The sequence below is a fragment of the Schistocerca americana genome, chromosome 5 (genome assembly GCF_021461395.2).
Source record: "Schistocerca americana isolate TAMUIC-IGC-003095 chromosome 5, iqSchAmer2.1, whole genome shotgun sequence".
Taxonomy (NCBI): domain Eukaryota; kingdom Metazoa; phylum Arthropoda; class Insecta; order Orthoptera; family Acrididae; genus Schistocerca; species Schistocerca americana.
In genome coordinates, this window is record NC_060123.1 from 709,356,802 (window position 1) to 709,428,890 (window position 72,089).

Genomic DNA, 72,089 nt, shown 5'->3' on the forward strand with positions numbered 1-72,089 from the left:
GCGCCTCTCTTGCAGAGTCTGTCACTTGAGTTTGCTAAACATCCCGTAGCGCTATCACGCTTACCAAATAACCCTGTGACGAAACTCGCCACTCCTCTTTGGATCTTCTCTATCTCCTCTGTCAACCCGACCTGGTACGGATCTCACACTGATGGGCAATACTCAAGTATAGGTCGAACGAGTGTTTTGTAAGCTACCTCCTTTGTTGATGGACTACATTTTCTAAGGACTCTCCCAACGAATCTCAACCAGGCACCCGCCTTACCAACAATTAATTTTATATCATCATTCCACTTCAAATCGTTCCGTACGCATACTCCCAGATATTTTACAGAAGTAACTGCTACCATTCTTTGTTCCGCTACCATATAATCATACAACAAAGCATCCTTCCTTCTATGTATTCGCAATACATTACATTTGTCTGTGTTAAGGGTCAGTAGCCACTCCCTGCACCAGGTGCCTATCCGCTGCAGATCTTCCTGCATTTCGCTGCAATTTTCTAATGCTGCAACTTCTCTGTATACTACAGCATCATCCGCGAAAAGCCGCATGGAACATCCGACACTATTTAAGTACGTTAGATTTGGGAGATCATCATAAAACATTTACCGATGAGCTGGGGACTCCGATAAGAGCGTTACAGTTTAAGCTTACGTGTTTGGAGTTGGATGATAGGAAGTTTGGAGGTAGCGATGTCCGCTATCAGCAAGAGCATGAGAGCCGGCCCGGCTGTGGCACCGTTCCATTTTCTGTTAAGTCAGATGCTGTGTTTGCTAAGTTGCCCAATCCTCTGACTTATTTCTTTCAGGATATTACTGAATTGGTTGTAGAGCTGCTTGATCACGTGGAGAAATTGTTATGGTTGCTGGTTCGTCTAGAGCAACACGCGGCCTCCTTTCGCGTTCCGCACCAAGTAATTTTGTCGTTGTTGTACCTGCTAGCTAGACGTGAGTTGCAGAACCTCTTCTCACGTGCCATGACGGAAGAGCCTTCCTTGCAGCAATTAAGGGAGCTCATAATTAGTCAAAGGTTAACTACCGGCGTTCGGAGACAACACAAGTGTCGCTACATTTGGGAAGTGCAGTGGGGTGAGGAGCAGTTACATCAGTATGTCGATAGAGTTCAGACAGCCTCTTTGGCCTTATTGATTGTTTTTATCCGAACAAGAATTAGTCTCTGTCTTTCTTAAACGTATGAGATCTGCGGATAAGTGGCATTTTGTTTTCTGTAAGCAGCCTGAAACCTGGGGAGAGCTCCGTTATGTGGTTATAGCAGCATCCGCATTATCCCTTGAGAGCCACGTAGGGGACGATTCCGATTATCCGCATCAGTTCAAGTTATCAAAAGGGAACCCCGGCGTTGTTTAACATGCGGCAGTACAGCTCATTTGGTACGCTCTTGTGTTCAGCCTCGTGCTCCTAGAGCCAATAGATGACGCCGGGTTCGCCCGCAAACTCGGGTTCGAACCTTTAGGCCTTGGCGTACCTGGGGGCGGGGGGGGGGGGGGGGGGGTCGTTCTCTCATCACCTGTTTTGCCTTCTGTATGTTCTCGGTTAGGTGGCTAGCCCGTTTGTGCACTCTTGGATTCTGGTAGTTCCTTTTCGTTATTGAGTTTTGAGTAGTTTTTAGAATTTGGGCATGTAACCAAACTTCGTTCGGACCCTTCGCCGGTGCAGAGATGTTGGGTGGCCAATCGCCAGGGGTTATCTCTGCAGGGTTGGGTACGGCGGAGTATATCGGGTGCAGATTTTTCCTGGTCTATATCTTTAGCCTTGGTTAAAGAACTGCCTGTTAATTTGATACTGGGGTGTGATTTCATCCATAAAACTGGGTTGATCTTGGATTATTCCGGACACACCTTTTCCTTTAAATTTCCTCCTAGCAGGAAGTTTGGCAAATTAAAACTGTGTGCCGGACCGAGACTCGAACTCGGAACCCTTGCCTTTCGCGGGCAAGTGCTCTACCATCTGAGCTGCCCAAGCACGACTCACGCCCCGTCCTTACAGCTCCACAGCTACTGGCAGAAGTGAAGCTGTGAGGACGGGGCGTGAGTCGTGCTTGGGTAGCTCACACGGTAGAGCACTTGCCCGCGAAAGGCAAGGGTCCCGAGTTCGAGTCTCTATCCGGCGCACAGTTTTAATCTGCCAGGAAGTTTCATATCAGCTTACACTCCGCTGCAGAGTGAAAATCTCATTCAGGAAGTTTGGCCTTTGCGACTGCGCTAAACCTAGTGTACGGCAGACTGCCGGGGCTTTCGAGGTGGAGGTTGCAGCTAATGAATTTGATTTGCCCCATCTCTTGCCCAATCTGGCCTCTTAGTTGCGCGAGCTGTTGCACGGTTTTTCGCAACTCCTTAGTGATAACCTCGGTGTCACTAGCGTTCTCGAATATCATATCTGTCTCTTCGATGGTATTCCGGTTAGGCAATCTCCACATCCCCTCTCACGCCCAAAGGTGAACATACTCAGGGCTAAGATCTCTCCCATGCTCCAACAATGAGTGATTAGGCCCTCTACTTCGGCTTATGCTTCTCCCATATTTTTGGTACCTAAAGATCAGAGGCGCGATTACAGATCTGTGGTTGACTACCGCCGTTTGAACGCTAATGTTCTACTTGACTCAGTACCCCTGCCGGATCTGCATAATTCTTTTACTTGGTTTGCCGGCGCTAACTGGTTTACGGTCATTGACTTGAATCAGGCCTATTATCAAACTCCTTTGGCTGAGGAATGTAAACATGTTACTGCCTTTTGTACTGATTGGAACTTGTTCGAGTCTAGCCGAGTTCCTTTTGGACTAGCTACTGGAGCAGCGGAGCTATCTCGTTTGTTGGGTAATATCCTTGGTGACTTGAAATTAGTCTGTGTCTATAATTATTTGGACAACTTTGTTATTAACAGTCCTTCGTTTAAGGAGCATTTGGAGCATATCCGGCAAGTTCTCTTGAGGTTATAGGGAACCGGTCTAACTGTTCAGCCTAGTAAAATCACACTAGCTAAGCAGGAGGTGTGTTTCTTAGGCCTAATTGTGTCGGGTCAGAGTATTCGTATTGACCAAGAGCAAACGAAACCCCTGCGGGTATTGCCTCCTCCTACTGATAAGTGGGGAATTGCTAAATTTATAGGCATGGCAAATTACTTTAGGTGCTTTGTTCCTGATTTTGCTCAGTTGTCGGCACCCTTAAATCTGTGACGCCGAAAGGGTGTGCGTTTTGAATCTGGATCCGCCCAGGAGGCTGCCTTTCAGCACATTAAGACAGCGATAGCTAACCCGCTGGTTCTTGGGGTACCCGATTTTATTAAAAATTTTATTGTGCAGACTGACGTCTCTAATGCGGGGATTTCAGCTGTTCTCCTCCAGGAGTCTGAGGAGCAGAGGCAGCCATTAGCTTCCACGCCTCGTCGGTTAACTGATGCCGAGCTTAAGTACTCTGTCTACCAGTGCGAGGCCTGGCCGCTTTATTTGCCTTAGAGGAGTACCGCTTCTACCTTGAACATCGGGTTTTCCAATTGGAAAGCGACAATCAAGCGTTGATCTGGGCAGTGGCTAGGCCGCGCAAAACTGGCCGTACGGTTAGGGAGAGAAGGGAGCAGGTGGAACGCGGCAATCTTAATTGCATGGTGTTGGGCGAAATTCCCCTTTTGTTCGAAGACGTTGCTCATCTTCAGGATCAGGACCCTGTTTAGGCTGGTATTAAGCAACGTGTGTTGGCAGGAGAGCTGTCAGACGAGTATGAGGTCAAGAGGGGCATTCTTTGCAGGAAGGTCGGCAATGCTAAGCAGTCTAAGATCTGTTTACCTGTAACCCTGGTACGTCCGGACTTTCGTTATTTTCATGATTCGTGAATGGGTGGACATTTAGGGACTTATAAGACTCTCCAAAAAATCAAGGAGCATCTAACTTGTCCCTCCATTGACCAGGATGTGAGACAAATGGTATCCCAATGCAGCTTGTGTAATGTAGCCAAACCCAGCAATGCTCTTCAACAAGGTTGGTTGATTTCTGAACGAGAGTCCTCTTCCAAGCACAAGCTCTGTATTGATTATTATTTACCACATACTAAAAGAGGGTATCGATCTGAACTATTTGTAATCGATGCGTTCTCTAGGTTTACTTGGCTCCTTCCGAGCCGTAACGTTACCGCTACCACCACTATTAATCATTTAACTAGTATCTTCAGTGTTTTTGGGCCACCAAAGCAGTTAGCGATAACGCTCCTGCCTTTCTTTCGGGCCCTTTTAAGGCCTTCTGTTTTCAGAGTGGTGTCAAACATGTCACCACCACCCTGTATTATCTCCAGGGGTCCTTTGCGGAGAGAGTTAATCGGAATCTTAAGTCCTCTCTGATTATTTATAATCAGAAAACACCCAGGAAATGGGACTCCGGTGTTCCCTGGCTTAGTTTTGCCTTTATTACCGCCAGTCATGAAGCCTTACGAGCTACTCCTGCATCCTTGATCTTTTCCTACCCAGTTAATTCCCCTCTTTCGAACTTGTGAGGAATTCAAGATCTTATTCAAGCCGACGTTAATCTGCGTGTTATCAACGAAAACTGGAATCGGACCAGGCCTAATATACTCAGAGCTCATAATAAACAAGTAGAGCGTTATAATCGTAATCAGGAAACCTTTAAGAGCAGCCGGGGGACCATGTTTATGTCCACAATTTCCAAGGCACGCAGGTACGCGGTGGGAATCTTAGTAAATTTACTTCTCGTTTTTTGGGGCCATGCACTATCATGCGTATATTAGACCCGGTAAATCTGTTGTCAAGGAGAACAGTTTAGGTAAGAAATGTCGGGTTCACCTTAGTCAGGTTACGTTCAAGTAGCTCAAGGTCTGGATTACCCCCTCCTTAAACACGAATGTCCGTCGATTCTAAGACAACTTTATCCTCTTTTGGAAGTGTTGTCACATCTTCAACTCCTGCTTGAGTGCGACCTGCCCAGCGAAGAACAGAAGCTCCGGCACTCGATGACCATGTACAAATTACTGTTAAATCTCCTTCCCACATCGTTTCTTTATCATCTTTAAAAAATCCACCAAATAATTCTAACAGATAAAGCAGTTCGTTTTTCTTAGTTTTCATCTTTCCATTATTAAGAGTAAGTCCTACCATGGTTCGGTCATTGGCTAGAGTAGACGTCAATCGAATAAGAGCTGATGAAGAAATAAATGGAAATTCACACCCTAGACATCGAATAATTTTTCTTCATAATTATCGATTAATTTTTTATGGGATTTTCCGTTATAAGTCCGATAATCTGTACCATCAGTTCCAATAATACTGAAGTTCATGTATAATTGGGCATGACTAGGATGAACCCAACCATCTCCAATACTTATATTAATATCTGTGTTCTTTTAGTCTTCTCATTCATTGGGAATGAGTAAAATTGATAACTCTAGACTTCGTTCATGATTTATTTAAGAACAAAAAATACACATTAAATTTCTAAAATAACTCTTACATAAGCACCATTAAAGTCAATCAAATTATTATTTTCATCAGTTACAGTAACCTCTAAATCTTGAGTTAGATCAAAGATTGGAATATTTATGGGATAATGCTGTTCGTGAATTATTGGCCCAGCCAAATTCTGAGTTAGGCTTGAATGAAGCAATAACATTAGTTTCTCTGTAAAAACGATCATTATATTCATCAGTTCGAAAGGAATAATTTTGGGGACGTTCTTAGCCACAGCCTTTTCATTAGCCTCAACAATTTGGTAATTAAAATCAAGCGTACTTCCAACACTATCTTTTATATCCATATACACTTTTACATCGCGCTCAATAGTAATTCTGTTTAAAATTTCATCTTCTTTAATGTGAATATTAGTCTTTTTCAAATGAATAATTTTTCCAAGTTTTTCAAACTATACTGACCAGCTGGAATTTCTATAGTTTCTCCATCTCAGTAAAGTTTATTATCTCTTGATATAATATTCAGAGTTAGAAAAGTTGAATAAAAACCAACTAATGCAACATTACTAAAGCTGTCTCATATAGGTACAGTCAATTTTTTTTAGAACATATGACTTACCACTTAACTGAAATAATCTACTCATTTACTATTAAAAATTATTTAATTAAATGAAAAGTGATTGGGAGCCAAAAGTAAGAATTCATAACAGGGTAAGTTTTACCAAATTCAGTCTGATGTGGTATAATTGGACTGAGCAGATGTGTAAAAACAACATTATTGATTGACAGTTATATATTGTTGACAATATATATTATATATGTCAAAACAATTCTGTTGTAGTTTTCGATGACTTCATTCTAGAATATCAATATATACAGGGCTATTACAAATGACTGAAGCGATTTCATAAATTCACTGTAGCTCCATTCATTGACATATGGTCACGACACACTGCAGATACGTAGAAAAACTCATAAAGTTTTGTTCGGCTGAAGCCGCACTTCAGGTTTCTGCGCTCGAGAGCGCAGTGAGACAAAATGACGACAGGAGCCGAGAAAGCGTATGTCGTGCTTGAAATGCACTCACATCAGCCAGTCATAACAGTGCAACGACACTTCAGGACGAACTTCAACAAAGATCCACCAACGGCTAACTCCATTCGGCCATGGTATGCGCAGTTTAAAGCGTCTGGATGCCTCTGTAAGGGGAAATCAACGGGTCGGCCTGTAGTGAGCGAAGAAACGGTTGAACGCGTGCGGGCAAGTTTCACGCGTAATCCGCGGAAGTCGACGAATAAAGCAAGCAGGAGCTAAACGTACCACAGCCGACGGTTTGGAAAATCTTACGGAAAAGGCTAAAGCAGAAGCCTTACCGTTTACAATTGCTACAAGCCCTGACACCCGATGACAAAGTCAAACGCTTTGAATTTTCGGCGCGGTTGCAACAGCTCATGGAAGAGGATGCGTTCAGTGCGAAACTTGTTTTCAGTGATGAAGCAACATTTTTTCTTAATGGTGAAGTGAACAGACACAATGTGCAAATCTGGACGGTAGAGAATCCTCACACATTCGTGCAGCAAATTCTAAATTCACCAAAAGTTAACGTGTTTTGTGCAGTCTCACGGTTTAAAGTTTACGGCCCCTTTTTCTTCTGCGAAAAAAACGTTACAGGACGCGTGTATCTGGACATGCTGGAAAATTGGCTCATGCCACAACTGGGGATCGACAGCGCCGACTTCATCTTTCAACAGGATGGTGCTCCACTGCACTTCCATCATGATGTTCGGCATTATTTAAACAGGAGATTGGAAAACCGATGGATCGGTCGTGGTGGAGATCATGATCAGCAATTCATGTCATGGCCTCCACGCTCTCCCGACTTAACCCCATGCGATTTCTTTCTGTGGGGTTATGTGAAAGATTCAGTGTTTAAACCTCCTCTACCAAGAAACGTGCCAGAACTGCGAGCTCGCATCAACGATGCTTTCGAACTCATTGATGGGGACATGCTGCGCCGAGTGTGGGAGGAACTTGATTATAGGCTTGATGTCTGCTGAATCACTAAAGGAGCACATATCGAACATTTGTGAATGCCTAAAAAAACTTTTTGAGTGTTTGTATGTGTGTGCAAAGCATTGTGAAAATATCTCAAATAATAAAGTTATTGTAGAGCTGTGAAATCGCTTCAATGATTTGTAATAACCCTGTAGTTAGAGAATATTTCACTAGAGGAAGACATAAAGAAATAGACTGATTTTGTCTGGCTCAAACTTACTTAAAAATACCTAAACAGTTAGTAAGAGATAATCTAAATTTTTTACACGTCTTTAGACAAGATGATACAATTTTAAATCACAATTACCATGAGTTTGTTGGAGACGATTTGAAGTTTGATGAATTTAAAGAAATAGGTGAAAATGATGGAATGAACAGTTCGGTTTTATTGTGATAGATATGACAAGAAAACTGAATGATGGGAAGTTCAGAAATAAAATACAGCATTTATTAAATTTTTGTACTACACAAATGGACAGCTTAAAAAACGATATTACATATCTGTTGGACCACAGTGATAATGTTTTGCCTGAACATATAAATGAATTTAAAGAAGCTCTAGATTATTTAGAAAAATATGAAAATTTAGAAAATATTAATGGACATTACACTAATTGCCCTTGGTCTGATGAAGAAACTACAGACAGTCCAGATACAGGTGGTTAATACTATTTCGAAAAGTGTATAACGAAAATGTGTTATCTTAAAAAAATTTATAAATATGTTTTTCTTCCTTTATTAAACGTATACAAAAAATGACCTGGAGGTTGTTAAAAAAGCCAGACGAAATAGAAGAGTAAAGGAACAATTAAAAGAAGGTTTTAAAATGGAAGAAACAGCCAAGAATGGAGTATGAAAAATATAAAAAAGAACATCAACCAGTTATTGATGCTATTGAACATCTTAAACAAGATATTGAGGGATTAGGTGATAATGTTCTGTAAGCTATTGAAGAAAACAGAGAAGTGGAAAAGCAAATGATTCCATACCATCATCATGAAGATTCTGGAGATTTACAGTTACTGGATGATATTCCTAGTAAATATGACTATACATTAAATGAATCAGAAATTCAAGATGCATTGAATAAATATGAAAAAGAAAAAAAATCTCAAGGTGCTGTCAAAAATATAAGTGAAACAATGCTAGAATATGTAAACCATAGTGAAGATACCACTTTTAGATTAAGGCCTGTTGGTGCCTTTAAATATATAGGAAGATTACCAGTAACATTTTAATGAGATAAATTAACAGTTTGTGAAAAAATATATGAAGAAACCGATGGCCTAATGAATCTTTTGACTAAAAAGAATATCACTATGGAAGATATGGATCAGAATTTCGATTCAGTTAATGACTATTTTCCAAAGTAAAGAAGACCAACTATAGATTCTTCAGAAATAAGTTCAGCTGAATGCAGTTCTAAGACTGCTTCAGGTGGCACTGAGAAAAAAGTGAAGGCTTAATAAAAAAAGTATACAGAAAAACCGATGGAATATGTTTGGATGGATGATGTCTGTCAATTAATTGACAGATTGGCAGTTATTCATGGCGAAGAACTAGCTGGAAATAGCAATTATCCCAATGGAAGAGTTGCAATAATGAAAAAGCTGAGAAATGAATTTACTGATCTGTCATCAACAATTCAAAAGGAATCCCATATTTGATTAGAATTTTGAACAATCTTCCTCATACATTTTGGAAGAGCGAAAAACATGGTAAAGGGTTAGTCAATTGGATTTTAAATAACTTACCAATGCCTGAGTTGCATCTACCTGGCTATGAGTAATGTGGGCCGGTTACTAAACTTGAAGAAAGACTAGCATGCAGCGATCCAGGAATTAATCCACTAGATAGGGCTTATAAAATTCATGATATTGCCTACAGAGATCATAAAGATTTAGAAAAAAGACATGAAGCTGATAAAGAACTTCAGCTAACTGCAAAAGAAAGAATGGATGCAAGTGAAAAAATAGCTGCAGCTGCAGTTAGAGGTATAATGTATGGAAATAGAAAATCAGAAATGGGCACAGCTAGCGCTGGTTTAGGCGTGGATGACAATGGTAGGGGAGTTTAATCTGTATTAAATTTTTAATCTATATAAATGAAGAGCTTTTCGATCGATTATACTTTGCTACCTAGTGGCAAAACTAAGCCAAAATCAATTAAATTTCCACTGAATAATGCTCAATTAAACGCGATTTAACGATTTTTAACTGATGTACGAAAAAGAAAGAAAGAGAAAGAGACAGTTAAAGTTGGGGGTAATTTTGTCATTACACTAGGTATTCCTGTTGTCAAAAAGGTTATTGAATATCCAATAAAAAAAGAAGGAAGGCAAAGGATTAACACAACACAAAGGTGGATTTCTTCTCTTACTTTTGACTGCATTACCATATCTAGCAACTATTGGTTCACTTGCAGGTGGATCTGCAGCAGTCGCAAATGCAGTCATAAACAAGAAGAAAGCCGATAAAGAGCTAGAAGAGCAAAAAAGACATAATTTTGAAATGGAAAAGAAAGCTGGAGCTGCGCCACCTGGAGCCAGCTTAGACCGGTGGCCTGGACTCAAAAAAACAAAAAAGAACTTCGGAAAAATGATTAAAAAATTTAACAATCCTTTATCTAATTTCGATATAGAGAAATTAGTTAAAAAATTAAAAAAGTAAACACCTTTGAGGCATTTATATGATTGATGAATTACCAAATAAAGTGAAAAATTCTGAATGTGGAATAGTTAATTTAGATACTTCTGACCATGCTGGCACCTATTGGATCTGCTATTATAGGAATAAGGATAAAAAATTCGTTTTCTATTCATAGGGGGGAAATATTCCCAAACAGCTCGTTAACTACCTGGGAGAAAACGATCTGTACTACAGTAGCGAGAGAATCGAAATTTCGATGAAGTAATTTCTGGTCATTTGTGTTTGTTTGTTTTGAAGGTGTTATGCAAAACTTATAAGTATAGTGACATTTTAGATTTACTAAATGGACATTTTTGGAAATAAATTCATTAAGGATTTTCAGTAAACAGGAGATTTTCAAACCAAAAATTAATGATTTAATCACGCAATTTCAGAAAGAATTAAAGAAAAAACATTTTTAATGCAAGTGAAGGTTATATCGATTTAAAGGTAGAAGAAAGTGAATATAAAAGATCCAATAAATCGTTATGATGCTGTTACCAAACAATACTTAGAAAAGAATATGTTACAAAACATATTCTAACACAATTTAGTAATTATGTCAATAAAGAAGATTACTGCAAGATTCTCTGAGATTTAAAGCAAAGAAATGGTATTATCGATGGTATCATGGAACATCTTAATAAAGAAATAAACAAAACGAAAACAACTCTCCTTCATGCATTAGGTAAAGTAGATCCATTAGAAAGTAAACTTATATCATTAGATTAGCAAATTAATAAAAGCATAGAGAAGAAAGTAGGTGAAGATCTAGAAGTATTGAGGTAGTTAGAGTGATTTGAACTTTATTAAAATTTTTATCTATATAAACAGATGAACACATCTACTGTTTGAAGGGTTAAAAATTAAGTGATATTCATGAACCTCACAGAGTTACAACAAAAAATGGTGTCAAAGAATTGAAGGTCCTTGTACAATTTGTAAAAGGAAGAAAAGTAAATTCTAAAAAAAAATTGTAGATGGCCAAAGCATCCTCGCCAATCAGACAGCAGTCAGTGAAAGGGTGAGCAAATTGCTCACTAAATGTGTTTTCGGTCCTTCAGTCCTCAATACTCCATACCAATTGCTTCATGAAGAAATCATTAATGAACTACAAAAAGCGATGAGAAAAAATTTTAAATGAAGAAATGTATTTTCTCTTGGTATAGATGATCTATGGCAAGCCGATCTAGTCGAAATGGACTCTGGCAAGTTGAAAGGAAGTTCGAAGATAACTCGAGAATATGAATATTTGTTAACTGTTATTGACGTCTTTTCTAAATTTGCATGTGCTAACCCCGTTTACAGATAAAACAGCCGAGAATGTATTTGATGCATTTGAAAAAATATTCAGCGCCTGACGCCCAACACATTTACAGACTGATAATGGAAAAGAATTCAACAATAAAGAGATCCATCAGCTGATGAAGTACCACAGCATAAATAATTATTCAACTTTTAGGGAATTACAAACATCTGTTGTTGAACGATTTAACAGAACATTGAAAGAAAACATGTGGCAGAAATTTTCTCTTCAAAAAAATTATAAATGGGTCGATCTAGTCTCGAAGTTAGTCGACAAATACAATAACAGTTTTTTGAACTATAAAAATGAAGCCAATAGAGATTAATGAAAAGAACTATAAGATAGGCATCATTGTGCCTAACGATAAGGCTAAATTTCAAAAAGGAGATAAAGTGGGGATCAGTAAACTTAATGGACTTTTTGAAAAAGGATATACTACCAACTGGTCAACAGAAATTTTCGAAACTGAAGATGTTATTCATTCTAATCCAACCAAGTATAAACTGAAAGATATTGAAGCTAATTTTTTTGAGCAAGAGCTAAAGAAAACGAAATATCCAGATGTGTATCTGGTTGAAAAAGTTCTGAGAAAGAAAGGAGATAAGGTTTAGGTGAAATGGTTGGGCTTTGATAATTCATACAACAGCTGGTTAAATAAAGATAAAGTAATAATTGGTGATTGACGGCAGTAGCCAGCCTTTCTAGCTGCATTGGGCTTCAGAATGCGTCTGCTTTAGCTACCTCTGGTTAATTGACAAAAATAGCCGATTTTTCATTACCTCTTAAGGAGGACTGGCGGTCCCCCTTTAAATTTCCGTATATTTTTTGCAAATCTACTAAAAAATTTCTATATAAATGTACAATACAGTGCGAATAAGGAAGGTGACACTTTCAGTCTTTCTATCTCTATGTTATCCTGATGGTGCAGAAGATATAATTTCTACATTCATAAATCAATTAACTGATGAAAGCGTGAATTATTTATACAACCTTAATGTAGATGAAATTTGTATTGTTTATGAATACTTTAAAAAACAATTGTAAGCAGCGGTCAAACCTCTGGATTGATGCCTGTAAATGTTGAGGAATATCTGCAGGGGACAAAGATTTGTCCCCTAGAATTCCATAGAAAAACTTGGTGAATCACCCAGCACATATCTTTGAGAGAGTGGTCCCATTGATAAAAATAGTATGTGGCGGAGGAACGAATCTTCTGACAGCGTCTGTGCTCGATTTCGAGGAATAATTAATGTTTACCACTTGGAAACCCCCCCCCCCCCCCATGAACCATGGACCTTGCCGTTGGTGGGGAGGCTTGCGTGCCTCAGCGATACAGATGGCCGTACCATAGGTGCAACCACAACGGAGGGGTATCTGTTGAGAGGCCAGACAAACGTGTGGTTCCTAAGGGGGGCAGCAGCCTTTTCAGTAGTTGCAAGGGCAACAGTCTGGATGATTGACTGATGTGGCCTTGTAACAATAACCAAAACGGCCTTGCTGTGCTGGTACTGCGAACGGCTGAAAGCAGGGGGAAACTACAGCCATAATTTTTCCCGAGGGCATGGAGCTTTACTGTATGATTAAATGATGATGGCGTCCTCTTGGGTAAAATATTCCAGAGGTAAAATAGTCCCCCATTCGGATCTCCGGGTGGGGACTACTCAAGAGGATGTCGTTATCAGGAGAAAGAAAACTGTCATTCTACGGATCGGAGCGTGGAATGTCAGATCCCTTAATCGGGCAGGTAGGTTAGAAAATTTAAAAAGGGAAATGGATAGGTTGAAGTTAGATATAGTGAAGTTCGGTGGCAGGGGGAACAAGACTTTCAGTCAGGTGACTACAGGGTTATAAACACAAAATCAAATAGGGGTAATGCACGAGTAGGTTTAATAATGAATAGGAAAATGGGAATGCGGGTAAGCTACTACAAACAGCATAGTGAACGCATTATTGTGGCCAAGATAGATACGAAGCCCACACCTACTACAGTAGTACAAGTTTATATGCCACCTATCTCTGCAGATGACGAAGAAATTGAAGAAATGTATGATGAAATAAAAGAAATTATTCAGGTTGTAAAGCGACACGAAAATTTAATAGTCATGGGTGACTGGAATTCGAGTGTAGGAAAATGGAGAGAAGGAAACATAGTAGGTGAATATGGATTGGGGCTAAGAAATGAAAGAGGAAGCCGCCTGGTAGAATTTTGCACAGAGCACAACATAATCACAACTAACACTTGGTTTAAGAATCATGAATGAAGGTTGTATACATGGAAGAACCCTGGAGATACTAAAAGGTATCAGACAGATTATATAATGGTAAGACAGAGATTTAGGAACCAGGTTTTAAATTGTAAGACATTTCCAGGGGCAGATGCGGACTCTGACCACAATCTATTGGTTATGACCTGTAGATTAAAACTGAAGAAACTGCAAAAAGGTGGGAATTTAAAGAGATGGGACCTGGATAAACTGAAAGAACCAGAGGTTTTACAGTGTTTCAGGGAGAGCATAAAGGAACAATTGACAGGAATGGGGGAAAGAAATACAGTAGAAGAAGAATGGGTAGCTTTGAGGGATGGAGTAGCGAAGGCAGCAGAGGATCAAGTAGGTAAAAAGACGAGGGCTAGTAGAAATCCTTGGGTAACAGAAGAAATATTGAATTTAATTGATGAAAGGAGAAAATATAAAAATGCAGTAAATGAAGCAGGCAAAAAGGAATACAAACGGCTCAAAAATGAGATCGTCAGGAAGTGCAAAATGGCTAAGCAGGGATGGCTAGAGGACAAATGTAAGGATGTAGAGGCCTATCTCACTAGGGGTAAGATAGATACTGCCTACAGGAAAATTAAAGAGACCTTTGGAGATAAGAGAACGACTTCTATGAATATCAAGAGCTCAGATGGAAACCCAGTTCTAAGCAAAGGAGGGAAAGTGGAAAGGTGGAAGGAGTATACAGAGGGTCTATACAAGGGCGATGTACTTGAGGACAATATTATGGAAATGGAAGAAGATGTAGATGAAGATGAAATGGGAGATATGATACTGCGTGAAGAGTTTGACAGAGCACTGAAAGACCTGAGTCGAAACAAGGGCCCCGGAGTAGACAACATTCCATTGGAACTACTGACGGCCTTGGGAGAGCCAGTCCTGACAGAAATCTACCATCTGGTGAGCAAGATGTATGAAACAGGCGAAATACCCACAGACTTCAAGAAGAATATAATAATTGCAATCCCAAAGAAAGCAGGTGTTGACAGATGTGAAAATTACCGAACTATCAGTTTAATAAGTCACAGCTGCAAAATACTAACACGAAGTCTTTACAGACGAATGGAAAAAGTAGTAGAAGCCAACCTCGGGGAAGATCAGTTTGGATTCCGTAGAAACACTGGAACACGTGAGGCAATACTGACCTTACGACTTATCTTAGAAGAAAGATTAAGGAAAGGCAAACCTACGTTTCTAGCATTTGTAGACTTAGAGAAAGCTTTTGACAATGTTGACTGGAATACTCTCTTTCAAATTCTAAAGGTGGCAGGGGTAAAATACAGGGAGCGAAAGGCTATTTACAATTTGTACAGAAACCAGATGGCAGTTATAAGAGTCGAGGGACATGAAAGGGAAGCAGTGGTTGGGAATGGAATAAGACAGGGTTGTAGCCTCTCCCCGATGTTGTTCAATCTGTATATTGAGCAAGCAGTAAAGGAAACAAAAGAAAAATTCGGAGTAGGTATTAAAATTCATGGAGAAGAAATAAAAACTTTGAGGTTTGCCGATGACATTGTAATTCTGTCAGAGACAGCAAAGGACTTGGAAGAGCAGTTGAATGGAACGAACAGTGTCTTGAAAGGAGGATATAAGATGAACATCAACAAAAGCAAAACAAGGATAATGGAATGTAGTCTAATTAAGTCGGGTGATGCTGAGGGAATTAGATTAGGAAATGAGGCACTTAAAGTAGTAAAGGAGTTTTGCTATTTGGGGAGCAAAATAACTGATGATGGGCGAAGTAGAGAGGATATAAAGTGTAGGCTGGCAATGGCAAGGAAAGCGTTTCTGAGAAAGAGAAATTTGTTAACATCCAGTATTGATTTAAGTGTCAGGAAGTCATTTCTGAAAGTATTCGTATGGAGTGTAGCCATGTATGGAAGTGATACATGGACAATAAATAGTTTGGACAAGAAGAGAATAGAAGCTTTTGAAATGTAGTGCTACAGAAGAATGCTGAAGATTAGATGGGTAGATCACATAACTAATGAGGCAGTATTGAATAGGATTGGGGAGAAGAGAAGTTTGTGGCAGAACTTGACCAGAAGAAGGGATCGGTTGGTAGGACATGTTCTGAGGCATCAAGGGATCACCAATTTAGTATTGGAGGGCAGCGTGGAGGGTAAAAATCGTAGAGGGAGACCAAGAGATGAATACACTAAGCAGATTCAGAAGGATGTAGGTTGCAGTAGGTACTGGGAGATGAAAAAGCTTGCACAGGATAGAGTAGCATGGAGAGCTATATCAAACCAGTCTCAGGACTGAAGACCACAACAACAACAACAACAACCACTTGGAATTTCGGCAGGAAATCTTTCCTGGCGGGAAAGTACATTTATATTTTCTGACATAAAATATTTTATCGTCTGTAGGTCTTCCGCTATTATAGCTTGATAATTTTCTTGAAAGTAGATTTTCAGATAATATACCACCAACTTTAAAATAATTTTTCCTGGCTTGGATGCGGCAACTTATACAATATGTTCTTTCTTAATGTCCACTACATCAGATATTACAACTTTTAATTGTAGACATTTTCTCCCTTTCTTTTGATTCTTTAGCCTGTTGTTCAATAATTTTTTAGATTTCTACTTTTCAACAGATGTTATAAGACAGTGAACTAATATATCCTCAATTGTTACATAATAATCTTCAGTTTCATTAACTACTTTGATGTGTAAACTCATTACGAGTATCTTGAAGTTTCGCATGGGCAAACAATTCCATGTCTTTTGAACTAAATTGTGAGGAGCTAATGATTTTATTTCATTTTGCATGTATTCGTACTCTAAAGCGAGAGGTTCATTGTGTTTGATTTCAGTGTATGTGAGGCCATAATTGTTCAAAGATCTGATCAGATCTCCTTGATGTTCTTTAAATATGCAGGGGTGACATTCCACAACCGTGCAGTTCCATACTGAATAAAGCACAAAATGTCATTTGTGATCTAAACATCTTTTTTTATTGAACAAGTTCACCCAAATGTATCTGAACCAAGAAACCAAGCTTAATTTATATTTTCTGTCTTCAATGAATTCGAAGATATCAGCATAGATGATTCGACCTCCATTTATGTGGAATGAAAGTACATTAATTTTCTTTTTCAGTTGCCCCGATGCCGGTCACTGAAATTCTGCAGGCACCTGGAATTCCATCTGTAATTTCCTTAAGAGTGTGTTATTATAGATCACAATTTACTTTTCACGAAATGTGTATCATACTGCAGACTCATATGTGAAATAAAAAATGCATAGTAGGAATGCTAGTGACAATGAAAAAAATTAAAAGTATTTTATCTGCACAATTATCTAGGACACAGCAACAAGAAAGTGGATTTATTTGTTTATAAAAAATTTTATGTTTAAATGGAAGATTTGAAGAAGTGTAAAAAATGCAAAGTGGAGAAGTCAATTGCTAACTTTGATTCACACAAATGCTCAAAGCATAAGCTTTCATATATTTGTAAAGAATGTACTAGATTCTATGATAGAAATATATATAATAACAAAGAGGGCTTCAAACAGTATATATCTAATCCAAAGAATTTTTTAAAACAAATTTCAAGTGAATAGTATGCTAAAATGTTGGAAAAAGTAATTGATGCAATGACTGTTGTAAGAAATGAAACTGATGCTAATTCTAAAAAACGTATTGGATGTCAAGAAAATAAAGATTCTGATTGCTTTTACTTTCACCATTCAGCTAGGGACAAACTTTCAAGTAAATGTAAGATTTGTCAACTAGAAGATAAGCGAAAAGGAAAATAGTGTGCTGTGGAAAAGAAATATTTAAAAGTCGTCTCACAAGGCATTTACGGTCAAACAAGCACAAATTAACTGACGCTTAATTTTTTTGAGTGCTTATTGTTTTTTATCTGTATAAGGTCTAAAAACATGGACGCTCTGTTGACAAAGTTTACAGTCGCCAAACTTCGTGATTATTACAGAAGAAATAATTTACGGGTTAATAGTAGAATTAGAAAAACTGTTAGAAACGAACAGGTTGGTAGAAATAGTGAAGTCATAGAGAATTATATAAACCAAAGATACTGTATAAGAAATACCGCGCTAATTACTAGATTGTGTGACGTCATAATAAAATTCTGATGACTCCAATGAAAGATACTGCATTTGTAGCACACCTCCAGAGAGTGTCGTCCAGTATCTGCAATAGTTATAGCGAAAATCAAGTCGCCTGCTGGAGGCCAGATCACCTCCCTCAGACTCTGGCGTTTGGGCGTGTGCCAGCGATCGCCGAGAGAACTCCCGGTCGCGGTGATAACGACAAATGCGTTGAAAGACGTAGGTGTAAAAGTCAAACACTGGTACAAACCTAAATTTCGAGGAACTCCTACGCTTTTTTCGCCGTATAATGCCGGTACGGTATGGAATTTCACATACGAACGTGGCCACTGGAAACTGGAGAGGTCGACACATGCCAGACCGTCTCCCCTGGCGTGGTAGAAAAATTTGAAAACTGTAAATGTACTCATCTCCAACGTAGCACATGTCAGAAATGACACTCAGTCGTCCAGGGAGAGAGCGTCCCCCCACAGCAAAAACCTGACCTAACATGCCGACGCCTTTGCAGATAAACGCTGCTGATAGTTTAACTGCCAAGCGAGCCCCTCCCAGCCCATCCACAATATCTCTGTGGAACACCCAGCCAAACAGCCATGACTTGCACACACCTACATGATCACCAGAGGAAACCTGTGGACTCCTTTGCGGGTACATGTTGCTAACAGTTCAAGCGCCAAGCACATCCCTCCTCTTCGCCCTTTCTCTCTGGACAAATCAGAAACATATTTCCCCTCCTCTTTTCAATCATCATGGTTTTGAAACTAGTGTAGGTGACACCTTTTTTCAGTCAGGTAGCCCCCATTTGGAATGAAGGCTAGTTACAAAATAAACCCTACAGTTATGAATGAGCTTAGTATAAGCCGTGTATATTATCCACAGGAAAATCAGAATATGGTACATAAGTTCGACTGATCGATAGAATTGCAAAGACACGCTCTAGGCAACTTATATATTGCTGTATTTGCTACTGGAAAGTTGCATTAATAATGAGTAACCCTGAAATGTGACCAGGACCGGCGCAACATTCATATCCATCCACTACACGTGAATCAAACAGGGTACAGTGGAAAGGAAATTGGCAATAAAAATACAATTCTGACCAGTTCGATTGTGGCATAGATCTTCCGGTTGCATAACTCTCGCATTATTAACATATGATGTCACTATAAGACTTTTAAACAGGTCTGGAAATAATCATATACGTCTTTGGCACACGCAAATTGATTTGAGAGGTGGTCAGAGTGCAGCAAAAAATTAAACGCTTCCTACATACAAAAAAAATTGTTCAAATGGCTCTGAGCACTATGAGATTTAACATCTGAGGTCACCAGTCCCCTAGACTTAGAACTACTTAAACCTAACCAACCTAAGAACATCATACACATCCATTCCCGAGGCAGGATTCGAACCTGCGACCTAGCAGCAGCGCGGTTCCGGACTTAAGAGCCTAGAACCACTCGGCTACAACGACCTGCGCAGTTTATAGGATCTTGACCTCTGCGAGTCTATGGCTTTGTATGTAAGGTGAGATTTTTTTGTGCAGTGTGGCCATACCTCAGTATGTTTGGGTGTAGCAAAGTCCTATATGATTATTTCCATACCTAATTACGAGTCTCATAGTGATGTCGTATACTTACGTTGCGAGAGTTACATGTCTTTCGGCAGATCTGTCCCATCGTCCAGGTGGTCCTAGAATTGTATTTTTTTGTTAAATTTTTTCCCGCCTACATATCCGGTTTAGTTCATGTGTCGTGGGTTGAAATGTCTGTTGGGCCAGTCTTGCTCACGTTTGAGAGATACTCATTATTAACGCACAGAGAAGGCTTCAGTAGCAAATGCAGTAGTGTATCAGCTGTGCAGCGTGTATCTTTGGAATTCTGTGGATCAGTCGAAATTACGTGTTTGTAGGTTTATTTTGTTTTGAACCTTCATTCCAAATGGAACGAGAGGGTATCTGACTGAAAAAAAAGGAGTCACCCAAGCTGGTTTCAAAAGCACAGTAGTTGGACGGAGGAATGGGAGTATGGTTCTGGTTGGCGCAGAGAGAAACCACGCTGCGGAGGGACGTACTTGGCGCTTAAAGCGTTCCTCTGATATTCATGCAGGTGTCTGAAAGTTATGACTGATTTGTCTAAGTGTTCCGTAGATAAATTGTGGATGGGTGGGGAGGGGTGTGCCTGACGTTTAAACTGTTAGCAGTATTTACCTGCAAAGGCGTCGACAAGTTGTGACAGAGTTTTCTTGTGGCGGGACGCTCTCTCCCTGGACGACTGGGCGTCATTTGTGACAGCTACCTGGTTGGAAGTGTAACATGTACGAGGTCCATTCAAAAAATTCTGGACCATTTGCAATTTCGCGCCAATGGTGTTTTGCAGCGAAATGCTGTTGGCATCCCTGCACACACCTGTGTTTAATGTGTAACTGCTGAAAGTTTCGTTGTTGTATGTCTGTTACTTATTGGTTGGCTCTGAGCACTATGGGACTCAACTGCTGAGGTCATTAGTCCCCTAGAACTTAGAACTAGTTAAACCTAACTAACCTAAGGACATCACACACATCCATGCCCGAGGCAGGATTCGAACCTGCGACCGTAGCGGTCTTGCGGTTCCAGACTGCAGCGCCTTTAACCGCACGGCCACTTCGGCCGGCCACTTATTGTTTAGTGCTATATTGGGTAGAACGTTCGGGCGCACAGTTTGAGAATGCCAAGATGGCAGAGTTTGTTACGGGATAAAGGCAAGCGCCGGCACGCCAGTCGGGAACGACAGGGAAGAGAAGGCTGTGTGAAGAGGCCAGCCAATCGTACGCTGACCGACTTCCCCTCCAGGACGACAACGCGACAGCAGCGGCCCCTGTGTGGAGAGGAAATAAGCGCCGCGCCGTCTGGTGGATCCCACATGGATAGCAGCGTCAATGTTAGGCACTTTGGTAACAGTTCAGGAAAGACTCTTGTCAGTTAGAGAGCAGCAGTATCTGCAAAGAATGATCATTCCGTAAGTCGCCCTTTGCTTGTGTCACATCTGTGTAATCGCCAAATATAAGTGTCTGTAATTTTCTTATTGTAATAAAACTCATTAATATGAGTTGTTTGTCTGTCTAGCGAACCGAGTAGGCAGAATTCCTAGACACAACAGAGTTAGAGGAGCAACGCATCTGCATTAAATTTAACGTGTAACTGAAGACAACCTTTACGGAGGCACACCTAATGGCGCACGAATACGCTGACGAGTGCTTAAGCTGTACTCGGTGTTACGAATAGTTCACACTGTCTAAAAATGGTCGGACGGAGATTAAAGATGGCCCCGTTCATGACTCCCTTTCACGTCTACCGACGACGCTCATGTCAAAAGCCTCAACGAAATTGTGCGTTACAATCGAAGACTGATTGTGCGAAAGATTGCATAAAATACATAAAATTGAGAAAATTACGAAGAAATATGTGAAAATATGTAAAAAGGAGACTACTTGCGTACCTGCTTGGGCGTGATCTCCGCTGGTGTCATGTACTATTGTCACATAGAAGAAAGTGTAATTAGGTGAATGATGAACGCTAACTTCACTTAACGAAGGCTTATTCAGCACTTGCACATACAAGAATGCGTAGCGAACTGCCTCCGGCCTGAACACATACGGTACATATACAGTTACATAACATTCTAGTACAATGATTCTTGACATTTGTGGATACTTCTAGAATGTACTGGAACCGAGTATATTAAAATTTTACTGTTCAGATAAGTTCTGAACTCACGACCCTCCATGCAACAGTCTAGTATCATAACCACTACACCACAGTACTACTCAGCTGCTTCTGCGGCATTGCTCCCTGCTTAAGAGAACAGTGTCTCGGTGTTACGTCCTCTTAGTCCGGGAACGAGTCATCGGTCCTGCATACTTCGACTCCCGACGACCGATGTTCGCCCTAGCGATGATCTTCTTAGAACTTCCTTTGCCGCTACGCCCTTCATCACCTTTCCGCTTGTTGCCTGTCGCTGGAGCTTCGAATTTACTCTGGGTTGCAGGATCCTTATAGGGCTTAATTCGAAGGACGTGGACCGTATCTCTTATCTATCGTCGTCTTGTGTCGGGGTCGAAATCTTCAACTTCATAAGTAACATCAGACAACTGTCTTACAACCTTATAAGGTCCAAAGTAGCGCCTGAGGAGCTTCTCAGAGAGACCAACCTACCGAACAGGAGTGAAGATCCAGACGAGGTCACCAGGCTGGCAGACAACAGAGCGGTGGCTCGCGTTGTACCTTCGGCGATCGTTTTCTTGAGCCTGCAAAGTGCGGAGTCGGGCTAACTGCCGAGTTTCCTCAGCTCCGGTTAACACCTGGCCGATGCATTCGTCGTCCACGTCATCAGGACGTAACGGAAACACACTGTTCATCGTCGTCGTCGCCTCACGCCCATGCACCAGAAAAAATGGCGTAAATCCAGAGGTGTCTTGTTTGGCAGTGTTGTCACGAAAGGTAGCACCTCATCCCAGTTGCTCTGCCCAACACTGACGAACATTGATAGCATGTCGGCCAAGGTCTTATTAAGGCGTTCAGTAAGCCCGTTAGTTTGCGGGTGGTAGGCTGTCGTCATGTGATGAGTAATGTTGCACCGACGGTTTATCTCTGTCACAAGATTCGTCTGAAAAACTTTCCCTCGATCCGTAATTAACGACCTTGGGGCACCGTCTTTTAATACAATGTTTTCCACGATGAATTTGGCAACCTCGAATGCTTCGACTGTTTTCACGGCTTTTGTAATGACATAGCGTTTCACATAATCAGTGCAAACAATAATCCATCTGTTGCCACTAGCAGACGTTGGAAACCGTCCGAGGAGGCCAATCCCAACACTCTGGAAAGGCGGTTCGGCTGGTGGAATTGGTATGAGTCGGCCAGGTGGTTTCTGAGGAACTGCCATTGGCACTCTCTACAGTACGACACATAGTGACGGTCACTCCTAAATAAACCTGGCTAGAAAAATCTTTTGCGGATCCTGTCGTATGTCTTAATAATTTCTGTAGAACATCTAAGCGCATGTATTTGGCAATCACTGGTAGCCACCTCTTTCCAAAAGGATCAAAGTTTTTATTGCGAAGTAATCCATTAACTGCCTTAAATTGTCCTTTCACATCCTCTGACCGTTTTAAGGCAAGCACAAACCGCAATCGCGATAGGGTCCAATCCGACCTTTATCAAAGTCGTAAACGTGATTGTACGCATTTCTCCTCCTTACACGAGGCATCACAACAACGTTTCACCAGGCAATGCCGGTCAACTGCTGTTTGTGTATGAGAAATCGGCCGGCCGGAGTGGCCGAGCGGTTAAAGGCGCTACAGTCTGGAACCGCACGACCGCTACAGTCGCAGGTTCGAATCCTGCCTCGGGCATGGATGTGTGTGATGTCCTTAGGTTAGTTAGGTTTAAGTAGTTCTAAGTTCTAGGGGACTTATGACCGCAGCAGTTGAGTCCCATAGTGCTCAGAGCCATTTCAACCATTTGTATGAGAAATCAGTTGGAAACTTTCCTCATGTCAGCACGTTGTAGGTGTCGCCATCGGCGCCAACCTTCTGTAAATGCTCTGAGAAGCTAATCATTTGCATATCACAGAATCTTCTTCCTGTCGGTTAAATTTCGCGTCTGTAGCACGTCATCTTCGTGGTGTAGCAATTTTGATGGCCAGTAGTGTATATATGTAATATGTAAAGGAGAAGCATATTACCAAAAACATTGTTACCAAACGTATTGAAATGTACCTTTCCGATTCAATTCTAATTTTTATGCGTTACTGTAATAAACATTTACGCATGGAGATTATATACTTTTTCATATATACACAGTTTTTAATACATAAATACATAAGTGAAACCTTGTTAGCAAACAGGAAAGTTACACTCATGGCTTATAGACTTATGATTAGAATACTGGTACAGAATTTGAATTTGAGAGAGGGGAGCAAAGAAGAGATGGAGAGAGGGGTGGGAGGATATTGACACAGAAAACGGGAAAGAGGAGACGAACTGAGAGAGGGGGCAGGAGGAGATGATGGGAGAGAGTGAGAGAGGGGGGAAGGTGAAGATGGACAGACGAAGGGGGAGGAGATGATGGACTGAGAGAGGGGAAGAGAGAGGGGGTATGCGGTGATGGGGAGAGAAAGAGGGAGAGGAGAAGAACGACACAGAGAGAGGGAGGAGGTGATGCACAAAGACAGGGGAGAAAAGGAGGTTAGGACGTGTTTCCAGTGCCCTTACATATCAGAAAAGTGTGCTTTCCCTTTTCTTTCTTTTGCATTTGAACAGACTGTCTCAGCCAAATCTCTGGGTTATAGCCAATATATCATAAATATCGATTGCAGATTCTCACTGACGTACCCTCGTAAGGTCTTTCTCTGACACTCGTAATTTGTATACCTTCGTATACTGGGTCACTTTAATATTCAGGCACTATGATATGTTAACCTTGTAGCATCATAACTTTATTTGTAACAAAATAAACAAAACATATAACCAAGTATTATGTTCCATGATGTGTCTCGTAAATAATAGCATAAACCTTATTAAGATAATACTATTGAAATACAACTCGGTCCTATATTCACGTTACTTTAATATTCGGACACTTTGCAGAACTAATCATTTCAAGAAAAGATTTTGTGCAACATTAAATGTTTCAATATCTTGTCGGGTAGCCATTTTGTTTTATCACTTCTTTCAAACGCTTTGGCATACTGCAAATGATTTTTTTTTTTAAATAGTCCGCATGTAGACTGTCCCATTCTCCTTTTAATCGAGGCTTCAGAGTTTCCTTGGAGGATACTGGTGTGTTTATAATACGTCGCTCCAGTTCTCCCAACACATTCTCAATGGGGGTTAGGTCTGGTGACTGAGGTGGTGGTTGTAAGACTTTGGGGTAATTGTACAACAAATATTCCTGCACAATGCGAGCCTTATGTTTCGGGTCATTGTCCTGGTAAAACGTGAACGTGTTTGATATCCCTATGGCTTCAGCACTTTTCCGTAAATTGTTCTTTAATATGTTCAAATCGACATATTTGTCCCTAGTACTGTAGATGAACACCGATTCGCCCGGTCCAAATATCGATATACAGTCCCAGACAAGAACGCTGCCATCTCCATGCTTTACAGTCGGTTTAATATTTGTGGCTGTAAATTCTTCTTTCTTCTTCCACCACACCATGCTTCGTCTATCCGACTCAAAAACATTATATTTACGTCGGCCAAATTGGCCGAGCGGCTCTAGGCGCTTCAGTCTAGAACTGCGCGACCGCTACGGTCGCAGGTTCGAATCCTGCCTCGGGCATGGATGTGTGTGATGTCCTGAGGTTAGTTAGGTTTAAATATTTCTAAGTTCTAGGGGACCGATGACCCCAACAATTAAGTCCCATAATGCTCAGAGCCATTTGAACCATTTTTTGAGCTTTGCTAAGTGTATTATGATTCACTTGGACCCAAGGGTCGTTTCCACATCCCAGCCTTCAGATAGACAAATACTAGGCAGTTAAAAAACTTAGTTCGGTTTAAGTAGTCCTTAGTTCTAGGGGACTGATGACCTCAGAAGTTATGTCCCATAGTGCTCAGAGCCATTCGAACATTATGTTTACTGTCGTCGGCAAAAGTGACTTCGTTCGACCATATTTCATCCTTCGCAATAAACTCCCTGGCAAAGCAGAATCTCTTCTTTCGTTTTGTTCGTTCGCACACCGTTTCTTCCTGGCCACTCTTCCATTGCAGCCACTTTCATTCAATACTCTGCGAATCATTTGAGGATGTAGCTTCTTGGCAGTCTCGTTTAACAATTAGCGTGCTAATCTGGGTGCACTAAGTGTAGGATCCTTCTTTGTTTCCGCTTTAGTTACCTCTTGTCACGTGCATACGGCTTCGGTGGCTGGCCCTTTTGCAGTATAAAGTCGCTACGGTCCTCATTTTTGAATCGCCTGACGATATCTGCCACAGTAGTCTTTCTTATGTTGAGCGTGGCAGCATTATTTGTCTATATGATTTACCTTTCTCGTTGAGAAAAATCACAAGCTGTCGTATCTCAAAACTAGTATTAGCTTTGTGTGGCATTGTACCGTTTGGACAGTCAACATCACTTATAAACAGACACTTGCCTTCTGACTCGAAGTATTTAACCCGATGTGAATGGTGAAAACATGTGCGGCACTGCCGTCTGTCCGGATATTAAACTAACGTGGACATCAAAGAGTACTTTATTTCAATCGTATTATTTAACAGGTGGTATACGTCAAACATGAGTGATACTGTTATTTTACTAAACATCTACCGTCATATAACACGTGGATATATTTATTTTTCTTTTGTTCGGAATACAGTTACGATGCAGCAAAGTAAAATTCTCTCAGTGTCCGAATATTAAGGTTATTCACTGTATGTCAGAGTTTTATAATGAAACTGTAGGAAACGAGACAAGATTTTCACTTGCAGACACAACCGCACAGAAACGACTGTCATTACACTAGCGTCCATCAAAGTTCTAGAAAGCCGGTTCGGAGAACTACGTGACAGTTAGTACTGAAGGCTGGTGAGCCACGGGCTGCTCTGCTGGGTTGCGTGTGGGCTGGCAGCTCGGTGGCGGTGTGTGGCGCGGGCGTCCGTTACGGCCGGCCCAGCCTCCCTCCGGCAGCCACGCCAGCCGCTCCCTGCTGCCGGCTCGCCGCGGCCTCATTAGCCGCAGTCGGCCCGCCCCGCCTGTACAACTGCCGGCTGCCTGGACGCACGCTAGCTGCTCGCCTCTCCACTCCTCACTCCGGCGGCAGCAGCTGGCGCAGCCCGTTTGCCCTCGCTGCTCTCTCGCCTCAGTTCGGTGCCACGTGTCTCCAGCCAGTACTACAAGCTAATGCCGGGCTAAGACTTCTGTTTCCTGCCACGCTTCTGTGTCACTGCAAATTCGTAGTAGAGTCAGTGCGTAGTAGAGGCATCACGTGCAGCTACACCTCCAGCCTTGACGTTGTTGTGGCCTTCAGTCTGAAGATTGGTGCGATGGAGCTGAGCCAACACCGACTCAAAGGAAGGCGTCGGCGCTTGTTGGTGACGTCACGTCAGCTAGGTACGGCGAACGCCAGGTCTGTTGCAGGCAGAAACGCCTGGGCGTGCTTATCTCTATAAATCTCTTATTTTTGGACAAAATGTTTTGTATTGTTTTGGATTCTGCAGTTTTATTTAGATGAAAGATTTTTCTTACTATCGTAAAGCTACAAATGAAGATCATAGTTCTTTATTACTGAATCCTGTCGAAACAAACGTAGATCAATATGAGAAGATGCTTTGCTCCATTGCAAGCTTCAGAAATTTTACATTCAAGTAACTATATTTACTTGATCCATTTTGTTATCCAAACTTACCCCAACCCGCTTACAATTAACTCTTTTCTTTTATTTATTTTCGTTTGACATCGTCACTGGAAATGTTAACTAATTTACATATGTAAATGTCCAACTGTTGCCAGTCATTAGATGGCAGTCGTTTTCAACTAAAGGAATTCTAAACAGGAAGCAAAATAGCTTGATACATTGAAAATACTGCTGAGCTTTTTTAAAGATGCACATTAGAAAAGATAAATATTCCCCTCTTGCAACTCAAAGGAGAAACTTTATAACATAAAAAAAAAATTATTTGATGAAACAAGTATCTCTCTTTCGCCTCTTCTTCTGTCCCCCACCCCCTCCCCCAACGTGTACAATCGCAAGATATTTCACTAACATTCAGTGCTCCTCACCCCATAGTCAACCAAGATACCTAAAGAAGACCACCAATATGTTCACAGTTTCTTGTAAAAGCAACCCAGTACAAACATAAGTTCCTCAGATTTACAAATAAGGTAAAGAAGCACGAATTCTGTTGCTGCTGGACCATGAAGTTGTTTTTGTATGTCAATCCTTAAAACAGGTGGAAATTTAAGTTCAGGTGTACACTATTTGTGTAAGCTTAGGGACTGATGACCTTAACAGTTAAGTCCCATAAGATTTCACACACATTTGAACATTTCGAACATTTGAGTACACTATTTGTTAAGAAGTGTAATGAATTGCACAATTAATTGATTGCAGAAATCTCTCAGAACAATGTGTGTTGGTCAATTACCGCCAATAGTTTCACATTTTCCTGTGTCAGAGAGGGAGACACCACCGTTATGAGTATGCCTGCAACACGCCTGGCGTTCGCCGTGCCTAGCTGACGTGACGTCACGAATAAGCACCGAGGCCTTCCTTTGAGTCGGTGTTGGCTCTGCGCGCTGGTCTGCCTCGAGCACCCTCTCCGTCTGTGCACAAGTACTGCAACGTACAGCCGTCTGAGACTGCTTACTGCTGCCGCGCTTCGGTCTCCCTCTACAATTTTTATTCAACACGCGGCCCTCTACTTCCAATCTGACGATTCCCTATTGCCTCAATATCGTTCCTGTGAAAAGATTCCTTCTTTTAGTCGAATTGTGTCACGAATTTACTCCACAGTTCGATTCAGCACCTTGTCGTTAGTTATTCGATCATCAACAGACTCCTTTAGCATTTCAGAATCTTCTAGTATCTTCTTGTCTCAACCGTTTATCGTCCAAATTTCACTTCTGTGCAACGCTACACTCCAGACAAATATCTTCAGAAAATACTTACTAACACTTAAGTTCATATTAAACGTTAACAAAGTCCTCCCTTTCATCAGTGCTTATCTTGCCGCTGCCAGTCTGCAACCTGTATTCTCGCTAATTTAGCCTCTGTCACCTATTTTACTGCCGAAATAACAAAACTCATGTATGAATTTCAATGTCCCATATCCTAATCATTAAGTCAACCACATTCCAGACTAATATTCAATACATATTCAATATTCAGGCGTGTAATATCTGACACCCTTGAAATATAAGTAAGATACAAGTATCAACACAACACAAATTAACAGTTACATACGTTTGACTGGATATTAAGTCCATGGTACAAGAAACTGAAAATAATTTCATTATTGTGAAAAGAAGGCTGATAACACACAGCATACTTATTCGTTTACTGTATTATAGTTTTAAAAATTAAAAAAAAATCTTGACAGACGTACAGTGTTATCAGCAAAAATTTTTTTCATCTTCTCCTCGAACATTAGTTCCCCTTTCCAAATTTTTCCTTGCTTTTCTTTACTGTTTTCTAATAGTCCAAATTAAATAATGTCATGGACAGGGTACAATCCTGATATGTCCACTGATGACGGGACGAAAAATACACAGGTAGCAATGAGTGAACAAATTTTTTTATCAAACATTAATGTTACATCTAGTCCAACGCGGACTGAAGCAAAACATAAAATAAATCCCTTCTTGAAATGGAACAATAATACTTCTGCTGGCTGAAGGCTGGTTAGATTGCCACTCAGCCTAGGTTCCTTACAAAATTTGTAAATTTGTGGTCAGATATTATGGGACCAAACCGCTTAGGTCATCGGTCCCTAAGCTTACACACTACTTATTGTACCTTTAACTAACTTACACTATGGACAACACACCCATGCCCAAGGGAGGACTCGAACCTCCGACAGGGAGAGCCGCACGGACCATAAAAAGACGCCCTAGACCACGCGGCTACCCTGTGCGGCTTGTTCCTTACACACACACACACACACACACACAAACACACACACTTTATGAAAGACAACGTTCTGTAGGGATCAGAATTGTCTAAGTCTAGTGTGTAGCTATTTGGAAGCTAAACAAGTCCGCAAGTCTGCCACGATGAGTCCTTTGGCAAGGAGGCTGTGATCCTCTTAATTCACAGTTGGCAACTTGTGGTGTTGCTAAGCCAGATGTGAACGGCAGCGATGTTGTGGAGGTGACTCTCCACTGAGAATCTTGATTGATGGCCTGGTCACAGGATCGGCATCTGGTCCAGGAAACTCACACAGCGTGAGTTGGTCTGGTCTGGCCTGCGTGCTGCCCTAAATACCACACTTGAATACAGCCAGCCTTATTTTTTATGAAGTCTTGCGGAAATGAACAGGTCCACGCAGCTCTTCGGTTGCCTCCTGGTGAACTGTTATGAGTGTTAGGCATCTTCGATACGGCCACAGCCCTGTGTGGTTATTATGAAGTTACTGCCACAAACCACTGTTAGCTTCCCTTAGTAAAATTATGAGTCCATGTTGAGGCTTTAAGTGAAAAAAATGCGCTGCTAGTTTGCTGAGTAGACGGTCTGTGATCTGTGAACTGAAAGATAGAAAGTTGGGACTGGTGAGGCCAGCCATGAATTTTCTGGGCTGTGGGCTGTGGGGTTAACCTGTAGGATGTCAGAGAAAGGGCTAGAGTCTCGTCCAGAGGATGGTGACAGTGAAGTTAAGACATTTGGATTTTGAAAACGTGGACGAAACGTTCCACTAGTCCATTTGAGGCAGACTGGAAAATGGTTCAAATGGCTCTGAGCACTATGGGACTCAACATCTTAGGTCATAAGTCCCCTAGAACTTAGAACTACTTAAACCTAACTAACCTAAGGACATCACACATACCCATGCCCGAGGCAGGATTCGGACCTGCGACCGTAGCAGTCCTGCGGTTCCGGACTGCAGCGCCAGAACCGCTAGACCACCGCGGCCGGCGAGGCAGACTGTAAGTGTGCTTTGTGAACTCGAGTGGTGCCATTCTTGTCACAGAAATCAGAGAATTCTGCAGACGTGAATTAAGGATAATTTTCTGTGACAGTGAAGTCAGAAACAGCTTCAACGAAAAAAGGGTAGAAAATGTCGGAATAGTTTGATAACTTAATGTGACAGACTTGTGGGAAACATATTGGAACCTGTTGCCTGCATCTATTGCAATGAGCCAAGTGTGACCTAAGAAAAGTCTCGTGAGATCCAAATGAAGTCTTGACCCAAGAGTGGAAGAGTCTGGCCAAAGGAAGAAATGGTGTGAAGGTTGGCTTGCCTGCTCTGGCAGGTTGTACATGATGATACCATTTGAGTAATAGACCTGGTGATTGGCCAGACATGTAGTAAGCACCACACCCTAGTGTGCCTGACGTGGGGAAGCAACAAAATGTGCTGGTGAGAAATGTCTGGATGACCATCTGGGTGCAGCTGCTTACTTCTTGCAGCAGCAGCAGCATGTCATTCAGTGTTGAAAGCACTCGTTCTGATTGTGTTAGGTGCTATAAACCTCAGGATACTGAATATGTTTGTGGTCTGGTGGCCTAGTGTGCTGGAAGGGGGAGCATCTCTCTGGGGATTGGTTCCTCCATGCTGTGATGTGTGAGAAGGTTCGCATCCAGTGGAAAGTTAGTCACAGTTTCTTCCGCAGCGATGCCCAGGTATAGACACACATTGGGGTCCGTGTCAGACACTGGGTCATGATCCAGGGGAAAAATAATCATCATTTGTTGTTTGATAGAGCATTATTATCACAGCTATAACTCGACAGGAACAGGGCCTACCACTAAAGCCGCATGAGGTTATGGTGGGAATGTTGGCTGAAACTTTGAAAAGAGGAAGCAAAGTTTGTGATTTGGTGATTAACATGCAGTCCTTACCAAACACATGATCATGGAATTTTAAGGCAAAAAATGATGGTTAATGCTGCTTTCCCAATGTGGCTATAATTTCGCTAAGCAACAGTGAGTCTTTTGGACACAAAAGCACTGGAATTCCACCCTGTCAATCACGTGGGACCGGACTATTCCCGTCCCGTAGTCTGGCACATCTGCTGCCAGGCTGTGAGGCACGAGGGGAGGACAAGGGCCAGTTTTAAGAGGGAATGTAATGGATTTTGGTCCTAAAAATTAATTTTTCTAAACTTTTATTTTCTTGAGCTCCACAGATTAATCTATGTTTGAATTTTATCGTGATAGCTGATTTAGAGATGCTTTTCAATTGTTAAACTGATTAACTCTGCACTGGCGGCCACTGTCACTTTTCCGACATTTGGAAAACTGCTTGCTGCAGCGGAATTTTTGTCAGTGTGAAGGCTATTTTCTTTCTGTATCATTGGCTGGCATCTATATCCCTGACCGACATCTATATCTTTGCGTGAAAACTTTCTTGCATGTGGTTTAATTACGTTATGGCAATACTAACGCATATTAGTAGGTGGAATGTTGAATTCACAAACCTTTACGTGTAAGTCAAGATTCATGCATAATGGGTGGTGGAAAAACTGTGTTTAGTAAATGGAGGTTTCGTGGAAATCGGTTTACCAACAAAAAAGAGGAAGCAGCTTCAAATGAAGAACATAAACTCTCAGCTTCGGCATCGAAACTTGGGATAGGAGAATTGTACAGATGCGTGAATAATGTTGATATGGATTCCACTGAATTCAAACTTATTGATTTACAGTTTCTCTGACAGTCTATAAAGTTTTCGTGTTCATGTGTCAGCTGTAAAAATAGAGAATGCATGATTGTTGTTGAAGGAAGAAGAGTGGGAGTAGCTTGTGATTTTAAATTAATTTGTAATTCATGTTGCTATGAATTTCCATTTACCGCAAAAAAACTGACACTGGTACCTATGAAAGCACTTTTAGGTTAGCATATGCTCTGAGATGCCTTGGAGAGGCCGGGGAAGGAGGTAATTTATTGTTTGATTTTATGAACATGAACATGGCTCTATCTTGTGCAAGGTTTGAAAAAATAAATAAATGTCTGATGCTGCATGCGATCTGCCAAAGTTTCGGTGAAGAAAGCAGAGGAGAAATTGGCGGAAATAAACCAAAAAGAAATAGATCCTTGGATAGATATTCATGACAGTGAATCTCCTACAAATGTTACTGACCTGTGTGTGTCTGTAGATCGGACCTGGATGAAAAGGGGTCTAACATCTCTACATGGAGTTGCATCTGTTGTTGGTTATTGGCTCAGGTGAAGTTCTAGATGTAGAAATTATGTCTAAATACTGCCACCAGAGGGCAACAAGAAAAATGTCCAGCAATGAAGTCAATGAGAAACTGTGGCAAGAAAAGCATGCAATAGCATGCTCTAAAAATTATAGTGGCTCAAGTGGGGGCATGGAGGCTGCTGCAGTTGTGAGGATGTTCTCCAGATATGAGGACCAATATGGTGTTAGATATACCAAATGCCTTAGTCATGAGGACTCCTCTTCGTTCAAAGCTGTAATAGACAAAAATCCGTTCAATAAAACAAAATAAAAGTTGGAATGTGTTGGCCACATACAAAAGAGGGATTTTGGTAGGTTTCATCTATTGTTGAAAGAGAAGAAAGGTTAAGTACTTGAGGATGGAAAACCACTAGGAGGAAAAGGCAAGCTTACTCTGAAAGAAATTGATTCTCTTCAGTTATTTTCTGGGAAAGCTATCAGAAAAAACACACATAATTTAGAGGCAATGAGGCATACTGTGTGGGCAGTTTTTTTTCCACAAGCTATTCACTGACCAAACACCAATGCACAATCTGTGTCCGAAAGACGACTGGTGCAAGTTCCTCAACAGAAGTGTGACGCATTCACATACTCATTACCAGAACCTGTTAGGAATGCAATTAAGCCCACATTCACGTTTCTTGCAAACCCCGGTTTATTGAAAAAGTGCCTTCACGGAAAAACAAAATTCAAATGAAAGCTTCAATAATTTAATTTTGTTTAGATGCTCAAAAAGGACATTATGTGGACTTGAAGTACTCAATATGGGTGTCTATGATGCAGATTTATGCTATAATAACTCAAATAATGACAGAATTGAAGTGCTGAAGGGGTTTGGTATAGATCCTGGTGTCTTTACAACAAAAGTATTTTAAACCATCGACGAGAGCAGGGTCAAGGAAGCTAACAGATCAGTGTCTTACTTGCAAATACAGGCCATGCAGATTCCAAGAGCAGAGAAGAGAAATCTGAAGGATGAGGCGTATCAGTATGGAGGATTTTAGGCCGGCCGAAGTGGCCGAGCGGTTCTAGGCGCTACAGTCTGGAACCGCGCGACCGTTACGGTCGCAGGTTCGAATCCTGCCTAGGGCATGGATGTGTGTGATGTCCTTAGGTTAGTTAGGTTTAAGTAGTTCTAATTTCTAGGGGACTGATGACCTCAGCAGTTAAGTCCCATAGTGCTCAGAGCCATTTTTTTTGGAGGATTTTAAAATTGAGGTAATCTTATTACATGTAGAAGTATGAGAAGAAAATCTTTGAACCTAATTTTCTCTGTTTTACATTGTTTACGTTATTAGAAGTCTTTTCTCAAAAAGTATATGTGCTAATGGTATGAGAGTTTCAGGAACTCTTCGCAACGTGTTTCTGTCTCCTAGATCTAAAATATACGAGATCCTGCAGTCACTTTCTGATTTTTAGATGACTGTATGTAGAAAAAAAGTTAATTTTGGATGTGCAAAGTAAAGACTCTGTTAATCATACAATTCGTAACACAAAATAAAAACTGTAGATCAGTGGTCTTATAACCTTCTCAGGACACTACAATAAAATGTTCAGATTAATTTCATGATTAAAATTTGAGCTATGGCTTTTTATAAAAAAAGACAACTAAAAAATTAAAATTTATGGCAAAATATCAATCCTGCATATTTTATTATATGTTTACATTAAAACACAGCTCTTACTTTACACGTGCAAAATTTTAGACTTGTACCTTAATAAATGTGGCTGCAACGATTTTTTAAATAAATGTTCACATTTTCCGTTACACCCCCCCCCCCCCCCTTAAGCCTCTGAGAGCTTTGGCACATAGTGGCGTCAATTGTCAACTGACGTTTTTCCACAGTAGGTGTAGTAGTGGTTCGGCAATGGTAGCCGCATGGGGAATAAACTTTCGGTAGTAATTCAAGTTCTTCTACACTGATTCACCTGGCTGGTATTGGTAGCAGCCAGAAGTTTTTGTACTGCCTTGATATAACGAGGCATGGGGAAGATGTCAGAATCCCTGAAAACTAGTCTAAGATATTCAGTTTGATGAACAAAGAAGTAACACTTGTCCTTGTTACATTTTAGATTGATCTGTTGAAGGACCGTGTACAGTGTAACTGAAGAGATCAACCAAGTTGTTAGCCAAGTTCTGAGCATCTTAGCTGATTGTTTGTAGAAAGGATAGTTAATTTTCGATGTGCAAAATTAAAAACTCTGTTAATGATACAATTTGTATTTAACGTAATTTAATGTGCCTAATACAAGAATGTTGTCTAAGTGATTTGTTGTCCTCCGTACATTGTGAATAAGGTGTTGTAGATATCGCTGAAACATTGCCAGGGCACTGGCTGTAAGAAAGGGAAGTTTGTCGTTCTGGAAAAACCCAAGGTGCTCGGCTGTACTTTTGGGGCAGCCGCCACAAACTGTATAATGCGTGGGTAGTGACCAGGATGTAGCTATGTCTGTTGGCCGAAAAATAATTAATGACAAGAATTGCGCCAGCTAGAATGAAGAGATAACTTGTCTTCATTTCTGACGACACGTGGACCAGCAATACAAGTCCAAGTAATATCCAAGAGTAATCCGTGTACTGAGCCTAGTGGAATACAATAGCAAATATCACACTGCAATGGCTCCACTATAAACTCCACGAGAGGCTAGCAACAGACAATCGACAACAGACTGTCCGTCTCGGGGCCAGCGCTCCTCCTTATATGCAAAAGGCAGAGGGCGCAGCGGAGCCGAGCTCAGCCGCGGCGCGACCTCTTCCGTCGGCGGTAACGCCCTGAGACGCCGACGGCCGCGACGGGAACTGTGGCCAGCGATGTCACGGTCAGGGCGCGCGTGAGCGAGTTGGTTGGTTGGTTGCTTGGTTTGTGTCCGTGGACACAACATTCCTCCTCCCTTGAAAGGCCACCAAGAGGTCAGGTGCTGCAAGGGCCTGACGACGAAGGGGGGTGTGGCTACTGTGAGGCGATGGGGAGCCAACGTAGCGAGGCTGGGGGTCGTCGACTCCCGCGTCCCAGCATTCGCCCTACGCTGGAGCCGGAACCAGCCGAAACAGCCCCAAGGACGCAACTCACAGCAGCCACGACGGACCCAACTAACGCGCCCCGACTCTCTTAGACGACGGCGATGTAGCCTCGGCCGACGGCGACGATGACCCATGCCAAGTGGAGGCGATGGAGGCCCGGTCCGGAAGAGCCGAAGGGCGGGCTGGAGCAGCCCGGGCAACGGCGTCGACTTCCATCGGGGTCGGCGCCTGCAGCGGCGATGGCTGCGGGGCCGGGGGCGGGGGTGGGGTCGGCGAGGGACGCCCGCCATCCAGGAACCGGGGCGGGGCTGCATGTGGTCCGCGGCAGTATCGCGGGTGCGGCTAAGCCGCAGCTGATTGCGGTGGCGGCGTTGCGAACCAAGGGGGGGGGGGGGGGTGAACAAAAGATACATATGGGACCCCAAGAGCCGTACGATGGTACCCTGCTCCCAGCGGCGGCTGCCTGAAAACAACTTGAAACACACAGGGGTGTTAGGCGCAAAGCGATCATGCGGCCGCAGCGGCGCTGGCGTGCGCGGGGGCGGGTGCAGCAGGGTGAGCAGAGTTCGGTGGCGACGTCCGTGGAACAACTCTGCCGGCGATGGGCCGTCGCGAGGCAGCGAACGATATGATGTCAGGAAGAGTAACAAAGCTTGGTCTCATGTGGTTGGCGCGAAGTTTGCTCATCTGTTGTTTGAAAGTACGAACAAACCGCTCAGCCTCGCCATTGGACTGAGGGTGAAAAGGAGCACTTGTGAGATGAGCGATTCCATTATCAACACAAAACTGTTCAAAATCCCGCGAAACAAAAGAGGGTCCGTTATCTGTGACAGTCAGTTCAGGCAAACCTTCAGTGCAAAAGATGGACGAGAGTGCGTGGGCGGTACTCCGAGTAGTAATATTGCTCATTGCCACGACAGAAGGAAACTTGCCATCGAGTACCCCAGAATGGACCCGCAAAGTCGGGGTGAACGCGCTGCCGAGGCGCAGAGGGTGTGGGCCACGGAACAAACTTCTGGGCCGGGGCCGACTGGTGTTCGATGCACGAACGGCACTGCGCGGTTAACTGTTCTATATCTCTGTCCACTCCTGGCCATATGCAATGCTGGCGTGCAAGTTGCTTGATGCGTACCATTCCCTAGTGGCCCTGATGTAGCAATTGCAAAACTTCGAGTTGTAAGAACGTAGGAATCATCACCCGAGTTTGTCCCGACGGAGAGCAAAGAAGCAAAACATCACGTTGCACTGTCAGGTCGTGGCGTTGAGCAACGTAACGGCGCACATCGGGATTTGCAATGTTCGTCGGCGAACGTGGCCATGCCGTGCGAACAAGACGCAAAAGTTCACTCAAATCAGCGTCGAAGCTGTGGCCCGTGCTCTCTTGCAAACGTCCAGAGGAAAACTAAGTACGACGTCACTGTCTTGAGAGTCGATGTGACAACAAGCAACGTCTGATTCATCAAAAGCTGTGTTATGGGTTATGGTCCGTCACGAGAAAAAATTTCCTGCCATACAACTATTCATGGAACTTCGTTACTCCATATATGATGGCTAAGGCTTCCTTCTCAATTTGGGAATAGTTCTGTTGTGTGGTGGTGAGCAATTTGGAAGTAAAAGCTATTGGGCGATCAGCTGATCCGAGACGATGCGACAACACTGCACCTAACCCATAGGATGAAGCATCCACAGCAAGAACAACTGGTTTAGAAGGGTCGAAATGTACAATGCAACGATCACTCAACAGTGCTGTTTTCAGTTTCTGGAATGCCGCTTGGCAATCGGCCGACCACACAAACGGAACGTTGCGCCGACGTAATCGGTGCAAGGGGGCAGCTATTTGCTCAGCATTGGTTCAAATGGCTCTGAGCACTATGGGACTTAACATCTATGGTCATCAGTCCCCTAGAACTTAGAACTACTTAAACCTAACTAACCTAAGGACATCGCACACATCCATGCCCGAGGCATGATTCGAACCTGCAACCGTAGCGGTCGCTCGGTTCCAGACTGTAGCGCCTAGAACCGCACGGCCACTCCGGCCGGAGAAGCAATGTGCAGCTCAATGTACAATTTGTTCACCCAGCGTTACACAGAAGGCGGTAAAGCACTATTTACTACATTGACACTACTATGCAAACCATCTGCTAGAACACTGTCTTCAACACTGAACAGAATGTGCGTGTCCATAAGCACGAGAAGCAATTGAGTTCCGTTTACGCTGTTGGCACACGGATTATACATGTCCAACCCATCCACAATTTTAACAAGAATAATTACGCGATGGGCAATTTTCGCGTTTGTGACCCACATGACACTTTGGGCACGATTTCAAAGGTGCCCGCGAAGAAGCAACCAGTCTATTGTGACGCAAAGGCTGTTGGCGGGGACGCCAGCTACTTCCGCCTTGGTGACTGGGAGCACGCGGCGTGCGCGGCAACTGCGTCCGACGACGGTCGGGCTGTTGTACACAATGGCCGTCCGACACACGACGAACGGTAGGCAAGTCAAAACCATTTGGAACACTTTCACATGCAGATCTACTCTCCAAGACAGCTACGAGACAGCTAGAGAGGGATCGGGGACCCGCAAAATCTGTTCCCTTATGTGAATGTCTTGCACATTCTGAGTTATTGCGTCACGAATCATATTATCTGCAAAACGTTTTCCACAGTCGCAAGCAAAACGAGAGACACGAGTGAAGCCCTTAAGGTCAGTGATCCACTGTAAGTTTGACCCGGCTGTTTGCGATAACGAAAAAAATCTGAATCTGGCCGCAGCAACTAGAGTTTGCGAGTCAAAGTACTGCGATAAGGCCTGGATGCACTGTTCATATTGCAGAAGTTCAGGTCGGGAGGCCGGGAAAAGTTTTTCCAATAAACGGTACACTTTAACACCGGCGGAGGCCAAGAGAAAAGAAAGTTTTAGCTGACCTGGGTGTTGGTGTGCTGCCATGTGCGATTCGAGTAAGGCCAGATACTCTTGCCAAGTTTCTTCCTCTTGATTGAAGGCTCTGTACGGTGTCGTGCAGGTTGGTCGGTCCGTTCGGCCGACGGCAGCAGGGGAAGTCGATTGCTGCTGCGCTGCTATGAGTTGTTGCACGCCAGACAGGAGTTGTGTCACCTGCTGCGTCTGAAAAAGCAAAATCTGTTCAAGTGTGACTGTGGATGCATTAGAAGCTTGCGCCGGATTGGTAGGAGCAATGGGTGGAGGCGCGGGAGTAGCCATGTTAGTACAATGCAACTGTTGAGAACAAGATACCAATAAATGAAACTAAGGTGCGAAGCGCTCCAAACTGTAATCAAAAAATATCCACAAACAATTCTGTTAGTTTGGTTAGGCGCAAGCAAGAAACAATTTGCAAATGGTGCACAAGCGGAAAGCGAACGATGAGGCGAGTGGGGTTGACCGCGGCGTCGGGAGGGAAGGTCCGATCGCTTCTCCAAAAGCCTCGTCGCCACTTTTGTGACGGCTCCCGAACCCAAGGTCCTCGGCTGTACTTTTGGGGCAACCACCACAAATTGTATAAAGCTTGGGTAGTGACCAGGATGCAGCTATGTCTGTTCGCCGAAAAATAATTAATGACGAGAATTTTGCCAGCTAGAATGAAGAGATAGCTTATCTTTATTTCTGACGAAACGTGCACCAGCAGTACAAGTCCAAGTAATATCCAAGAGTAATCCGTGTACTGAGCCCAGTCGAATACAATAGCAAATACCACACTGCAATGGCTCCGCTATAAACTCCACGAAAGGCTAGCAATAGACAATCGACAACAGACTGTCCGTCTCGGGGCCAGCGCTCCTCCTTATATGCAAAAGGCAGAGGGCGCAGCGGAGCCGAGCTCAGCCATGGCGCGACCTCTTCCGACGGCGGTAACGCCCTGAGACGCCGACGGCCGCCACAGGAACTGTGGCCAGCGATGTCACGGCCAGGGCGCGCGTGTGCGAGTTGGCTGGGTCCGTGGATACAACAGAGTGTTCATGACTAGGATGCACCAGGATACGTCAATCGGTGAAACCGGAGCTATGTGGCCCTCAGGTCAATATTTACAAACACTTTTCCATCCGCTAAATGGGCCATGATGTCCTGTACCTTGGGTATTAGGTATGCATCAGCAGCTTAATGGCTCTTGATGAACATCTTGAAATCTACACAAATGCGTAGGGTACCATTTGATTTTTCAATAATGACAATAGGTGTGGCCCACTGCCTGTCTGGGACTGTAGTAAGGAAGCCCTCCTTTTGTAGCCACTCTAATTTCTCCTGAAGCTTAGCCATAATTGCAAAAGGAACATTTCTAGCCTTATAAGACATTGGAATTGCCAATGAAAGAAGGGTGACATGGGCTGGAAAGTGTCAAACGCCCGAAGAAGATTGTGAAAATACGGAGTCAAATCTTAAAAAAAGGTTCTTGAGGTATGGGTTTGTACTAAGGTAGTTGACCGTGGTGCAGAGTCGTCAATTCCTAATCCAAGTGTTAAAAAAGTCCATGCCAAAGAGACAGACAGCTCTTGGGGCATCCAACACCAAAATCCTGGCTGTGATATTCTGTGACTGATACTTGGACTGCAAATTGTCCAGTAATTTTTGTAAGGTCATTGCTATAACTTCCTATAGAGGTATCAAAGAGTTTGGATTGGGGTGCCCCACGCTATAATATGGTCCCCAGTCAACAATGGTCCTGGTGGACCCTGTCTCTGTCTGCAAGGAGATGGGTGTGTTGTTGATTTTGATCGTTAAAGAGAGACTTTCTGCAGTGTGCAGGAGTGCTGACTGAACATACGCAACTCTAGGATGCAGTTCCTTCATGTTGTCTGTCCACATGTCTAAGGCGTCCATGTATGGGCAGCTCACTGACATCTTCAAAACTGACTGACAGACTTCAGCACTATGTTCGGCTTTCCAACAACAGGTGCACTTTGCTAACTCGTAATGACTTTGGTGTCACTGATGACTCATAAAATAATGCTGCAGGAAGAAAGCTGTTGGAGACAATTCGATGTGCTGTGTCTTTGGGTGAACTTTGTTACGTCAGATCAGTCAGATGTTTGTAATTGGGATGGAGGACGATGTGTTGTCTGATTTGCCAATACTTGTGAGGGGTTCTGTAGGCAGCTGAAAACTAAAGGGATTGTTTGAATGCCCTGTTGAGAGATGTTTCTGGACGTGTGTGCTTGAGTTTCAAGAGATGGGTTCTAAGACTGTCATCTAGGTTGTGCACTAAAATCTTATCTTTAACTAATGGAATTGCATGTGATTACTTGCATTGGATCACTAGACTGGGAACGGCGCACACGAGATAAAGCCTGTAGAGGGGCAATCTATTCTCTGTGTGATTGGACTTTTTTTACAAATAAACAATTTGTGGTGGGCTGCCGCCATGTGCACTTGAGAGTGAAACTATTCAAATAAACTTATCTTCAATTTGTCGTATGGCAGGTCATTGGGCTCCACTTCCAGAATTTGTTATTGCAATAGGTAATAAATGGCCAGGTCTATATATACCAAAAAGAAAATGTGTTGCTCATCACTACCTGAGAAGCTGTGAGTCAGGAAATCGTGCTCTATGTGTACAATGTGGTTTCCTCATGATTCGAACTTCCTGTTGAGTGGCTGGAGAGCTAGTGGCGCCGACCAGAAACCCCTGACTGTGGAGCTGATCTCGAAGAGACGGTAGTAGATTTTCAGAGGCAGTGTGGAGATGGCTGCCAGATGCTTGATTAGTGGTTTGTGGTACGCCGAATCTGCCGGACTAGCTTCAACACTTGTGCAGATTGATCTACCGGTTCTATTATGCTGTAGGCAACGTCATGATGAGCGTGCAGTCAAGTGGAAGACACGTGCAGGCACTGACTACATGGATCAGAGCAGATGTGTGAAGCCGGTTTTCTTCACAGTTTCCTCTAAAACATCCAGATTAAATAACGTCAAGAACAGTGTACAACTCTGGTATGTCCACTGTTGGCGGCACAAAATGTACTGAGGTAGCAATGATTGAAAAAGTCCTTTTATCAACATTAACAGCACATCTAGTCAAATGTGTATTGATACAAAACATGAATTAAGCCACTTCTTCAAATGGAACAATAACAATTATAGTACATGAATGATAGTTAAATTCTCACTGAGTCTATATTCCTTAAACACTCTTTATGAAGGTCAGAGTACTGTAGGGAGCAAAATTGTCTAAGTCTGGCATGTAGCCATTTGAAAGTTAAACAGGAATAAATTTACATGTCAAGAAGTCTGCCACGATGGCAGAGTTCGCGTCTTCTTCGGTGACGAGGCCACAAACATTCTAAGTACACAGCTGGAAGCTTCTGGGTTCGCAAAATCAGACGTGAATGGCAGCAACGTTGTGGAGGTGGTTCTCCAGTGTGAATCTAGATTGAAAGAATCCGTGAGAAATTTGTGTCCTGTCCCTCGAAACTTACTCAGAGCAAATTGGTCTGGTTTGTTCTCAGCACTACCCTGAAGATCACACAGGGACTGAGGAAGATCTATTTTTGAACATGTGCCTTATGGAAGAGAGTGGAACCGTGTGGCCTGCAGCCTCTATCGGCACTTGGGATGGCTCCTGGAGGATGGTATGAGCGCAGCTGCCTGAGTTCCAGAAACTTGTCCCCTCTGTGTTAGGCGTCCTCGAAGCGCTGACACTGCAGGAGCTAAGCCCGGTTAAGCAAACCCTATTTCACTCCCCACTACTCTTCATAATCGTTCAAATGGTTCTAAGCACTACGGGACTTAACACCTGAGGTCATCAGTCCCCCAGACTTAGAACTACCTAAACCTAACCTAAGGACATCACACACATCCATTCCCGAGGCACGATTCGAACCTGCGACCATAGCGGTCGAGTGGTTCCAGACTGAAGCGCCTAGAATCTCTCGGCCACAGCGGCCAGCACTATTCTTAATAATGGGTTCAGTTCAGTGAGGAGACGTTTGCTGTTTTAAAATAGCACTTTTAAATATGAGGGAAGGAAAGCGATGTTAGGGTTTGTTAAATACCTATTAACGCTGCTCCAGCAGAATTGAGTTTTTCTTCCTTTAATTCAGACATTGGTAACTTTGAAACGCAGTTGGTGGATTTTAAAAGAAGGCAAAGCATTGTGGAGATCGAAATTTGAACGCCTTTGTGGTGCTGTAGAAATATTCCGGAGAAACGAATGTGATCTTAATTAACAGCACAAATGGTAACCTGTGCAAGACTTGGAGAATGAGGATATGTTTATTTTTAACATCTGGAATTGTGTTTCTGAGCTGAAAAAACTAGTTTTTGCTCTTATGCATATTCGTGCGGATAATCATTTTTGTTATGGTCAGACAAAATTACAGTCGTTTGACTTATTTAACTGCTCTGGGAGATGGCTCATTGGAACTGCAACAGATGAGATATTTTTTACATGAGTGATAACACTTGATGCACTAATTAACGAACTGTTCTCTTGAAGTACAATGTTCAACATTTGCAAAGGGACAGTTCCGTCTGAGACTTGAATAACACCGGTCCTGCTTGATGATGTTGACTGCTTCAAATGGTTCAAATGGCTCTGAGCACTATAGGACTTAACTTCTGAGGTCATCAGTCCCCTAGAACTTAGAACTACTTAAACCTAACTAACCTAAGGACATCACACACATCCATGCCCGAGGCAGGATTCGAACCTACGACCGTAACGGTCGCGCGGTTCCAGACTGTAGCGCCTAGAACCGCTCGGCCACTCCGGCCGGCTTTGATTGCTTCAGTTGAAGTCACGAACTGTGCAGAGCGCACCATGCTCGACATCTGTACGAGGATGCTGCTGTCCTGAGAGAGAGGGCATATCTCCTTAGCCTCTCCCATTAGTTGTTGCGGCGGGCCGGGGTGACCGAGCGGTTCTAGGCGCTACAGTCTGGAACCATTTTAGTTGTTGCGGATTACAGGAGAAACGTGACGTCGGCAAGTGGAGGGCTGGAGACAGCTGATGTGTGGAAGCTGGTGAGGAGGCAGGCAGGCTAACTGTAGCTGATGGGGGCTCCCCGCCCACGTCCCAGTATCCACTGTGTAGGCGACTGAGAACAAGGGTCGAAAAACCAGTAGCAGGCTGCAGGCCCGCATCCAGAGAGGCAGACGCTGTGATCGGCTGGACGTTAAGAAGACGTTACGGAGTGACGTGACGATCTTCCACTGGCAGCTCGCCCACGGACGTGGGTTCGGGTAGCTGGGGGGAGTGTCAGTGACAGTGACGTCAGTGGCGGCGGCGAGGGCAGTGGCGGCGGAGTGAGGTGACGTCAGCAGCAGGCCGTCGATCTCCGTGCTCCGCCGGTCGCGACTGACAGAGGGACGGATGGGTAGCGCAGCGTCGTGCTGCGTCTGTGTGCGCCCGGATCACTGACGTACCCGTACGCAGCGCAGCTCGTTTTGGTGGCGCTGCCGTAGGTCAGTACAGCCGTGTACGACATAAAACAAAAGTCCGATTGCTCTGGTAATGACACAATGCTCCCAACGCTGTTTCTTTCCAAGGACTTTGCAGTACACTTCATCCTGCCTCTGAAACTTTCTCTCATTGTGTGTAACCATGGTGTATACCACTGGCGGAAGAAAACCGTTAGAGATCAGCAGACGTGAACTGTGGGCCATTGTCCGAGACAATGAATTCAGGAAGACCTCAAGACAAAATATTAGCAGACGAAGCCAGTACCGTACTTGGAGTAGTGAGAGATGTTATGTGGACAACGAAAGGAATCTTTCCATATGCATCTACCACTGACAACCATCTCATGTTCTAGAATAGCCCTCTAAAATCGATATGAATGCGTTGCCATAGTCCACACAGAAGAGGCCACTCAAAAAAAGCGGAGCTTACTGATTTTCTATACAAACTTTGCAATGAGTGGTCGTGTGTTGCATCTGGGCGACCATACCTTACGAAGTACAATGATGGTAGGCGAGTTGCTTTGAGCGAACTATCGGCAATGACCTCGGTGCAGTAAAGAGAGAACTTCCTGGTGTAGTGATTGAGGAATCACAACCTGTGCATCATCTTTCTCTGTGTGCAAACGCAACACACCTGATCATGCGGAAAGTGCATGACGGTGCAAAAAAATTAGCGACACACCATTGGGTGGGGGATGTCTTTCGAGGTGCATGGCCATCCATGACGCACGTATTACAAAATATCCCGCAAGGCTGCGTCAGAAAATAGTGGAAGCGACAACAAGCCAGAAATGGAGAAGGAAATTTGAAGAATTTTAAAATACTGAGAATCGATTTAAATACATAATTCCTCAGATAAATCAAATGCCGGGCTGGTGCTCAAAAATGGTTCAAATGGCCCTGAGCACTATGGGACTTAACATCTGAGGTCATCAGTTCCCTAGACTTTGAACTAATTAAACCTAACTAACCTAAGGACATCACATACATCCATGCCCGAGACAGGATTCGAACCTGCAGCAGCAGCAGCGCGGTTCCGGACTGAAGCGCCTAGAACCGCTCGGCTGCAAGGCCGGCCGTGCTGATACCAAATGGCAACTAAGACAAGATGTAAGTTTTCGAATGTTGGGCAGTGGGTGTACTCTACAACTACTACTGATAATTGGACAATATCAGAGCCTAGTGATACTGGTTTAGTGCTGTCCAAGGTAGGACAGGTCTGTCAGGTTTGAACAAGGTCGACAAAGGCTGATCATATATCAGTAAATAGAATTTAAGACCGTACAAAACTGGTGGAATTTTGTAACACCATAGACGATGGTGAGAACCTCATTCTCAAGCTGACTGTAGTTACATTGTGCGTTGTTAAGAGTTTTCAAGGCAAAAGCAATTGATCTGGCGGAAGAAACAGCCTCACGAAAGAGCACAGTCCCAATCCCATAAGAAGACGGATATACAGTTAACATTTAGCTGTCGTCCACGACTTAAAAATACGTTTTTCAAATGCTGAAATGCATTCTGCCATTCTTGGGACCACACAAAAGGAACATTTTTTCGGTGGAGCCAGTTAAGTGGAATAATTTTGGTATGATAGGTAAGCTTCCGCATGACTGATCGGAACTCCTTAATGTTCTGGGGCGCCAGCAAATCTCTAAGAGCAGCCAAATGCAAAGTAATTGCATGTAGACTCTATGGATTAACTGTACTATCCAAATACTTCAATTCTACCTGAGAAGCATTTTTCCTTGCCGAACTTTAAGCCAGCTGCAGAAAGAACTTGAAACAACTAGTCTAAATTTGCTAAATGTTTATGACGACAGTATCTTCTAAATAGTTTGTAAAAGAACGGACTTTTACTGTTAACTGTTCAAGGAAGCACAGAAAAGTTCTGGGCGCTGAAGCACTCCTAAATGGTAACCTATGAAACTGGGACAAATCTTAGTGACTGTTTGGCACGAAACATTGCTTGGACCACCCAGGGCACTCACAAATCTTTTGTCGGTAACTGCTTAGATACCATGGGGCCCCAGTCTTTGTAGCACCACGGTTTAAGGTCCTGGTTTTCCATTTCACTTTCAGTGCTCTCTATGCCTTTTCAGTAATAAATACACTCCTGGAAATTGAAATAAGAACACCGTGAATTCATTGTCCCAGGAAGGGGAAACTTTATTGACACATTCCTGGGGTCAGATACATCACATGATCACACTGACAGAACCACAGGCACATAGACACAGGCAACAGAGCATGCACAATGTCGGCACTAGTACAGTGTATATCCACCTTTCGCAGCAATGCAGGCTGCTATTCTCCCATGGAGACGATCGTAGAGGTGCTGGATGTAGTCCTGTGGAACGGCTTGCCATGCCATTTCCACCTGGCGCCTCAGTTGGACCAGCGTTCGTGCTGGACGTGCAGACTTACACCCTCTAGAGCACGTTGGGTCGCACGGGATACATGCGGACGTGCATTGTCCTGTTGGAACAGCAAGTTCCCTTGCCGGTCTAGGAATGGTAGAACGATGGGTTCGATGACGGTTTGGATGTACCGTGCACCATTCAGTGTGCCCTCGACGATCACCAGTGGTGTACGGCCAGTGTAAGAGATCGCTCCCCACACCATGATGCCGGGTGTTGGCCCTGTGTGCCTCGGTCGTATGCAGTCCTGATTGTGGCGCTCACCTGCACGGCGCCAAACACGCATACGACCATCATTGGCACCAAGGCAGAAGCGACTCTCATCGCTGAAGACGACATGTCTCCATTCGTCCCTCCATTCACGCCTGTCGCGACACCACTGGAGGCAGGCTGCACGATGTTGGGGCGTGAGCGGAAGACGGCTTAATGGTGTGCGGGACCGTAGCCCAGCTTCATGGAGACGGTTGCGAATGGTCCTCGCCGATACCCCAGGAGCAACAGTGTCCCTAATTTGCTGGGAAGTGGCGGTGCGGTCCCCTACGGCACTGCGTAGGATCCTACGGTCTTGGCGTGCATCCGTGCGTCGCTGCGGTCCGGTCCCAGGTCGACGGGCACGTGCACCTTCCGCCGACCACTGGCGACAACATCGATGTACTGTGGAGACCTCACGCCCCACGTGTTGAGCAATTCGGCGGTACGTCCACCCGGCCTCCCGCATGCCCACTATACGCCCTCGCTCAAAGTCCGTCAACTGCACATACGGTTCACGTCCACGCTGTCGCGGCATGCTACCAGTGTTAAAGACTGCGATGGAGCTCCGTATGCCACGGCAAACTGGCTGACACTGACGGCGGCGGTGCACAAATGCTGCGCAGCTAGCGCCATTCGACAGCCAACACCGCGGTTCCTGGTGTGTCCGCTGTGCCGTGCGTGTGATCATTGCTTGTACAGCCCTCTCGCAGTGTCCGGAGCAAGTATGGTGGGTCTGACACACCGGTGTCAATGTGTTCTTTTTTCCATTTCCAGGAGTGTATATTGTCCCCATTGTTGAGTTTGACTTGCCACTGTTTTTCCAAATTTTTCCGATGTGTGAATCATGCAGGGCAGGTCGTCTAATGTGGCATCTGTTCGACCTTATACGTTTCCACTTTAGCACCCTTCCTCTTCAGTTAGGCAGTACGCCAAAAACCCTGCGTGGTAGCCTGTACATCGTGGTGGGGTCGTCATGTACATGTATGGTAACAGCCCCTGACCCTGCTATGATCACACTGTTGGTACCTGAGCTGATACTTCCTCACATATTCCAAACAGTATGTGCCCATCGTGACTGGGGCATTAGAACTCCGAGCAATGGATTACTGGCCAGGTAGCCATTGCTAAGGTTGGCTGCCGCCCATTAGGATAGCCCTGATTCAGATAGCAGGTGGCACGATAGCGGATGACTTGCATATGAAGTGAATGAAGTTTTCTCCTGCTGGTACTCATACAGCCCCAGAAGTCTTTCAGGAGAGAACTCGTTCAGCGTAGAGAGATACGAAACCAGAATGTTTCCTTCCTTGGTTACACTGTCGGAGCTAAGTGGCAAGCAGAGAAATATCACCCACAATACGTGGTTTGTCCAAGAACAAATGGGATTTTTTTTTTGGCCACAATGCTTTTGCACTTTGTAGAGACTATAAAGGACAAATTTTGGGAAGTTGCAGTCATCTCCAAAATAAAGAGAGGTGTCAATTTTGATTGAAACAGCATCACCTGCCTAGTTACAATATCTGTGATATGCTACCTTGCCACAAGTTGGGTAATATCCTAGTGACTGTCACTCCTCATAACAGTCTAAACATGGTTAAAAGCATCATTTTCCATTGTGATCGCTTCTTGCAGACTAATGATGAGCTACAGACCAACTTGGAGTGACAGGATGTCCGTTTTGACCATAGGGGGCCAAAGGACAATAAGTTTGCTACTGGGGCCTTCACCTGAGCCTTTGAAGACGATCAGTTGCCTGAAATGAAAAAATGTGATGGTATGCCAATGTGACACGAAACTATATATTCCCCCATCCCCGCTATGTGGTGCTTCAAGAGTATGAAATCCGGATGTAAGTATTTGTGTTGTGACGCCAGCCCAGTCTGTAGCGATTGCGGATGTATGTTGCACATGAATGTCTCTTGTGCTCCTCCCACCCCAACTGCGTCAACTATGGAGAACACCACGTTCCCTTCTCACCAGACTACACTGTCTTTCAGTGAGAGAAAAAACATAAGAATGTAAAACTATGGACAGGCTGACATACCGAAAGGCCAAGAACAATTTGAGCACCTGCATCCTGCATACATGGCATTTTTGTAAACTACAGCTACGATGATGTCGTCCTCTCCGCCAATGGTACTCTGCTCTATTATGCATCCTACAAGGAACCCACAGGGTCGTTCGACCGCGTATCTTCCCCTCATCATGGGGGGGGGGGGGGGGGGGCTCCTCCTGTTGGTTTAAGAGCAACGGCTCCCCACCGACCAGGGACGCCGATCCCAAATGGAGACATCCAGTTTCTCACATGAGGAAGGGGCCCTTGGGACACACTAAGGTTTCTGCTGGTATGCAAACACATATCAGCCAGTGGCTGAAGGAGTCACTGGTTGCTGGTTGTAGGGCTTTGTGGTCTTCTTAAGTCCCTGGAACCAATTCAGGAAAGCCCTCCCAGCCATCCAGATCCTCTAAAGAAAAGAAAGACAAAAAGAAGTCTTCCAAGATAAAGAAAATTCCAGTTGCCCCCTTGCCACTAGATTCCACATGTTCTGCTACTGTACCCATGGCAGTGAACGTGGTGACCCTTGAGGCTCCAGATCGCCCCACACTCTATGTCACAGAACCTATGTGTCTTAATATGATACCTTCACAAACAGTGGCAGCAAGTGACCATGGGACGTAACCTGCTTCCTAGGCCCCTTCACACCCTTAAAAGTACGGTTCTCCATTGGAATTATACTGGTTTTTTCATCACTTGGTTGAGATACATCTCATAAGCCCCTCCCCTGCTTTCTGCATTACTCTTCTGTAAACCTGGCTTCTGTTTGTGGCTGCCAGGGATATTTTAAGAAACTTGCCAATTATGATAGGGTGTCAGGTAGAGTTTTCACGTATGTTCTGAAATCTGTATATAGCGAACTTGTGCCTCTTTACAGAAGTTTGGAGGCTGTGACTATTCAGGCAAGGACATTTCAAGATTTTCGCATCTGTAATCTTTATCCCCTCGTGATGGTAGTGTGGCTCAGAATGTATTGTCTGCATTAGTTTTGCAGCCTCCCCCACCTTTCCTAATCTTTGGCGGTTTCGATCGCCATAAACCTTTGTAGAGTGGAAACATGATCACTGTATGTGGTAAAGACATCGACAACTTATTGACAGATCTCGACCTCTGTCTCTTGAATACTTGTACCTCCACACACTTTAGTGTGGCCATTGATATTTCTATTTGGGGCCCTATTCGACTCCCATCCATCCTCTGGAGAGTCCACAATGACTTGTGTTGTAACGACCTCTTCCCAATCTTCTTGTGCCTCTGTCAATGTCCCTCGATAGACCTGTCGTTTTGAGCTTCCCACTAAATGGAGGCATTGACAATGCTGTCCAGAATGCAACAGCAGCCACTCTATTGGCAGCAGACTTAGTGACCCCTATTCTTTGGGATCTCCCCCATACCTTGTGAACCTCGGAAATCACTGAGGCCATTGGAGTTCGTGGGTGGGCTCTCCAATACCATAAGCATCATCCATCAATGGAGCACCTCATTGCATTTAAATGGCTCTGTGCCTGGTTCCACCAGTTAAGAAAATGACAGAAGCAAGAAAACTGGGAATGGTATGTTTCAACCGTTGGACAACGTACACCTCCTTTGGAAGTTTGGTTCAGGATGAGATGCCTCTACTGATACCAATCCTCCACTGGTGTGCTTGGTATTTCCTTGAACAGTGCTGTTTTCACTGATTCAGATGCCACAGCCGATTATTTTGCTCTGCGTTATGGTCTAGCATCTGCATCTGAGAACTAGCAGCATGCCTTTTGTGTCCTTAAACAATGGATTGGGTGATTGCACTTAGCTTTAACAACATGCCAACTGGAGCCCTATAATGCTCTATTCAATAAGCACCTCATAGAGATAGACAGCTAACATCAAATTAGTATCACCAATGTCCTTTGTAAGCTGCTCAAACATAAGGTGAGCCAGCGATTTGTTGGCTTCTTGAGTCTCAGGACCACCATTCCAAGATGGTTTTCGCCAAGGCCAATCCACTGCTGGTAATTTGGTTTGTTTGGAGTCTGGCACCCAGAAAGCTTTTGACAAATGTCAGCACCTTATTGCTGTCTTCTTCAGTCTTCAAAATGGTGATAACACATCCTCGCTACCTTAGATGTGTGGGGTCCCTGGAGCCCACTTCCAAGTTTTCTCTGGAGCTTTTCATCACACCATACTTACCACATTTGAGTTGGTGCTTCCCACAGCATCCCCCATATCCAGGAGTGTGGGGTTCCATAGGGCTCAGTATTAAGTGTCCCTCTTTTTTTTTCGGCCAGGAATGGTGTAGTAGCAACTGTGGGGTCTTCAGTATCATCATCCTTGTATGCTAATGATTTTTGCCTTAATTGTCGCTTAGCGGCATTCAGGATAAGGAACATTGTTACCCTCATCACCCATTACTCACGACTATCCAGGATTTTCTTTCTGACCTCCATTAAACTCTATGTCTAGTCATGTTTGTTTGGACCCCTTGATAAGTTGGTATCTCAGGGAATGAACATATCGACCGATTGCCAAAGTATGCTATCAGGATGCCAATTTTGGAAATAGGGGCCCTGAACTGAACCATCAATTTGTTCTACGTAATCTACTGTTGGATGTCTGGAACTTGGTTGGCCCTAGACTCCCCAAATAAAGTGATGCCAAATAAGAAGACAACAACTACGTGGCAGTCTTCTCTTTGCGCTTCTCACAGAGAATCCACTGTCTTTTGTTGGTTATGCATTGGCTACACTTGGCTGATCCACAGCCACATTTTCCAATGTGCAGACCCACCTTATTGCTGATGTGGTGCCTGTCTGTCGGTGGCCCACATCCTATTAGACTGCCCAAATTTGTTTGCTTTGCAGTGATATCTTATACTTCCTGACATGCTACCTCTAGCGCTAGCGGATGATGCCGAAGAGGCTGACCTGATTTTACATTTCACCTCTGAAGAAGGTTTCTCCTCATCTCTGTGAGGTGGAGCAGTTTGGCCTCATTGACTGCTTGAGGGGTTGAAGTGGCACCCCTCACCTGCTTTGGTCCACGAATCCCATGGCATCTCTTGCTTGGCAGTCGGGCTTGCTCCTACTCTTCCCATATTTTCATTCTTCTTGTTTCCTTATTTGTGCTGTTTTTAATGTCTCATATTTCTTAAACTTTTATCACATAGTCTGCATTGCTCATTTCCTTCGCGTAACCGATGGAGAGGTGGTGTTGGTGGGATGGAGAGGGCACATCTCCCACCACATACCACGCTCTGGATACCTCCAGCTGCATTGTGAACAGAGTAGGTCGCCCACCATACCTTCCATCATTCCTCTCCTACTTCTCCTTGATTTTATCTCTGTTGCATTGTATCTTCCTTAGAATTGGGCTTCTCAGGATTTGCCATTAGTATCCTTCCTTTGAGGGTTATTCCTGGTTTGATAAATATAGGACGAAGGGGCTGATGACCACGCAGTTTGGTCCCTTTAACTCAGACAATCAACCAGCTAACTAACCAGTCATTGCTTGGACTGTTCGTCAAGCAAAAACTACACATGCTTCTCACAAGTTTATTTTAGAAATATATCTGCGTTGTTCCAGTCCATCCATCAATTCCTCCAGACGCAGAGGAGGAAAAGAATCCACTACTGTTGTAGTGGTCACCACACAAAAGCAAACCACCTGAAGACTTCAAAATGGCCAATGGTAATGTCCATTGGCTCGCCGGAATGGGTTGGATAACCCCATTGTCTTGCCTTCTTTGCTATTCCCGAACACATTTCTCACGTAATGCATGGGGGAAAGGTCGCGAAAGAAAAATTCAATGTTGTGCAGTTCACAGTTATGTGTGCTTCGAAGTCTGTAGCCCTTCCCACACCTGGTTCAATGAGTTCCTTGTACACATGCAGTACCAAAGCCAACCTCCGTTGCGACCACAGTTGTCTGAGGTTCTACAGTAGAGATAACTATTTTTAAACCTGGTTTGGTAGTTGCAGCATGAACACGTGTGCCTTATGTGTTCTGAGTGATAGTATCACGCAATATGGCTTCACTATAGTTAATTCCATATAAATATTTAAACTCGCAGTGTCTGCCTCTGAGTTCTGCTCTTCACCGTTTGACTGTCTGAGCAGTCAGACGAGCAGACGAAAAACATTAAACCATGCTGCTTCTACATGTATTTGACGGTGATAGTGTTCATCCAACAATTTCACAATATTGTCAAACGTGACTTTCTCGGGAACAGTTGTGGCACACAATTTGACACAGAGGCGATACACGTCTGGACCACAAAAAGTAAGCACTGCACTCCAAACTTTTCAGTTTGTATGCGACGAAGTGTGCCTATATTTGCGCCATATAGTCCATTTTTGGTCTTGAATGTTGTGTGGGCGAAATTTTGGAGCAGCTAGCGGTGGCATTGCTGCTTCCTTGTTCAGTAATGATGTCAGCTGGCTGACAGTGAGCATCAGGCGTTCAATCAGCTGTGCCTGAAACTGCGCAAGTTCCGTCAGGGACGTATCCTGTGGCGGCTCAGACATGGTGAAATACAGTAGGACACACACTGACACAACAGGACAGAAACAGGCAACAACTAGGAAAACATGTACAATTCGTATACGGGGCAGGCAACTGGTATGAAAGACGAGTAGAACAAGCTGCAATTCTCATCACCATTTGTTATGACCAGATGAAACTGCAGTCGCCCTGGCCATAGCTGTGGACTCGTTGCTTGCTTTGGGTGATCGCTTATTGGAACTACAATGGATGTAATATTAGTTCACTTAACTGCATAATGATAAAAAGATCTACTGAAGTTGATAAAATCCTTTGCTTCAGGAGTGCTTGCAAGTCTTATTGACTACTAAAGCATCACTTGATATACTAATTATCGAACTTCTCTGCCGGCCGGTGTGGCCGAGCGGTTCTAGGCGCTTCAGTCTGGAACCGCGCGACCGGTTAGTTAGGTTTAAGTAGTTCTCGGTTCCAGGGGACTGATGACCTCAGATGTTAAGTCACATATAGCTCAGAGCCATTTATTTTTTCAAACTTTTCTCTTGAAACAGAATGGCCAACATTTACGCTAGAACATTTCCTGCTGAGAATCGAATAACACTGGTCGTACTCGACGATGTTGACTTCTTCGGCAGAGGTTACGAACTGGGCACAGTGTTTACATGTTCACCTCTATTTTCAATCTTCAGTCGCTTGTAAGGGCACTGTTGTCGTCACAAAGAGGTAGTATCTTCCTCAGCCTCTCCCATTCAGCATTGTGGACTGCAACGAGACATCGATAATGTTTGTGGTATCGATGTGTGTTGCTGACTTTGGTGTGGCGCCGCGATCTTTGGATGGGGCACCATTTTCAAGCATGAACCTTGTCAGGAGTAAACTGGGAAGTCGACTTACTGATGTCAACTTGGAACTGTGCCTAAAATTAGATGAAATGAGATACCAACTCGACATGCCCACACTTTCCATGAAGATGCAAGGCTACTGTTCATATTAATTTAAACACATTTTAAAGGTTTCAGCCTCAGCTGTTGTTGACAAGTATTCACATTGTTATACAGAGTATTGCAAAACGATATCGATAAAGTTCGAGGTATTATAGAGGCTGTCTCGAAGAACAAACTGAGCATGAGAACCTGTGTATGGAGACGTCATCCGACAACGATACAGAGCACTAAAGCTGCAGGTGCAGGCGCCTGCTGCTAGGCCACCCCTTCCTCAGCAAACATGACTTTGTACACTGACGGAATGTAGGCGACGTTGGATAACGTTTCCGGACACTGTTTCCTATCCTCAGTTTGAGTCTGAAGACACTCTCTACAAGGCCTTAAAGTTTGTCGGTATCGTTTTGTAACACCCTGTATGTTACACGACTGGCCAATTTCAGCCTTATGAACCATTTTCAGGTGCAGTTAGTGTCAATGTATTCTAAAATTATACGATCGCAAAACGGCGGACAATTTTGCAATACATTGACATCTGCTGCACTTGAAAATTGGCCGTTAGATGTGATAGACCCAAGAACAACCGAGATGGAATCGTTTAAAATGCTTTTAAGAAACATATGGATATGGTATCCCACGTGAAGGAAATGTGCACAATCGTGTTTATCTGTCATTTTTGTGATTTAATTTTAAGGGTACCTTGCAATCTCATTTGATGAATAAGTAATGTCGCTGTTAAGTATGATATAAAGTGTTATTCCCTGTAGCTAATCTGTAGTTTAACGGAAACATAAAACTTTACGTACAGTTAAAGAACGAAGATAGAGTGTTGAGTGTTGAAAAAGGTATGTTGAGATGATTGGGAGATATTCAGAGGATGAACGGAAGAAAATAGACGAAACAAATGTGCAAGGCGAGTATGGATGGGTGTTGGAAATGCTGGACCTCTTTGATTTTACTTCTCTCAGACTGAATACATTTTTAACAAAGACCTACTTTGGAGTACCCTAACTTAATAACAATGTACGTGCCTATGTAGATATGTTTAAAAAATTCGGCTCTCAAACGAAATTTCAATCGTTGCACTGATGGCATTTGACTCTGTTGACTCTTGACACTATACCAGGGTATCGTAGGTGGTAAAACTCACTGCTGGAACAGACAGCTTGTTTTCCAACTGCAGGCCGGCAACCATCAGCCCTCTACCACTCCAGTTTCCTAGACATGCATCCATACTTAAGCAGACTGACGCAGAGGCTGGGAGCATCAATTTTTCATCCACTATTTCACTAAGCTCTTAACACAGTTCTTTGGTCAACAATGGTGAAAGGACACTCTCAGCTCCATGGAAGCAGTTCATGAGAAATGACAGTTTCTCAGTAATTTTTCAAATGAGATGATGGGCGACAAAAAAAGAAAGGTTTGGAGAAGCTTTCGCTGCTTATCCGTAAGTTATGAGTTCAGTTAATCAATTCATTCTACGTTTCGGTACTTCTACTCCCGCGTGTCACATGTCAGATATGTGACCTCACAGGTTGAAATATGGCCCCCACTATGCTGTAATTCAGAAGACAGTTTTCTATCAATAACCTTGATTTTATTTTTTATTGTCTGTAGTGTAAAAGGTGAACGCTATTATTTTATACTCAGCAACCTGAGACAGGAATGCTTCTTGGACCACTCTATATTTACCTCAACCATGCCAGTCAATGTCTGTGAAGTTCAGCGACGGTTAATCATAGCAAATGAACTTGGAAGGAACAATGGGAAAGCTACTTAATTATTAATACTGACAAATTCTCCGTTTCAGATTAATGCAAAAATTTATTTTATAATACCTTTATCTGGCTACTAACTTTTTATTACTGAGATTACAATTTTAACATTCTCTGCCTTCAGCTCAATTGATGTGAGGCGCCGTTGCTCAAATATGATTCACTAAGATATCACATGAATTGAAGTGTCCGCGATATGTAAAAGACATGCACCTAACCTTTTATATTCATTTATTTTATGCTAACATTAATTATGGTCTCTCTTTTTTTATTCTGAGGTCAATGTGCACGTGGAATAGGACATGACTCTGCCCTCGTAGCCTAACTACTTTCAACAACCCCAAAAACTGAATTATTTACACTCATGCACAAATCACACACATTTCTGGACAGTAAATTTTATGGTCATACAATTAGCAAATGCTCAACTGACTATGAAATGGCCTTCTGTGGCTCTGCTAACGGTATTGCTGGCAACGGGTTCTACACAACACTGGTGACTACTTTGAAGGACAATAACAGGTGCAAACACGTAACTCTTTTGTATCGGTTGTGAATAATAGTTGCCACTGTTTAAGTTTCAGCCCTCGAATTTAAATGCATATGATAACTTTAAGTTGCTATAAAATAAAGTCAGTAAATTAATGCTAGAAATTCTTTGATTCCGTATGCGATGCTTTGTTAAATGGCCCAGGCATGTGTTCCAGAGTGAAATATTAGTTGCTATGTCTCTGAGCGGTACGTACCATATTCACACTGACATGGCAACAACTGAAATATATTATACACCCGAACACATGCCTGGGCCACTGAATAACGTGTCACACGCATAATGAAAGAATATCTTGGATTAATGCATTGGATTTATCTTATAGCAACTTAAAGTTGACACATGGACGTAAATGCTGCCCTAAAACTAATTCCTGAAATCTGAAGAAATAAGTGAGTCATGATATGAACAGAGGACCTAAGTATCGACCAGATCTAGCTATTTAATTGACACCCAGTCAAACTGACATGTCCCCCTGTCAATTAACACAATATATTACCTGCAAAAACAAGCGTTTTGATTAGCATTCCAGCTTAAATATTTCAGATGCTTACAAAGTTTGAGATGCCTTCTCATTTCATAGCACCAAACAAATACACTTGCTCTCCCCGATCCACAATAGCACTAACTAACAATTTCTTCCAAAGCTGGGAATCTGCCACTGATCGAACCTCGCCGCTCACGTCTTTGGTTTCATTTATCAAGCTGCAGAGTATCGACCTAGTAAACTTCCGACTACTCCTGAACTATGTTTGCCAAACGCCATTGAACCATATCATGTTCATCTTTGCCTAGCTGTGGTGTGTTGTCTTCCGGAGCCTTGGCTTTGCTCTGCCGCGATTGGTCTGTTTAACTTTCGGAGGGCGCTGCGTTCTGTGGAGAGACCTGACGACGAGAGTATCGAGTGCTGCTGCCGGAGTGAGGCGGGGAGTTTAGTTTCCGGTTGTGTGGCAGCGAAACGTTGCAGGAAAGGTGGTATAACTTCCTGTGAACGCACGTGATCGCTACGAGCACGTGTACTCGGGACGGCGGCAGTCGTTCTGGACGGGCTGTGTGATAAGGAAGCTCGGCGTGGCAAATGTTGACGCGGCGTGTCCGCGTTGCTATGGCGGAATTGGGGCGATTGACATAACTCGAGTTGGTGCTGGTTGCAAGCTGTCGCCGAATGCTTGTCTGCCTTCTGGACTAACGGTGAGAACTTCTTGACTTGATGTGTCTCACTCAATTTCTGCCCATGTCGTCGGGTGTGTTTTGCCCTAAGGTCGTGTGCCATGGTGTTTCGCAATTTTAGTACAAATCCCGATTCAATGATCTGCTGTTATATTGTCAGGTGTAACTATCACTACAAAAGAGTGTTTACTCTCTGTGTCTTTTAACTGAACCTAAAATATTATCTGTGGTTGAAATTAATATTCTGACCCAAGTGCAATAACGATATTGTATTTTACAATTTGTTGAGTGGTATTATTATTGAGTACTGGCCGTCACATTTACTAAGTCGAAGATTTACGAAGGCCAGTGGGCGTCATTAACAGTTCCTGCCTAGATAGTCGTTATATTTTGAACCATGTGTTTCAATGTTCAGTAATTTTTATTTTATGTGTTATAAAGAGTTGCTGTCATGCCCCATGTGGACGATTCGCCACGTTCGTGAAGTTTCTAGTCGTTCTGCTGGTGTGTGCCATATTGCTAAATCAGGCAGTGCTAGCACAGCTGATTGTAAATTTTCCCTAGTGGTGAGGAGCATGGGTTGTTTTTAAGTGCTAACTCATTAACTTCAACCATTCTCAAATATTTATTACTACTGATATTCAGGCCCTTCAGGTCGAGTGGCGACGTCACTACCCCTTGTTGGTTATTAATATTACCTTGTGAGCTTGTTTCATTAAAAAAAACTTTGGTATATGAGTTTGTCTTTTGGTGTGTACTGCTCCTTTGGACGAAGTAAATTAACTGTTGGTTTTGCATTCTTGTAGCATTATCAAAACAGCATTTGTGGTTATATTTGATTGGCCCTTCTGGCCGATTGATTGAAGTCATTCCTTTCAGTAACATATTGTATTGGTCAATAATTAATCAAAGGTGTTGGGTTCTTCAGACCGTGATTATCTCCTTATGTTGAATCTTAAGGTTGTCATTCTGACATTACAGTTGTCAATGTTCAGCAGCCCTTCACGTGTGGAGTTTAAAATTTTTTTGTGATATATATATATATATATATATATATATATATATATATATATATATATATATATATATATATATATATATATACACCAGTGAACAAGTGTTTTTTAATTAAATTGTATTTGAAACTGTAACCTCAATTGGGTCTACGTTTTCACTCCCTGCAGCCCTTGAGCTCTGCTTACCTTACGTTTTCGTTATGTTTTCCCATACCACGACATATCAGAAGCATACTGTTGAATATTTCAAAATCCATGCGAGTAAGGCTTGCCACAAGACTGCTGTAATCGATGGTGACAATTTTCTTCACATTATTATGATCAAAACCAAAGATATAAAAATTTGCCTGGAGCGGTTGCCTGAAAACACAATGAAAGTTTTGTCTGTCTACGATCTTCAGAACCATGCTAATGTGTTTCGGTTTATACTTTCGTGGCCATCTCTGCTAGTGACAACAGCTACAAATCAGACTTAAAGAATACAACTGGCAAGTCACATCTGAATGGGCTCCCCATGATAATTCATCGAGAAGAGAGGACTGATGTCCAAACTGTGATAAGTGTTATGGTGAAACAAAGAGGCACCGTCTTTCTTTTGTAGTTTTGTACTTTAAGTATCTAGTAAATGGTTTACAAATTTGTTCTATTCGTATTTTGATTCCTGCCTTGACGTCAAATACACTATATAATCAAAAGTATCCAGACACAAGGCTGAAAATGACTTTCAAGTTTGTTGCGCCCTCCATCGGTAATGCTGTAATTCAACATGGTCTTGGCCCACCCTTAGCCTTGATGACAGCTTCCACTCTCGCAGGCACACGTTCAATGTGCTGGAAGGTTTCCTGGGGAATGGCAGCCCATTCTTCATGGAGTGCTGCACTGAGGAGAGGCATCGATGTCGGTTGGTGAGGCCTGCCACCAAGTCAGCGTTCCATGACATCCCGAAGGTGTTCTATAGGATTCAGGTCAGGACTCTGTGCAGGTCAGTCCATTACAGGGATGTTATTGTCGTATAACCATTCCGCCACAGGCCGTGAATTACGAACAGCTGCTCGATCGTGTTGAAAGATGCAGTCGCCATCCCAGAATTGCTCTTCAACAGTGGGAAGCAAGAAGGTGCTTAAAATAATAATGTAGGCCTGTGTTGTGTTAGTGACATGCAGAACAAAAATACGATCTCATCATAACACCACCACCTCCGAATTTTACTGTTGGCAGATGACGTTCACCGGGCATTCGCCATACCCTCACCCAGCCATCGGATCGCCACATTTTATTCTGTGATTCGTCACTCCACACAAAAATTTTCCGCTGTTGTTGTTTTTGGGGAAGGAGACCAGACAGCGAGGTCATCGGTCTCATCGGATTAGGGAAGGATGGGGAAGGAAGTCGGCCGTGCCCTTTGAAAGGAACCATCCCGGCATTTTCCTGGAGCGATTTAGGGAAATCACGGAAAACCTAAATCAGGATGGCCGGACGCGGGATTGAACCGTCGTCCTCCCGAATGCGAGTCCAGTGTTTAACCACTGCGCCACCTCGCTCGGTAATTTTTCCTCTGTTCAATCGTACAATGTTTACTCTACTTACACCGAGCAAGGCGTCGTTTGGCATTTACGTGCGTGAGGTGTGGCTTATGAGCAGCCACTCGACCATGAAATTCAAGTTTTCTCACCTCCAACATAACTGTCATAGTACTTGCAGTGGATCCTGATGCACTTTTAAATTCCTGTGTGATGGTCGTGATAGATGTCTGCCTATTACACATTACGAGCCCCTTCAACAGTCGGCAGTCTCTGTCAGTCAACAGACGAGATCGGCCTGTACGCTTTTGTGCAGTACATGTTCCTTCACGTTTCCATTTCACTATCACATCGGAAACAGTGGACCTAGGGATATTTAGGAGTGGGAAAATCTCGCTTACAAGCGTATGACACAAGTGATACCCAAACACCTGACCACTTTCGAAGTCCGTGACTTCTGTGGAGCACCCCATTCTGCTCTCTCGTGATGTGTAATGACAACTGAGGTCGCTGATGTGGAGTACCTGGCAGTAGATGGGAGCAAAATTCACCTAATATGAAAAACGTATGTTTTTGTAGATGTCCGGATACTTTTGATGAAATAGTGTAAGTGTTGGTGTGGGACCTAGTCAAATGATTTTTGGAAGTCAGGTAATAATGCATCTATATCACTGCTTTAATCATTTACTTTGATGCTGTCATGTGAAAAAACGTCAGTAGAAATCCGCATGAATGATGTCTTTGAAATCCTTGCAGGTTAACGTGGTGGCGGTTATTCTTTTGGAGCTATACTTTCAATGAGTATAATTTATATTTGCTATTCTAGCTATGTGACAGATGTACGTTGCACATTCGAGATGTGAGTAATCTGCCCAAAAACAACTCTGAAGAATCTTTTAAATGAAAGCATATCATCAATATTTGAATCTGAGGCAGATTATTGCCTATCTGATGTGTGTAAGTAGTATGGTTGTATCAAGATACTGATGCATGGAAGGTTCACTGCCTAAAGCTGTTGTTGCCTGTTCCAATACGAGATATATTAACTTTTAGTAAATTCACGAGAATTATTCAATTGCAACATTAAATGAGGCTAAGACAAGCTGTATGATTTCTATCAACATGCATACCAAAAAATAAAATTATTTTACGAAACATAGACTTAATTAGAATCATTCAGTTGATTTATAAGGGAAAGTAAAAAATTTTACTCCCTTCTTCTACACTCCTGGAAATGGAAAAAAGAACACATTGACACCGGTGTGTCAGACCCACCATACTTGCTCCGGACACTGCGAGAGGGCTGTACAAGCAATGATCACACGCACGGCACAGCGGACACACCAGGAACCGCGGTGTTGGCCGTCGAATGGCGCTAGCTGCGCAGCATTTGTGCACCGCCGCCGTCAGTGTCAGCCAGTTTGCCGTGGCATACGGAGCTCCATCGCAGTCTTTAACACTGGTAGCATGCCGCGACAGCGTGGACGTGAACCGTATGTGCAGTTGACGGACTTTGGGCGAGGGCGTATAGTGGGCATGCGGGAGGCCGGGTGGACGTACCGCCGAATTGCTCAACACGTGGGGCGTGAGGTCTCCACAGTACATCGATGTTGTCGCCAGTGGTCGGCGGAAGGTGCACGTGCCCGTCGACCTGGGACCGGACCGCAGCGACGCACGGATGCACGCCAAGACCGTAGGATCCTACGCAGTGCCGTAGGGGACCGCACCGCCACTTCCCAGCAAATTAGGGACACTGTTGCTCCTGGGGTATCGGCGAGGACCATTCGCAATCGCCTCCATGAAGCTGGGCTACGGTCCCGCACACCGTTAGGCCGTCTTCCGCTCACGCCCCAACATCGTGCAGCCCGCCTCCAGTGGTGTCGCGACAGGCGTGAATGGAGGGACGAATGGAGACGTGTCGTCTTCAGCGATGAGAGTCGCTTCTGCCTTGGTGCCAATGATGGTCGTATGCGTGTTTGGCGCCGTGCAGGTGAGCGCCACAATCAGGACTGCATACGACCGAGGCACACAGGGCCAACACCTGGCATCATGGTGTGGGGAGCGATCTCCTACACTGGCCGTACACCACTGGTGATCGTCGAGGGGACACTGAATAGTGCACGGTACATCCAAACCGTCATCGAACCCATCGTTCTACCATTCCTAGACCGGCAAGGGAACTTGCTGTTCCAACAGGACAATGCACGTCCGCATGTATCCCGTGCGACCCAACGTGCTCTAGAAGGTGTAAGTCAACTACCCTGGCCAGCAAGATCTCTGGATCTGTCCCCCATTGAGCATGTTTGGGACTGGATGAAGCGTCGTCTCAAGCGGTCTGCACGTCCAGCACGAACGCTGGTCCAACTGAGGCGCCAGGTGGAAATGGCATGGCAAGCCGTTCCACAGGACTACATCCAGCATCTCTACGATCGTCTCCATGGGAGAATAGCAGCCTGCATTGCTGCAAAAGGTGGATATACACTGTACTAGTGCCGACATTGTGCATGCTCTGTTGCCTGTGTCTATGTGCCTGTGGTTCTGTCAGTGTGATCATGTGATGTATCTGACCCCAGGAATGTGTCAATAAAGTTTCCCCTTCCTGGGACAATGAATTCACGGTGTTCTTATTTCAATTTCCAGGAGTGTATTATTTTGATTAGCACCTCAACACCATCATTCTACCTGATGTGCGTAACATTTCATTTGTAAATACACATAGCTGTATTGTGTTCATAGTTGGCAATCAGTCTCCTGTGTCATGTGCGATACTTCCAAGAACTTTAGTTTTATGATGTAAAGTAGACACAGCAATATAAAGAAGATTCTGATATTCATTTCCTTTCTTGCATATACTACCTATCATTTCTAACTGTATTATAGCGTCTGCACACGTTTCAGCATCTCTTACTGTAAACAAAATGGATCTTTGTTACAAACTTAGATTAAGAACACTTTATTTTTAACAGTCTGTTCCCACGAGTATTGTATTATGTTGCCAGCACAATACAACTTGCAAGGCAGGCAGTAGCTACCATCTGGTAGTCAGTGGCAGTACTCCATTTAACGATTGAGATTGCTGATCATATTTTTCGTTATCTATTTTGGCAAAGTGCAATGTTGTTTCTATCTGCATGGCCATTTTTAATATATTATTAGCAGAATTGGGTTCTATTCCTGTAGAGTACTGATGTGTGATATGATTTGTTCAGTTATTGACTGGACTGCCTACACAATTTCCTAATTCAGTTTTAGAGTTTCTGTGAGTTGTAATTCGGCAGACTGCCAGCTGTTCAGTGAGGACACTGTTGGCATCTGTCTGACCAGAGTTATGGCATGGCATGTTGCCTGGTGATATACCGATATGACACCGGGCTGAGGGAAATGAACTGAAGATGGAAAGAAGGTAAATACGGAGAAAGGAATAATTGGCTGTTGTACCCTATAATATTACAGTGATATCCAATTTACCTGATACAGCAGCATCATATCTATTCAGTAAATCTGTGATAATACTTAATCTGTGATAATACTTAATTTATTTTGTGATTTCAGACGGTAAGCACATACAAGAGTGTGAATATTGATACAAACATCACTTTGTAGTGAAACTATCTCTCCTGCATACATGCGAGTAAATTCAGCTTCCCCAGTGAGAACTAATGTGGTGTCCTTATCGCTACTAATATCACACTGTAACTACATATAAAAAATATTGCACCATGTATATGTCTGACGTGGAAGAAAATTCATTGTTTGATCTGAAGCAAAGAGGCATTTCTAATCGTAGAGCTTATGTATTAGAAATCCATGCATTGTTAATTTTAGAGTAGTTTAACAAGCACCACACACACACCTACAAAATACTTTTTTAGCGATCCGATATTGTAGGAAATTAGTGTGTATAAGTAATGAAAAATTTTTCTATTTTTGTTGAGCTACCATGATAGGCCACTAATCTCTGCATTAGTTTATAGATATATCCTTCTGTCACTATTGTACTGGTGTTGGTATAGCAGTTACACATACTACATAAAGATAGATACAAACAATGATCGCAAAGGTTAATTTTCTGTGTCTATTTACTAAAAAAGCAAACAGTCATACAGTGGAAGTTTGCGTCTTTATACTCCAGAGAGGTGTGCTAAACTAGTAGATGGGCTTAGTAGTTGGATCAGCTTTGGGAAGTTGTGTAGCCTGGCGATGTCCAGTGGTGTACTTCCGTCATTACTTGTTGCCCACCAGTCAGCCCCAGCATCCAGTAGCACCTTCGCCACCTCTGGGTATCCCTGCCACGCCGCACAGTGCAGCGGCGTCAGGCCACCCTCATTTGTGGCCCTCAGGTCGGCGTGGGCCGCCACCAGCAGCCGCACCACACCTGTGTGGCCATTCCACACAGCCCAGATCATAGGCGTGTCCTGATGCTGGGTGCACCTGGCGTCCACCTCTGCCCCAGCCGCCAACAGCCTCTTGACCACCTCGACGTCTCCTCTCTCTGCTGACCAGTGGAGGGCAGTGGTCTGCCTGTACTCAGACCTCGCTGTCACGTTCGCTCCAGCCGCCAGCAACGGCTGCAGCTCCTCCACGGCCCCCTGCTTAGCTGCCTCGATCAGCCTCCTGTCCTCCTCTTGAGAAAGAGTCCTGCTCACAACAAAGATATTCTGAAAATTTTCTCTCAGTGCACACTTCCGATTGAGAATATCATCATTGAAGCTGAACTGTGACCAGCCCTAAAAATAATAATCTCCACCACAGAAGAAAAATCTACAATTATCTCCCTTCTGTGATGCAGAACAGTGTGGAAGTCTGTGTACGTTAAGGTACAGTGCTTCTACAATAGCAGCTTCTCAAAGCCTCCACCCAGTCTTCAATAAAAATTACTACGTTCCACCTCTCCAGAAATTCAGTCAACACATTACGTCTCATGGATAATTGACGCTGATTTCCTTTGAACTCTTGATGCCACTATCAAGCTGTCGCTGTCCTCCACTGAAAAAGATGCTTCACAAAGCCAACAGTAGCCCTATCTGTGCATAAATCGGTTCTGACACTTCCAGATATGGCACATAATATTAATTACGTCTCCAAATGATTAAATAAAATATCCTGTCATGGTAGCAAAAGTTCAGCCCATATATTTGCAAATTTCTACACAACCCAGTCAATCAGAAAGAGCTATTGTTTCCCACGACACCATGAAGTTCGAATGTTAGAGTATTGCAGGGATAAAACTGCAGTTTCCAGCCCCTACACAGAAATACCGAAACTTTCACAGGTAAATGTGGTTGCACAGTGACAAGTATACAGACATGCAATTGCTCTCTCTCTCTCTCTCTCTCTCTCTCTCACACACACACACACACACACATGTGTACACACTCTAACCTACAATTTTGTTGCTGTGATGTGTCTGGAGGCAACGACAAACCCCATAGGCTATGAAAGTAAGTTAAAGTTTCAATGACTTGTATAGACCACCATTCGAAGTACTGCTGTAAGTACATATTGGCTTCCTGAACAGATTTTAGAGCTCAACCCACCAACGGTTGTACTGAAAAACATGCCATGGCATTCGCAAGTGGCAGCCTCACTTCTAATGAGCAAAACAACCACTAAATCGTATTGTGAGTGTGGAGAATGTGCACACGAAGTGACGGAACTCACCACATGCAGGAGGTGCCGATGCCACCAGGTGGGGGAGCGGGGCGGTCAGCCGTGGGCGGCTCAGCCGCGGCAGGAGTCCCGCTGCGGTAGCTCAGGTCGCCGTATGGCTGAGTGGCTGGCGCACTATACAGACAGACGCTGCCTCGTAAGTGTGTTCACGTGGGCGCCAGAGGGCAGCTCACTACCGACAATTCTGTGGTGGAACTGTCCACACCATTAACAGTACACATGGGGCGAACGACAATTGTGGGTCCACTAAAATGAATCACCCCATACCTGCAGCTCACGTTACCAAACAACAGTTTTGTACAAAATAAAGCATAAACGAAAGGCACAGACAGTGGACCGGATACAGGCTGGAGAGACGGATTTAAATGTACTTAATGTCGTACTATGATCATCGAATGGTGTTTTCAGCTCATGTGTTCGGCATCTGGGCTGTACGAGGCAGAAATAGTAACCTGGGGAACAGTAGCTGCTCAAATCAGCTGGGACACAAATTAAGAGAACGAAGGGGCACGGAATTTGTGATATTATAAAGCTATTCCATTCAAACATTTAACTGCCACTAGAAATATTACTGCAGAAATTGAAATAATGCTCAGTACATAGATTTAATTCATACTGACCAACGAGGAGTCTCACTGAACAAGCAAATGTAAAACATCCTGTGACTGAAGAGTTGTATGAGTGTGCGAGTAAAACCAGTAAAGTAATGACAGACATTGAATTTATACGTTTCTGAATGACAACTTATCAGAGGTATTCATTCACTGAAATTAAAAAAAATTGTATTTCATTGTTGTATTCTGTGTGATCATATATATGAGACTGCGATTAGAAGATTTCATTAGGAATGAAGGAGTCAATATAACAAAATTAATGACAAAGAAGATAGAGAATGCTACAGACAAAGTATATTTCTGCAAAGACGAAATGGTGATTATACGTAGAAAGTGGTCTGTGATTACTGCCAGCGAGGAGTAGGTACAAGCTAAGTTCTGGAAACTGAAAGATAGAAATCACAGAAGGATATACACTCCTGGAAATGGAAAAAAGAACACATTGACACCGGTGTGTCAGACCCACCATACTTGCTCCGGACACTGCGAGAGGGCTGTACAAGCAATGATCACACGCGCGGCACAGCGGACACACCAGGAACCGCGGTGTTGGCCGTCGAATGGCGCTAGCTGCGCAGCATTTGTGCACCACCGCCGTCAGTGTCAGCCAGTTTGCCGTGGCATACGGAGCTCCATCGCAGTCTTTAACACTGGTAGCATGCCGCGACAGCGTGGACGTGAACCGTATGTGCAGTTGGCGGACTTTGAGCGAGGGCGTATAGTGGGCATGCGGGAGGCCGGGTGGACGTACCGCCGAATTGCTCAACACGTGGGGCGTGAGGTCTCCACAGTACATCGATGTTGTCGCCAGTGGTCGGCGGAAGGTGCACGTGCCCGTCGACCTGGGACCGGACCGCAGCGACGCACGGATGCACGCCAAGACCGTAGGATCCTACGCAGTGCCGTAGGGGACCGCACCGCCACTTCCCAGCAAATTAGGGACACTGTTGCTCCTGGGGTATCGGCGAGGACCATTCGCAACCGTCTCCATGAAGCTGGGCTACGGTCCCGCACACCGTTAGGCCGTCTTCCGCTCACGCCCCAACATCGTGCAGCCCGCCTCCAGTGGTGTCGCGACAGGCGTGAATGGAGGGACGAATGGAGACGTGTCGTCTTCAGCGATGAGAGTCGCTTCTGCCTTGGTGCCAATGATGGTCGTATGCGTGTTTGGCGCCGTGCAGGTGAGCGCCACAATCAGGACTGCATACGACCGAGGCACACAGGGCCAACACCAGGCATCATGGTGTGGGGAGCGATCTCCTACACTGGCCGTACACCACTGGTGATCGTCGAGGGGACACTGAATAGTGCACGGTACATCCAAACCGTCATCGAACCCATCGTTCTACCATTCCTAGACCGGCAAGGGAACTTGCTGTTCCAACAGGACAATGCACGTCCGCATGTATCCCGTGCGACCCAACGTGCTCTAGAAGGTGTAAGTCAACTACCCTGGCCAGCAAGATCTCTGGATCTGTCCCCCATTGAGCATGTTTGGGACTGGATGAAGCGTCGTCTCCCGCGGTCTGCACGTCCAGCACGAACGCTGGTCCAACTGAGGCGCCAGGTGGAAATGGCATGGCAAGCCGTTCCACAGGACTACATCCAGCATCTCTACGATCGTCTCCATGGGAGAATAGCAGCCTGCATTGCTGCGAAAGGTGGATATACACTGTACTAGTGCCGACATTGTGCATGCTCTGTTGCCTGTGTCTATGTGCCTGTGGTTCTGTCAGTGTGATCATGTGATGTATCTGACCCCAGGAATGTGTCAATAAAGTTTCCCCTTCCTGGGACAATGAATTCACGGTGTTCTTATTTCACTTTCCAGGAGTATATATATATATATATATATATATATATATATAGAGAGAGAGAGAGAGAGAGAGAGAAAGATATGAATAATTATATCACTGATTAATTATTTAAAGCTCTTGTTTGATGTCAGAAAATATGAAATATAGGACTTCTGCGTTTTATGATTGCAATATGGAGATATAGTATAAATGGTTTGACGAAGGAACTATTCCATGTGAGCCACTTGACGTAAGTTTGAATGTAATGAGTTGATATGTGGGAACAACTGTAAGAGGACTTTCTGCGATAGTGCAATTAGACAGGAAATTTCCATTTGCCACTAATTATGAAGGAAATGTAGTAAGGGAAAATGAAAGCAAACATTGCAGACGTCCATATATCAAATGACGACTATACTATTGAAGTTGTGGCATGTATAGTTCTCTCTCTCTCTCTCTCTCTCTCTCTCTCTCTCTCTCTCTCTCTCTCTGTGTGTGTGTGTGTGTGTGTGTGTGTGTGTGTGTGTGTGTGCGTTTTAATATATGAAGCATGTGCAGCAAAGAAAACAGTAGTTAGGAATTACGACATAGATCCTTCTTAAGTTATCAAGAGCATTTCTATGTTACACACGTGAACAATGCAAACAGAATTATATTTGAACATAACGTGTTTGTAATGGGGTGTCTTGAAAAGACAGAAATGGTGATATGTATTTCATTCAAACATTAACTTTCACGTGTAGTTATGGAAATAGAGTACAGCCTTGATAGCCGGTAGGAGCGGCCGAGTGGTTCTACGCGCTACAGTCTGGAATCGCGCCACCGCTGTGGTCACAGGTTCGAATGCTGCTTCGGGCATGGATGTGTGTGATGGCCTTAGGTTAGTTAGGTTTAACTAGTTCTAAGTTCTAGGGGACTGATGACCCCAGAAGTTAAGTCCCATAGTGCTCAGAGCCATTTGAAGCATTTGAACCTTGATACATCTAAAGGAGAAATAGCTCAGGCAGTACACTACCTCAATGACGAGAATTACAGTTTGTCAAGCGGCTCATTATATACTGCATGAACATTTTGATACATCTCAAAAAGAAAGGAATTTTATGAGTATTACTAGGAACTAGACTCGAAGGTAATATTTGCGCTGTGCTGTAATATACAATAGAGGTTAGTTCCATCTAAAGGTCTCACCAATACCGAGAATATTAGAGACGCATCAGTAATTGCAAGAAATGTGATATATGAAGTCCTAAAAGAAGGAAAAACTGCAAGATTCACTGGAGGGCCTCTGGTTACACCTCCCTTCAGCAAGAATTTCCTCAAGATCGTGTAAGCTGTACGTACAAAGGTAAATCTTCTACTGTAGTCGCATTTCATTTAGTCCCCTGTCATAAATAGTGGGCAGATGAAAGAATTTTTCTGTTTTATTGGGATTCTTTCTCTCCACCAAATTAAACGGATTAGGTGATACACTGTCTCTTGTAGGATTTCTCTTCCCTCTCGTAGCGTCTCTGCAGGTAAGCTATCTATTCCTGGTGCCTTCCCTCTCTTCAACATTCTTATGACTTCTCCTCCATGCCCAGTAGTTCATTCTCCTCTGTTGGTACTGTCACTCCATTTTCTCTGTGCAGTTTTTCTTCCTCCTCTTCCTCTTCTTCCTCTTCATCTGCTGTCGCAACGCTGTTGATGATTTGATCCACATTCAGCAGATTTTCGAAATAGTTCTTCCATTCCACCATAGCTTTCGTTTAAGTGTTATCATTTGTCCTACTTGACTTTTGATCATGTCAATCCTTTCATTATATCATTTTTTGAAGAACCTGACTGCCCTGTACAAGTTTCTTGTATTGCCTACTGTTCTAAGCCTTCCTGCCTGTGTTATGTTGCTCTTTAGATGTTCTCGCTTTTCTATTTGGAAGACTGTTATTGCTTCTCTAGCTGTTTCATTGCATCCCAATGATGATCTTTCATCTAAGTCGGTTGCCAGCCATATCAGTTTTGCTGCCTTTCTCTTGTCGACTCTATCTCTACAACCACCATTAAAACAAGGTCGGCTTCTGCTTCTTCTCTCTATCGATTTAAGAACCTAATCTTGTTCTGTCTGGTTCCAAACTTGAGCTTAGACCATGGCATGTCTACATGATGTCTCTCCTCATCCAGGGCAGCGCAACTGTTTCGAATTTCAATTGGATGTCTGTCCTTAATGTGACCCTCTTTCAGTATATCAACATTTATTTTTGGGTCTGCTTCACTTCTCCCACAAGTACTGCAGTCCATTCTTTAATGAATAGTGGTCAACAAAAGATACTGGTCTGATCCTATTTCTGCACCTCTTTCAGATATTATGTTCTCAGCATCTCTTCCATGTGTAGCATATACTAGTACATGGTCTGTTTAGTTCTGAGTGTTTTGTGTGAGCAGCTTCCAAGTAGTCTTATAAATGTTTTTGTGAGGAAAGTAAATACTTTTTATCCTTAGGGTATCTGAAGTTGCCCGAATGACTCGTCTTATCCGTTGTTGGTGGAGGAACTGTGTAGAATATGTGGGGCAGTGTAGGGTGTCAGAAGGACCTGTATTCCTACTTTGGCACTGGCATCACCATGGAACACTTTTACATTGTACGAAAGTGCATCTTCAAATACCTTTCCACTGTCGTGTTTATCTTATGGATATGCATGATATGAGACTATTTTTTGGTTATAACACTTTCCTTCCGTTTATAACCAGCATATTCTTCATTGACAGCCTTGAAATTTATGATATTTTCTCTTATCTTGTTGGCTAGTACAAAAACAACGCTTAGTTGATGTTTATTTGGTTTATTTACACTACATAAGTAGCTGCAGAACTTACCTTGATACATCGGTTCTGTGTGAAATCTCGCCTCTTGCAGTGTCAGTATACACTTCTTCATTTGGTACCTTCACAGCTGCAGATGTGTAGACTGATCTTACGTTCCAGGAGCGACACTTCAGTGAACGATTGTTCTTTGATCTTCTAGCGCTAACCTTTTACTTTCTGGCGTCGTTTCCATTCTTGTACTACACCGAATCTGAGGCTATGTATTGGCGTTTCGTAAAAATTGCCTGTTTCATTGTGTGGGTGAGTTTCCCCACGTCCAACCGCCAACCTTTAGGATCAGGGGTTCCCACTTAGTCTGCATGACCACCCTTGACCTACCCAGCTTGGAAGACACTACAAGCAGGAAAGCTACCAACAGCGTAGCTCTGTGGATCATTTTACCACGAAAGCCCCACTTCCAAGACAAGGTAAGGATACTTCTAAAATTACTGCCTGATTCCTCAATACTGCTCGATGAGAGAAAATGAACTTTATTCTGGAAATTGTAGATGCATTGCACACATATGCCTAGAAAATTAAAGAGGACCGTGAAACACATCAAACTGTAGTAGTGATATGTGAGTAGCGATTACTCTGAGCATTTGTCTCACTGTAGCTCAGATTTCTATGCGTGATGATTTACATCATGGTAATGTAAGGAATGTGGAATTTTGGCTATGATGCTGCCCTCCTTGAACTGCGCTGCAACATACTACAGAGTTCCTGGGGCTGGTACTGTGCGACAGACTTGCAGCTCTTTGTCTTCTTCTCTTTAACACAGCATAACAACATTTGTAGGTACCTCAGCAGCAGAGACAGAAAACAGCAACAAAGGTTACTTTGCATAAACAGGTTTATA